General features: G+C 35.9%; 3 protein-coding genes and 1 pseudogene across 3 annotated transcripts; 1 reads left to right on the forward strand and 3 right to left on the reverse strand.

Annotated features, from left to right (window-relative positions):
- Positions 1-4,731: 4,731 nt before the first annotated feature.
- On the reverse strand, positions 4,732-7,913 carry LOC148916397 (uncharacterized). The gene is made up of 7 exons (XM_089055123.1): positions 7,746-7,913; positions 7,396-7,672; positions 6,115-6,621; positions 5,658-5,982; positions 5,255-5,566; positions 5,056-5,143; positions 4,732-4,848 (listed from the first exon to the last, which is right to left on the reverse strand). Exons 1-7 carry the CDS (start codon positions 7,911-7,913, stop codon positions 4,732-4,734), a joined length of 1,794 nt encoding a protein of 597 aa, XP_088911249.1.
- Positions 7,914-21,536: 13,623 nt separating this feature from the next.
- Positions 21,537-33,314, reverse strand: LOC103335973 (uncharacterized; annotated as a pseudogene).
- A 7,348-nt stretch (positions 33,315-40,662) lies between these two features.
- FKBP12 (FK506-binding protein 12) lies at positions 40,663-42,433 on the forward strand. Its single transcript, XM_008238990.2, has 5 exons — positions 40,663-40,874; positions 41,069-41,102; positions 41,226-41,287; positions 41,404-41,456; positions 42,125-42,433. The coding sequence occupies exons 1-5, from the start codon at positions 40,787-40,789 to the stop codon at positions 42,224-42,226; spliced, it is 339 nt and encodes a 112-aa protein (XP_008237212.1). The 5' UTR covers positions 40,663-40,786; the 3' UTR covers positions 42,227-42,433.
- Positions 42,434-43,513: 1,080 nt separating this feature from the next.
- Positions 43,514-44,701, reverse strand: LOC103335958 (mitochondrial uncoupling protein 4). The gene has a single exon (XM_008238991.3). The coding sequence runs from the start codon at positions 44,573-44,575 to the stop codon at positions 43,604-43,606; it is 972 nt and encodes a 323-aa protein (XP_008237213.2). The 5' UTR covers positions 44,576-44,701; the 3' UTR covers positions 43,514-43,603.
- Between the last annotated feature and the right edge of the window lie 6,690 nt (positions 44,702-51,391).

The raw sequence follows: 51,391 nt of genomic DNA on the forward strand, positions 1-51,391 counted from the left end.
TTACATTTGAAGCCTTTTCTGCTTGAAATTGTTCTTTGAAATTTTTGTGGTTCTGTAGGTGGAGGTTAGTGTGTGTTGTTAGTTTTGAAAAGTAGATGAAGCTTGGTAGTGGTTATGGAGTTTCGGTTTGCAGAGACGGTTTGATGAAGATGCGTTGATGAAGACAGGTTAATGAAGAGACGGTTTGTAGAGAAGACACGTTAATAAAGCTATGGTTTTCGAGATATTTTGTTTGTAATGAAATGTTTGGGCTTTTTTATAAAATTAGGTTGGGCTTGTTTTGGGTGCTTTTTGAGCTTTTTGTGTTGGGCTTGATCAATGGCAGTCACATAATTTATAGGAACTTCAACACCAATTTCTTATGTAGTAAATGAATTTTGGGTGTGTTTCTAAAGTAATTTCTATGTGGGCATTACAGAACAGCCCAAATCTCGAGGACAAAGAAGAAGAAAACGAAGCCATTTCAGAGAGGTTCTTGAAGCTGCTACTCCTCCTTGCAAAACACATAGGCCTTGAAAAAAAATGGGTGCTGGCTCCCTGAAAACCCAGCTTCCATGTCCACCAATGACACTAACCCATCAACTTCCTCGATGAAACCTTCTTGCACTGCTTGAGATTGAGTCCATGTCTAAAGCTTTGATCTTTTTTGTGTTTTGTGTAAGACTAAGAAGACCCAATTGTAATTTGTGCTTGTTTGACCCAACCGCCTCACTACCATCAACACAATCTACAACCCAAACCCCCGATAGCCAAGCCACACCCAAACCTCAAAACTCCTAAAAACCCAAATCTATGTCCTATTACCAAACAAAAACAAAGAATCCATGACTGAATCTTCCAATTGCAACAAACGTCAGCAAAGCCAAAACAACCCCACCAGCAAGCAATGCCACTCGACTAAAACAAAACCACCCAAAATCACAAACTGAAATCAATAAACAAAAAGTCCAAAAATCAAGTTTTAATATATAATTCTTTCCAAGGAAAGCCAACTGGTTTCTCTCATTTTTAGCTGATGTTGTGTTTGTGGCTTTCAATTCTATCATTGATTGCTTCCCAAGCCGTAAGACCAAATGCGTGGTTTGTTGCAATCCGGTGAGAAGAAGATCTCATCCTTCTCCTCCATCGCCTCTCGGGCAACCAGTATATATATATATATATATATATGCCTCATCATCATCATGAAATAGAAGGAGAGGGTGAGAAAGAACAGAGTAAAAGATGACAACGGGGAAGGGGGAGGGATGGTTACAGGTTATTTGTTTTTTTTTAATTTAATTTTTAATCTTATTAAGTTTCTTTTTGAATATATTGTACTTAAATTTTATATTGAAGTTACTTCATATTAAATATTTCTTAAATAATGAAACTGACAGAATTGAAACATTGGACTTGATTTGTTAACAGTTGCAAGTACACTGACCAAATCGAGAAAATTGAAATCACGGTGATCAAATTTGATTTTGAGCCAAACCCCAGTGACCAAAAATGTAACTAACCCCTTTTTATATATACTATCATTTTTTTCCTTAATCATGCGTTAGAATTGATATATGGCACCACTCCTAGAGCTATCAAAAGAAAAGTAGTGATTGATATGTTGGTCATATTTCATGAGGTTGAAAAGTCTACTCTTTCCAAAGAAGTTCTTGAAGGAAACATATAGCATCTCATGACTTGAAGGAAACATATAGCATTTCATGTCCCTTGGAAATGAATTTAGTCAAAACATATAACACACAAACATTCATAATGGCGGATTGATTATGCTATCCTAGTTGAGCTAAGCCTTTTTCATTTTATCCTAAATATCTTATAATCTAGTATAACATCCCACATTTATCAACAGAGAGGGGGTGATGTGCTTTATATATACATATCCACCTTTATCTAGCACAAGGCCTTTTGGGAGCTCACTGGCTTTGGAGTCATGGGAACTCCAAAGTTAAGCGAGTTTGGGCTAGAGTAATCCTAAGATGGGTGACCCATTAGGAAGTTGATCGTGAGTTCTCAGAAATAAAACCGTGAGGGCGAAGATGGGGCCTAAAGCGAACAATATCGTGCTACGGTGGAGCTGATCTCGGGATGTGGGCCTCTTGGGAGCTCGCTAGCTTCAAAGTCATGGGAACTCCGAAGTTAAGCTAGTTTGGGCTAAAGCAATCCCATGATGGGTGACCCACTAGTAAGTTGCTCGTGAGTTCCCATAAACAAAACCTTGAGGGCAGAGAGGGGGGCCTAAAGTGGACAATATCATGCTACAACAGAGCCAATCTCGGGATGTGACATCTAGTCTCTTTGTGCACAAAATAGAAAAAAGAGAAATGATCCTTGAAGACTATTTCTTGGAGAAGCCAAGAATGAGCACCTTTGTGAAAATGCCTTCTTTTCTTCCTCTTTTTACAAGCTCCTCAACCTAAGACTCCAAGAGTGAAGTCGTCTACCTCACCACACCAAAATAAACTAGACATGAAGAGAAATCAACCTAGAAGACTTAGATGCTAGACTTCCTCTAGGTTGGACCCATTTTTGGCTAAGAAATATGAGAGGAGGGATGTCTCTCATGCACATCAAGAACTCCAAGTCGAAATGCCAAAAATCATAACAAGGTTAGTAAAGTTTGGCTTTTATAGGAAAAGCATACAAAATGAGAGAAAGAGATTCTCTCCCCAAAAATTCAACCAAAATGGGAAGTGGGCTCATTTTGGGTCTTGTGGATTTATGTTGTCATACAACACTTATCTATAGGCCCAATTGGCTTTTGGGTATTTTGTCATTCTTCTTTTAAATCATATTTAAAAGCCCAACCCAATTATTCATATCAAAGTTAATTTCATAATCAACTTTTAATTATGAATTATAATTTAACTTTTAAATCACTATTATGGTCTTACTAATTTGACTTGGTTCATTGCTCCAGTCAAACATGTTGACTTTAACTTGACCGTTGACTTTGCCTTTGATTTTCGGCCTTTGACTTTTGACTCCTAATTTCTTTTTGCTTCATTTGTACCTCTAATATCATTTCTCAGTGTGTGATCCGTAGGTTCCTTTTAGCAAAGTAGTGGGTAGGCTCAACTTCTCTAAGTTAACTTGTGAATTAAGTATCACTATTTAATTCTTCCTATTGGTGAAGGTCAAATATGTTTGAACCTTTTAGGACTTCCACAAATCATGGTTGACGCCTAGCTGCATGTCATGGTTATTCGAGCTAAATAAGGTGTAGGAAAAAACCTATTCAAATTGGAATGACTGCACAATTGAATCTTTCTCTCACATTACTAGATAATGGAATCTAATGTTGAATATCCTAACGTGAATTATTCTTTTATATGATTATCCTGGTAAGATTTAAAAATTTATTTTTTCAAATCTTATCCCCAACTTTGTGCACAGATTTGATCAATCATATCCTTGAAGTATTCTCTCTCTTTACTAAGAGTAGAGATTCCTTGTTGTACATTCATGTCTCCATAACTTTATTGAGATCCCTGATAAATATCTTTAGGTCATATCTTCATCAACACAACTGTATAGTGCCCTCAAATACTAAGGCCATCCCCAATGAGGGCTCTATTTGGGGCTCAACCACCATAAGGCTCCTATAAATAGAAATTCTCCTTAAAAAAGCATACCCAATGGTGCAAATTCAAAGCTCTAAAACTTGAAGCCCAACCGAAGCACTAGCTAAATCTATATGCTTGGTTGAAGCCTTTGAAACTCAGTGGCTCCCACAAGGAGAAAAGCTGCAGCAGACATATTTTGTCTCTCACTTGCCTTGCAACTGTGGAAAGCCATACTTCTTTTTTTTTTCTTCTGTCAACAGCATGCACTACAAAAAAGACCGACCAATATTTTCCGAGGGCCCCAAAATTCCCTCGGTAATAGTGTTTTTTCCGACCAAAAAATGTTGTCCTTTGAAAATATGTCACGAACCTGAAATTTATTTCTGACAAAGGAAATACCCTCGGAAAAAGTCTCGATTGTCGTCAGAAATGTAATTTATTTGGTGGGAAAACTTGGCGCCAACTTTATTAACGACCAAAAGTATGTTTGACGGAAATAGGATGATTATTTCTGAGGGCTTTCTCATTTCGTCGGAACTAATTGACTATTTCCGAGGGGCTTCTTATTCCATCGGAATTGCTTGAATATTTCCGAGGGGTTCACCTTTCATTTGAATTGTTTAACTATTTTCGAGGAGAAATATGTCATCTAGGAAAGACGTTTGAATGTCAATTTCCCATTAGAATATGTAAAAAAAAAATTGATAGATAATAACCAATCACACTCCAAAATAAATAACTAAAAATAGCCAATGTAAAAAAAAAAATAGATGATTACAAAAAAATAGAGTCACAATTACATGAGAACTCATCCCATAGTTGTTATTTGAATCACATCCCTTCTTCAATCAATTTCATTGTGTTCAACATCATTTTGGATGGCATGCATGCTTTGACTTTGAGTATGCTTCTTGGTATGGCTCAATCTCATCATTAAGAATCTCATAAGCATTTCTTGGATTTGTTTCTATTACAAAACTCCAAATTTTATTTTTAACCCCTTTCACATAAAAAACTTGGGTTGCTTGGCTTGCTAGTATGAATGGCTCTTGAGTATTTAGCTTGCGTGTTGTATTAACAGTGATTATTCCATAACGATATATCTTGTAACCTGTTCCTTTTCGTGTTGTGTCATACCAATCACAATTGAAAATACAACTCTATTTCCTTATGTGTAACGGAGCTCAACAATATCTACTAAGGTTCCATACCAAGGCACATTGTCAATCTGATTCTCCCCCTTAACCATAACTCCACTATTTTGTGTTTTTTTATTCTCATCACGCTGCAATGTATGAAATCTAAAACCACTAATATAATAACTAGGATAATAAGTTACTCGCATTTCAGGACCTCAAGCCAAAGAAAGCATTTGCTTACTAACTTTACCATCGTAGTATAGTTCTATGACCAGCATAGAAAGGAAAAAAAAATATTTTTAAATAAACATCTATGACAGTCAATAATTTTTCCGATACATTATTATCCATACCCTTTTAGAAATCCAGTTTGAAAATTGAAGCCTATGTGACTCCTTCACATTATCAACACTAGACTGGATTAGAATGTTTTTATGTTCTCTGCATACATAACAAATGATTATATTCAAATTAATACAGTGACATGTTAGATCTAAATAAATAGTAACATATTAAATACACAAAGAATTTATAGTGTTAAAGAATTCTTACTGGACAAATGGCAAAGCTTCCTCACAATTTTGCAGGACATAATGAGTGGTAGCCTTATGAAGTTCAATGCTCATCTTTCTAAGTACACCTTTCCCAAAAGCTCGACCAGGTGTTGAGAAAATAGATAACGGAGATATATCATATGACGGTTGACCTCCATTGTCGTTTCTATCTCTTTTTTTAAATTTAGTTTCAACTCGATGCAAATAGGGAGAGCAAAATATTAAACACTCAGCTCCCAAGACACCTTTGGCAATAGACCCTTCTGGATAAGCCTTATTACGAACATAAGTCTTTAGTTTATGCAAATACCTAATTGCGTCATAAATACTGAAATTAGATAATCATACATCAGTAGTTAAACAAATCGTGAATAAAATTAATATTGAAGCATTGAGATTACCTTTCCACAGGATACATCCACCTAAATTGTACTGGACCGGCCACCTTCGCCTCCCATGCCAAGTGGCAAGTTAGGTGAATCATGATGTCAAAAAAGGTAGGAGGGAATATTTTTTCCAACTTGCGTAGAGTTGTGACAATTTGATTGTCAAGAAGATTCAAGTCATCTTCTCTTAAAACTTTAGCACACAATTCCTTGAAAAAGTATGATAATTCAATTAAAGGCTCATTTACATCTTTGGGCGATAAATCTCGCGCCACAAACGGAAGTAATCTCTCTAAGAACACTTGACAATCATGAGTTTTCATACCAGAAATATTACGTTCTGAAGTATTCACACATCGAGATAAATTTCCAGAGTACCCATCTGGAACTTTCAACTCCATTAACTATTGACATAAAGCTTTGTTATCATCATTTGACAATGTATAATCGCCTGGGATAAAATAGAGCTTACCATTATCTCCTTCTTCTGGATGATACCTCTGTCTTATACCCATTTCTTGAAGATCAAGACAAGCATTTAAAGAATCTTTTGTTTTACCATCAATGCTCATCATTATGCCAATCACATTCTCAAATTCATTTTTCTCAATGTGCTTGACATCTAAATTGTGACGCACCAAAAGTATTTTCCAGTAAGGCAATTGGAAAAATATGGATTGTTTTTTCCAATTATGATCTTTTCCAAACCCAAGTATTGTATGCTTTTTCCCATCCTTGCCATGTGTTATTTCTCTTAATTCACTAAGTTCATTTATCACATCATCATCAAATAGTCTCTTAGGTGCATGTCTTCTTTCCCTTGTATTATCAAATTGGCTTCGTTGATTATGCCATACGTGGTCAGACGGTAAAAATCTTCTATAACCCAAATAACATGTTTTAGACCCATGAGCTAACCGACGATACGAAGTGTTAGATGCACAATATGGGCATACCAATTTGTCAAACGTACTCCAACCTGAATATATGCATATGCTAGATAATCATTGATAGTCCAAACATCTGAAAATTCTGTTTTGCATATATATCATACATTTCAACACCAATTTCCCACAATGTTCGCAATTCATTTGTCAATGGCCTCATGTATACATCGATGTCATGGCATGGACCATTGGGCCCAGGAATAAGTAAAGTCATGAAAACATAAGGCACCTTCATGCACATCCACGGAGGAAGATTATATGGGTATATGAGAACCGGCCAAATACTATAGTGCAAATTCATGTTCCCAAAATGGTTAAATCCATTTGTTACCAAACCAAGTCTTACATTTCAAGGTTCCATACCAAATGACTTATGAATTTGATTAAATGATTTCCAAGCCTCAGAATCTGTCAGATGCCTCAACACTCCATCTTTTACATGATCCTTAAAATGCCACCTCATATCTACAGCTGTCTTGGATGACATGAATAATCTTTGAAGTCTTGGTATGAGTAGAAAATATATAAGCATCTTCCATGGAACCCTTTTACCTTTCTTTTTGCTACCCATTCCTTGTCTCTTCCATCTCAAAAGCTTACATGTAGGACACTGCGTTGCATTTGCATGCTCCTTATAATAAATGATGCAATCATTATTGCATGCATATTTTTTATCGAATTATTGCATGCATCTATTTTATCATAATGAAGACCTAAATTTGAAATAATTTTCTTTGCACTATTGGTGGTTGTAGGTAACTTCTCACAAAAAGGAAATGCATTTTTCAACAATGTTAGCAACATACCAAATGCTTTATTGCTCATAGTACCGATATTCTTGATATGCATCAGGTTCACAACAAAAGACAAATTAGAATACGACTCACAGCCAGTGTACAATGGTTGTTCTGCCTCTTCCAACAATTTGTAAAACTTGTGCGCATCTTCGTTTGGATCTTGTGGACAACCTTCTTCTATTAAACCATGCATATCATCTTCTTGCTCCATACTGGCCACATCATGTCCATCATTGTCACTATCACTTTCATCACTTTCATCACTATCCTCATCCTCATCCTCACCCTCACCGTGCAAATACCATGTAGTATAAGTTAGTTTAATTCCGTTTTAAAGAAAATGCTTGTGTACCTCATACCTCATACCTCGGATGTCTATATCTAGTACTGCATTTAGAGCAAGGACAAAAGATCTTCGAATCATTCGGCTTAACATGGTTGTATGCATAATTGAGAAAATTTTCAACTCCTGCAAAATAATCTTCTGACGACCTTCCAGATTGCATCCAAGATTTATCAACAGGCATTTCTCTGCATAAATAAGTTCCAATTAATATTAATAGAACAAATGACCAAAAATTCAGATATTAAAACTATATCAAAGACATCAAAATCAAACCCACATTTATTATTGTATGACTATACTAAGGAGCTAGCATGTAAAAAAGCACAGAGGCATGTAATTCTGTAAAATCACGAAGTAGCCGAACATATGCAGGCACCAGGTCAGACCTAAAGTATGGCAACATCACAACAATCATCAATTAAAACTCAAGTCACAAATTCACAAACTATCACTAAGATATTGGCTCACATCAAAATTATGAATTCTTTTTAGAAGGGGGGGTTGTTGGTAAAAACTTGATTAGAAAATCTCGTAGTCATTGGATTTTGCTAAGGAAACTAAAAATTTTGTAGCCAGTAGATTCAGTTATAAATTACAATACCCAACTAATACAACATTCAAAATAAGAGCCAAGCCACACACAAAAAATGATTACCTTAGCTTCTGGACCAACAACTTCACACAACTCATATAATTGATTTGCAACCATATAATGAATGCGACAAGACTTATCCTGGTCAAAAGAACCAAGTTTACACGTATATTGGCAAGAGCACATTAACAAACAATAAGGGCGCTGGCTATACTCTGGAATACCATACAAAAATATGATATACCTGTGAAAAATTAACAATGACAGGAAGAATATGGGTCACACAATCTTGATATGAAATAACCGAATAGAATCATGATCTGGCCCAACCCTCTACTACCAATAACCGAACAGAATCCTGATTTGAAAACAAAAGTGATTGGAGACAAATTCATATGCAACACCAACGCTAAATTTTGGTCAAAAACTTGTAAAGCACTCAAATTCATTAGATTTATACTTCATATATAATAAACCAAAGCAAACAAATGCACACACCTTGGAAGATACTGGACAAATGCTTTTTTATATTAGGAAAGTAGATTGAATTCAAACTTTTACACACACTTGGAAGATCAAAGACTAAGCCACGAAACCATCGAAGACTTCAAATGCAAAATGGTCATAGTTCGTATAGTTTCTAAAGCCTCTGTAACTACATTGAACTACAGCTTTGGCCCTTGGGATTGTAGGAAATATTGTGGAGAGGGTTTCAGCGTGTGAAGTTATGGAGGTCTTCTTATCTTTTACTCTTTTTGCTGCTGTTGTAGGTTGAATATCAATGTAAACTGTTAGGGTAAGCTAAAACTAATATTGGTAAGTTTTGGGCATGTTTCCTCCGCCCCACTCTTTTTTTGGGATGACTAAGCGGCCAAAAATCCAAGAAAAAGCTAACATCCAAATTTGTACGCTATAAATAGAATTTTGTATTCTGCTTTTTTATTGGTTAAAGAACTTTTGATTCTCAAAATTTTAATTTTAATTTATTTATTCTCCATCATTTAAAATAAGAATTTTTCTGTATACCCCCAAATAAAAAGTCAAAATTTTTCTTAATTGTTCATTCAAAGTGGGGCCAACAACTTTTCTCTATTTATCTTACTTCCAACGAGCGGGAGCAATTTTTTTTGTATCATTGCAAATCTTCTTTTATTATTTCATATAATACTACTTCATGCTGTCAATTTCATGGATGAAATGTTTCATCTACAGACTTTTAACATAACTCATTTTTGAAAATTATTGTCCCACAAATCCCAGCACGAGCAGGAAACAATCTAAACAGATGGACCACACATTTTAGTTGTGGGTTATAATTATCGTGTATTTGTCAAGGGGGTAAATGATTTATGCCCGCACAAATCCAATTGGCCTATTGACTCATGAATTTGGATTCAATTGGCCTAATTTGAATTTGGATAGTAAACAAATTGGATTGGATTACATTGGCCTAAAATGCAATACCATATCGAATTTGGATTCGAATTATCATATTTAACATGTCAATAGTTTTTTTAGTTTTTCAAATACTCTTGATCACATGTTCTTCTTATTGATAAAAATATCAAATTATCAAATAACATAAAAAAGTTTGATTTCCCTCATCATTATATTGAAAGAATTAAGTGAAATTACTAATGTAAACGAATTTGGATTGTATTCGAATTTTCAAATTAAACTCTTTCGTACTATAAGACCATCAATTATAGCTTGATCATTTTGTTTTATAATTGAATATATGTTTCTTCTAACAATAACCAAAAAGATTTTAATTGTAATTTCAATTGTTGTAAGTTCATCTTTCAAATCTTGTTGGACGTCTAGGAGCAATTCTTAGTGAAGATAAGAATTGCATAATATTGCGATCTATGAAATGTAAAACTTATCCAACTCCATTGACCTTTCCTGTTAATCATTCTTTCTTTGGTTGATTGGTTCTCAATAACATAGCGAGAAATCTTAAATTCCAAAGGATATTGATATTATATATATATATATATAGATAACATATTATATTCCTTTGTGGCTTAAGCTTGACTACAGCCCTTTGTAACAGATTATATATATATAGATATTATATATATAGATAACATATCGACAAATCTCCATTGACTGCTGCATATATATATAAGAAACAAATTTGTTTGGAAAAAAAAGCCAAAAAAAAGCCCTTTGTTTTATTTTCTTAAATTAATTAATTAATTTAACCACAATATATTAAACACATCAACAATTAAACTCCCACTTGCCCAAAAAAAATTGGGGGAAAGCCCAAATTAATTATTTGTTTTGCCGCTCAAGCCTCTTTTTTAATTTAGGTTTTTTGCTAACCCTGACCACTCAATTAAACAAATTAGTTTTTAACAGCAGCCAGAAAAGAGAAAAAATCCTCCATAAGTCTTCTCTGCAGCAATATCAAAGAAGCCATACAGGTAACCTACTACAAAGAAGCCAATAGCCTACTTTAGATTGTTTGTATACATTGGATTATGCCAGCGATATTAACATGACCAAAGAAGCCACATAGCTGCTGCCATATTCATTCCCTTCTTCTCAATTTTTTAGTTAAACTGTCAATGTCTAGGCATGTATTGCTATAGATATACAAATATTGGAATGCATTATTGTGATAAGGGAATCAATACCCATGCTAATACCCATGTATTGTTATAGATACGGAAAACGTCAAGATGTCTGTGTTTGAGCTTTGAGGGTTTGATTGGTTTTATGGCTACTGTTTCATGCATAGGTAGCTGCAGCAGAGTGCAAGTGTTTTTTGTTTGGCAACTTTTAATTTGTTTCTGCAAGTGTTTGTGTGTATGGATTTGTTTGTTTTGGTTTGGAGGGTTATATATAAACAAATTTATCGTTAAACTCGAAATAAGGTCGTATTCGTCATCATCATTATGTCTCAAATGTTGTAGATATAAAGAAGTGCTACATGCCTAATAATACAAATCAGCATATATACACACACGCACCTTTTCTTTATCAAATGACATGGGTTCTTTTGATTTATGTTTGTTTTTAATTATGACAAATCAAACATGCCATGACATGGGTTCTTTATGTTTGATTTATGTTTCTTTATCAAAGTACTATTATTTATGTTTGTTTTTAATTATGACATGGGTTCTTTTGTGATTATAAATGGTAGCCATGGCATAAAAGAAAAAGAGAAATAATAGAGCATCACATGAGCGCAAAATGCAAGAGACAAATCAAACATGTATGAGTTATTTGCATGTTATTATCGATTAAATTCTTGTTTCTATTATTTTTTTTAGTTGTATTTCTATTATATGAGTTTTAAAATTTTCAATTATGTTTTGTGTTTGTGTTTCTCTTACAAATGATAGCCGTGGCAAGAAAGGGAAAGAGTCAAGATAGAGCATCAGGCACTGCACATCCTCAGTCATCTAAACTCTCCTTAGATCGCCATATTTCCAATGAGTCATCACATGATAACGAAATGCAAGAAACATGTATGATTTATTTTGAATTTTCTTTGTATATATGTATTTTAATTATATGATTAATTCTCAATTAATTTCCAATTTTTTGGTCTATTATAAATTGTAGCCATGGCAAGAAAGAGAAAGAATCAGAATAGAGCATATGACATTACACATCCTCAGTCATCTAGACCTTCCTTAGAGCAACATGATGACCTCATTGAGCCATCACATGATAATGAAATGGAAGACATGCTTCTTGAAACTAAGCCATCAAATGGAGAAGGTAAATTTTTATACATATATATATATATATATGAGGTTTAAAATATACAAACACACATCTTTAAAGGATGCTCCCCTAGAAAAAGCCACTACTTTTCCTAAAAATTTAATTAAGTGAAAAGCATAGTTAAGACCGATTATATAAATAAATAAATAACGAACAAAGATTTTCTGAAAATTTTGCTTAGGGGATATCTGATCTATGTCATTTACTTACCTTCAAATGGCTGCCACAAATTCTTGTCTTGTCATGTCATCTCCTCCAGCTCATTCTCATACTTACTGATCTGCAATAGGCATGACACTTGAAAAGCCATACATTATATATATTAACATTGTACTTGCTTATTCTTTTCTTTATTATATTCTCGTCACATTTTTCATTGATTTCCTCATTGATTTGCACTGAAAAATTGGTTGTAGTAGAAGTTCCCCAGTACTTCAAATATTTGTATTTTTTTTTTATTAGGTTCAACTGTTGGAATAAATAAAAAGGTAGAGGGAAGGCTAAGGGTAAAGATGGAAACGGCACTCCAATTGTAATACGTAGAGGAATGTAATGTATAAGGCCTTCAAAGTTAGCCATTTCTTGTGTAGATTCATTTTTATTTATTTATTTGAATTCGGTTTAAATTTTCAGGATTATAACCACTGGAGCTGTGCGAACTATAGGAGTGTTTTTTTATCAGGCTATCGATGGAGCATGACCAACATTTAGAACATTTCCATAAACTCAAATGGATTTACTGTATAATCGCTTTAACGTAACAGGATATACACACACATGCTCAGAAGAAGAGATGAGGGAGGCATTCGAACAACATATTAAATTGCGATATTCCGATTAGATGGCCGCATTGGGAAATAGCATTTTTAAGAAATACAAGACTATTGGTGATAGATACACTCTTTGCGCATTAGGGATATCTCAAGATGTTTGATCTAAACTGGTTGATCATTGATTGCAGCCTACGTGGTAGGTAAAAACTCAATTTAAAATAATATTGTTATGACTGGCTAGTGTATCCTTTGGCTTATTTATAGATGCCTTATATTGGTTCACTAAGTTGATATTAGGTTATGATTTACTTTTTTCATGCAGGATAAAAGTAAAAGAAACAAGTTTAATAGGGCGAAATCCACAATTGTGCATACCACAGGTTCTATTCCAATGGAAAAGTACAGAAAAGATGACGTAAAAATATCCATTTGGTTGTTGCTTTTTGTTGACTGTTCCTTTTATGGTTATTTCCAAATTTGTTCATAACAAACTTCATTATTTAAATCTTAATAGCTAGATCGAATTGGAATTGAACCGAGTCCAATTGATTGTTTCAAAAAGTTCCATGTAAGTAAGCCTAAGAATAGAGGAGAAGAAAGTTGGCCAAGTGAAAAGGCTAAAGAACTTTTTGTACGTTGCCCCTACTTTGTTTCTCTTTAAAAAAAAAATTTTGTTTATTCACATGACTTTTTTTTTATCCATGTTTATATTTCTACTATTTCATTGAAGGAAAAAATGGAGAATAAAAAGGTTGCTGCAACGGAAGACAAGATTGAAGTAGACGATTGGGATATATACAAGGAGGTTATTGGTAGGCCAAGTAACAGTCGTATCCTTGGCTTAGGTGGTGGCTATAGTACAAAAGATGTGTATCCCTCAGATGACCAAGGTTGTAATAAACGTATATGCTTAGAATGTGAAGAAGAGCATGAGAAATTAAATAAGGAAGTGAAGGACTTGAAAAGTGTGTTGTATGAATTGAAAGATCTAGTTCAAAGTATGAGGGAAAACAACTCAAATACTTATGCACGCTCAAGACAATCTGCTTCAATGGTGAACTCTTTTCTTCTCATTTCAATTTTTTGCTCACTGTTAAATATTGTATTTGTTATTTTTATTCTTAAATGATTTATGTCTTATTAATTATTATCTTTTATTCTACAGGACAATGTAGAAAGTTGTTTAGATGCTCACCTCGAAGACGAGTAGTACAACACCAATTGTATTTTGCTACAATATGTATTTTGAATTTCAAGGTTTTGATATATTTGCGGATTGCTTATATGTTTTAAGGATGATGGGTCATTTTAAAAATCCATTTCCGATAGAAATTTATGCAATAGCTACGAAGACAAGGCGTCGAAAATACATTATTTTCGACGAATGGTTGAAAATGAAGTATTTGTTGATGAGTTTCCCTCGTTAGTGGAGGAGAGAAAAAGAAGGAAATAAATATTAAAATAGAATGAAAGAAAGGACGGGAAATTTTGAAGAAAATGAATGGAAGAGAAAATGAGAAGAATTCTCTTTCATGCACGACAACCAATTAGTTAGGAACGTTTGCCTATAAAAGCAATTGCATTCTTTCAGTTAAATGCATCCTTTACAAAAACCAAAACATAGAGAGTTTTGAGAGATAAGAAAACCTCACTTGTGTGAGAGAGAAAATCCTCTTGAGAGAAAAACCAAGAGAGAGTTTAGCCACCGGTGTTTGGTGAGATTATTATTATTATTATTGTATTCCCATTATTTTTCTTAGTGGAAGATGGAGTGTTATTTTTGCTCATTTTATTTACACAATGCTGAGAGAAGTCAGATCCTGGGGTGCCATATTTATTTATTGGCTCTTTGATTTTTTGTCATCTTTTCCAACAAGTGGTATCAGAGCTTTGGCTCAAAAATTATATTCTTCCGTAATTTAAGATGGAGGAGTCATCGTCATCATCATTAGCAACAATGTTAAAATTGACTGCATCCAATTACTCCATTTGGAAGCCAAGAATAGAGGACATCCTTTACTGCAAGGATTTGTATGAGCCCCTTCAATTCCTGGGACAAAAACCATAAGGGAAGTTAGACAATGCATGGAGCATTTTGAATAGAAAAGCTGTCGGACAAATCCGACAATGGGTGGATCAAAGTGTGTTCCACCATGTGGCACAAGAGACAGATGCATACAAATTATGGACAAAATTGTCGTCCATGTATGAGCGGAAGACCATTCAAAATAAAGCATCGGTTATCCGACGGTTGGTAAACCTTAAGTACAGAGATGGTCGAAGTGTCACCGAGCATCTCAATGACTTCCAAGGTTTGATCAACTTGTTGACGAATATGAAGATGGTGCTTGATGATGAGTTACAAGCATTAGTGTTACTCAGCTCTTTGCCTGATAGCTGGGATACACTAGTAGTATCCTTAAGCAATTCAGCTATCAAGGTGTTCTTACATTGGACATAGTTAAAGATAGCATGTTCAATGAAGAAGCAAGGAGGAAAGAACAAGGTGTTGTAGTCGAGTCAGAAGCCCTCGTCTCAGAGTATCGTGGAAGAACTAACAATAGAAAATTCCACAGGCGAGACAAGTCAAAGGGCAGGTCAAGAGATGGCTCGAAAGGAAGGTCCAAGACAATAAATGACCTAGAATGTTACCATTGTGGCGGGATATGCCATATGAAGAGAGAGTGCATGTTGTTTAAACGAGAGCAAGATAGAGGTAACGAAAAGAGTGATGCCAGGCACACGACCGAAACTACCTCTGGTGAAAATGAGGTAATTATACTATGTGGTGATGGTTTCGTTAATTTTTCCTCTCAAGATACATGCTGGATAGTGGATTCTGGTGTATCATTTCATGTCACCTCACGGAGGGACTTCTTTACATCTTACACCAATGGAGATTTTGGTAATGTGAGGATGGGAAATGACAAATTGTCCAAGATCGTGGGAAGATGAGATATTTCCCTTGAAACCAACACAAGTTGTCACTTGGTCCTCAAGGATGTGAGACATGTTCCAGACATGCGTCTCAATCTAATCTCCACTGGATTACTTGACGATGAAGGATACACCAATGTTTTTGCTAAAGGAAAATGGAAACGCAACAAGAACTCTCTTGTCCTAGCATGAGGGAAGAAGGAGAACACCCTATACATGACACATGCAAAAGTCAGTAATGGTTACATAAATGCTCTCGTAAAAGACTCAATTGAGCTAAGGCATAAACTGCTCGATCACATGAGCAAGAAAGGCCTGCAAATTCTAGCCAAAAGAGAGGCACTGACTGGGATGAAGAAGGGCATGCCTCTAAAATCATGCATCCATTGCTTGGCTGGAAAACAGCATAGAGCTTCATTTCAACATGGTCATGCACAAAGAAAACCCAATGTATTGGATATTGTGTACTCTGATGTTTATGGTCCTATGACCACTAATACTCTTGGTGGTGCAAGATATTTTGTTACCTTCATTGACGATCATTCCAAGAAGGTATGGGCTTACGCACTTAGAACAAAATATCAAGTGTATGAAGTTTTCAAGCAATTTCATGCTAGCGTTGAACGAGAGACTGGTAGAAGCTTGAAATGTATTAGCAACGATAACGAAGGAGAATATATGGGGCGCGTTTAGAAACTATCAGATGTAATGGAATCAGCATGAACGATTTGTTCAAGACTCTCAAAGATAATGGCATAGCTAAGAGAATGAACAGAACAATTGTTGAAAGAATAAGAACAATGTTATCTCATGCCAAGCTGCCCAAAAGCTTTTGGGGTGAAGCCCTGATGACTGCGGTTGATCTAATCAACCTTCTCTTCAAAGCACCTTTGCATGGTGATGTCCCGAACAAGTTCTGGACTGAAAAAGACATTTCCTACAATCATCTGAAAGTTTTTGGTTGTAGAGCTTTTGTTCATATTCCTAAAGACGAAAGATCCAAGCTCGACGCGAAGTCAAAAGAATGTATCTTCGTGGGATATGGGAATGAAGAATTCGATTACAGGTTATGGGATCCTGTAGCTAGAAAGATTATTAAAAGTAGAGATTTTGTCTTCTTTGAAGATCAGAACATTGAAGACATTTGAAGAGGTGATAAACCTGATAATCCTAGAGAATATCCAGCTAACTTAGATCCAGTTCCTTCTCCATTGGAGCACAATGATGAATGAGATGAATCTAATGATACTGATGATCCAACTAGTGATCCTATTATAAATGAACTAGTTGATGATGACATGAGTGATGGTTATACAACTGATGGTATAATAGATGATGCAGCAGATGAGGGGCTAAAAGCACAAGTCCATGAAGAGCCAGCGGCTGAATTCCAACCAAGAAGATCAACCAGGGTACGAAGAACTTGAGTAGGTATTCTCCAAATGATTACGTTCTCCTAACAGACAGGGGAGAACCAGAATGTTATGAAGAAGCATTAACTCATGATCAACAAGATGAGTGGTTGAAAGCCATGCATGAAGAGATGTAATCTCTGCATGAGAACCACACATATGATCTGGTGAACTTACCAAAAGGTAGAAGAGCACTCAAGAACAAATGGGTATACCAACGAAAGATGGAAGAAAACAACTCTAAGCCCAGATTTAAGGCAAGGCTAGTTGTGAAAGGTTTCAGTCAGAAGAAAGGAATTGACTTTGAAGAGATTTTCTCACCCATAGTGAAGATGTCATCCATACATGTTGTACTCGGTTTGGCTGCAAACCTAAATCTTGAGATCAAACAGCTAGATGTGAAGACAGCTTTTCTTCACGGAGATCTTGAAGAAGAAATCTACATGCAGCAGCCAGAAGGTTTCAAAGTCAAAGGAAAAGAAGATTTGGTATGTCGGCTGAAGAAGAGCTTATACGGACTTAAGCAAGCACCTCGACAATGGTACAAGAAGTTTGATTCCTTCATGATTGAACACAGATATCGGATGACTACTTCAGACCATTGTGTATTTGTGAAAAGATTTGATGATGGTGAATTCATCATACTTCTTCTCTATGTCGATGACATGTTGATCGTAGGACAAAACAATGACAAGATTAGCAAGCTGAAGAAAGAGTTGAGCAAGTCTTTTGCTATGAAAGACTTAGGACCCGCAAAACGAATCCTCGGTATGAGTATATCCCGTGATAGAAAAAATCGGAAGTTGAAGTTATCACAAGAAAGTTATATCGAGAAGGTACTGAAGCGGTTTAACATGGATAAAGCAAAACCAACTTCTACTCCATTTCCTAGTCACTTCAAGCTTAGTTCAAAGCAAAGTCCTACATGTGAGAAAGAAAAGAAAACATGGCTATGGTGCCATATTCCTTAGCTGTTGATAGTCTGATGTATGTAATGATTTGCACGAGGCCATACATAACACACGCAATCGGTGCCAGAAGCATATTCCTGTTAAACTAGGTAGAGAGCATTGAATGCTGTGAAGTGGATTCTCAGATATCTCAGGGAAACCTCTAAAATGAGTTTATGCTTGGAGGTGGAAAACCTCGAATTGATTGGCTACACAGATGCATACATGGCAGAGATCTTGATTCCAAAAAAATCTACTTCAGGATACCTAATTACATTTTCAGGGGGAGCAGTTTTATGGCAATCAAAGTTACAGAAATGTGTTGCTCTATCAACTACAGAGGCAGAGTTTATTGCAGCTGCTGAAGCGTGCAACGAAATGCTATGGATGAAGCGATTCCTACAAGAATTAGGGCAAGAGCAGCATAAAATACATTTTGCATTGTGATAGTCAGAGCGCGATTCACTTGAGCAAGAATCCGAGTTTTCACTCGAGGTCGAAGCACATTGATGTGCGATATCACTAGATACGTGATGTGTTGGAGTCTAAGCAATTACAGCTTGAGAAAATTCATACTGATGACAATAATTCAGATATGATGACCAAGTCCTTACCTAAGGACAAGTATGAATTTTGCAGAGGAGCAGCTGGATCATTGGAGCCCTCCACCTAAGTCGGGAGGGGGAGATTGATAGGTTTCCCTCGTTAGTGGAGGAGAGAAAAATAAGGAAATAAATATTAAAATAAAATGAAAGAAAGGACGGGAAATTTTGAAGAAAATGAATGGAAGAGAAAATGAGAAGAATTCTCTTTCATGCACGATCACCAATTAGTTAGGAACGTTTGCCTATAAAAGCAATTGCGTTCTTTCAGTTAAATACATCCGTTTCAAAAACCAAAACATAGAGAGTTTTGATAGATAAGAAAACCTTACTTGTGTGAGAGAGAAAATCCTCTTGAGAGAAAAACCAAGAGAGAGTTTAGCCACCGGTGTTTGGTGAGATTATTATTATTATTGTATTCCCATTATTTTTCTTAGTGGAAGATAGAGTGTTATTTTTGCCCATTTTATTTCTACAAGGCTGGGAGAAGTCAGATCCTGGAAGTGCCATATTTATTTAATGGCTCTGTGATTTTTTGTCATTTTTCCCAACATTTGTAGCCAGCCTTTTAGCTATGACTTCTGACGGACTTTTGCCATCGAAAAAGGGTATTTTTGACGGAAAAGGCTTCTTGCAATGAAAAAATGCCCTCGCAAAAGGGCTTCTGTTTTGTAGTGATGTTTGCCACCATGTTGATCCACTTTTTCAAAAGTTATGGAACCAATGGCTATAAACAGCTATAAACGGCTACAAGTGAGACCAACGGCTATAAATGGCTATATATATATATATTAAATAGATTTACAAATCAATTCTTCCTATAAATATCCACCATATCTCTCATAATTTTTACACATCACAACATCTTTATCACTCTTGATTAATTTGTCAAATTTTTTCACTCACTAAATTATTTAATTTTTTGTTAATCTCTTTTCCACCAATGGCCGAAGGTTAGAAGCAAAAAGGTGCAAATTACTCCATCGATGAAGATGTTGCTCTATGCCGAGCTTAGATAATCATTAGTGAAGATCCAATTATTGGGAATTATCAATCAAATGGAACGATGTATAATTGGATAAGAGATCAATTCATACAATTTCATCCCGATGCCCAAGAAGTTAGGTCATCAAAGAGCTTGAAATCGCGTAGGATGAACATCTCCCAATTGTGCAACAAATTCTCCTAGTGTCTTACTCAAGTGGCAATGTTAAACAAGAGTGGCCAAAATGAAATGGACAATGTGAGTTTTATAATTTATTAATTTATTTTGCCAACTTAATATTTTGTCAACTATTTTAAATTCTTGCATATAATATGTGTAGATTATTGATGCAAAACAACTATTTTTCGAGAGGATCAAGAAAGCATGCCTCCTTGACCACTATTGGAATGTTATCCAACATGCTCATAAATGGCAACTCTTTAAAGGGTTTCAATCCTCCCCTTTTGTGAAAGCGTCTCCAATGAGTGAATCCATTTATGTAGATGATAATTCACCTTTTGAATCCATTCCAGAAACTCAAGTTCTTCCACAAACCTCAAACTCATGGTGAAAGCCTATGGGACACAAAAAAGCTAAGGAGCTAAAAGAAAGGTTGTTGTGGAAGAGTCATCTCAAGATAATAAAGAGCTCAAAGAGATTATGAGGTCTTACAAAGATTATATGATTGACAACAAAGAGTTAACGGTTATGTTTCAGGAAACCTTCCATAATCCAAACTTCGGTGAGAAGGCGATGGGTCCAACAAAAACAAGCCGATATTATCGTAAAGAGTTCTTCCCATTCACTAAACTTTGAGGATGAAGTCTATCGTCCCCAACCCCCAGAAAATGATGATTTCTAGAATAGTTTAGTAATTTGTTTTATTTAAAGAATGTTGTAATTTGTTTTATTTAAATTTCGTTGTACTTTGTTTTATTATTTTAAAAATGTTCTAGTTTGTTTAACTTAGTGAAATGATTGAATTCAAGGACACTGCAGTTTAGTTATTAATTCTAAACACACAACTCTAAATTGCAAGGACATTGCAATTTAGTTATTGAATTCTAAGCACACAACACTAAATTTTAAAAGACAACAATTAAAGTTATGTTCCATATTGCTCACACAATTGTTGAATGATATCATATCGGAGGTTATAGTGGGCAATTTGATCATTTATCATGCTTCGATTAATAGATTCTATTTGTATATTGTGTGAACCACATGCACGTGGCACCAGAGCCTCTTCCACATGATATGGTGTGTCCTCAGCAGTAGTTATGTCGTCTTGGTCACCCTCGTCTTCAATAATCATATTATGAAGAATTATGCCTTCAATACCTCCCAAATGTCATCTCGGTGCCATTGGTGGGCAGGCCTCACGACAACTGCAAAACGAGCTTGAAGAATTTCAAAAGATCTCTCCACATCCTTATAATAGGCCTCTTGTATCTTAGAGAATAATTGATGTCGTCGTCCTTGAGGATCCGAAAATGAATGGAGAATTGTGTTCCACTTTGGATACATTCCGTCTGCAACATAGTACCCTTGGTTGTATTATTTCTCATTTAGATAATATCGAACCCGCAAAGCACGTCCTTGAATGACGTCATCAAAAGGGTGACTTGTATAGTATGTTGAGGTCACTAAATACTCCCGGCATTCTGAAGTTGGCGTGCCAGATCCATGTGTCGTAAGAAGCAACCACGTCATGGATTATGGTTGGACGACCATGGTGGCCCGTGTATGCCCTATGGTGTGACATTGGGCAGTTTTCCCACTTCCAATGCATGCAGTCAAGGCTTCCTAAAATGCCAGGACTGCGTTCCTCAGCTTTTTGGAGCATTTTTGTAGGTCCGCCCTCATTGGTTTACAAAATCTCTTACAAGCTTCAAATGATGTGGTCTCTGTTATCTTCAAGTAATCATCATTGAGGTCAGCTGATGTACCATTTGCAAGCATACGCAAGGTGGCTCTCATCTTCACTTGAGGTGAGAAACCAAGCTTTCTAGTGGCATCAGGTTTTTGTTTGAAGTGATCGTCAGAAGGGACAATTTGTTCCATTATTCGATTAAACAACTCACGCCTCATGCGAAACCTATTACGAAAATCTGACGGGAGATACAATGGATAGTTAGAGAAGTAATTTTGAAGAAGGTTTTCATAGGCACTTACTCGATCTCTTGGTATAGTACATCGTCATGACGATGTACCTGTTGTGAATTTTAGACAACCTGAAAAATGGAGATTATAAGGATTAGTCTAAACACAAATTATACTCGTAAGTGCACAAGGTCAATTGTAATATAGTATGGCAAATACAAGGTCATTCCCACGAGGATTGAGTTCAACTACCAATTAGTCTAACCTAATTTACTTCACAAAATAATTTAACTACTCTAATTATATAAACAAGGAATTAAACATGTAGCATACTCACGTAAACACGAAAGGGGTTTTTGGAAGAATGATTTAATTAACAACGAAATTAAAAGACAAAACAAGTAGGAGGTCACGAAACACAAGATGAGAAATTCAAATTGATAAAAGCACTAGGACAATGAATTCACCACTAGTAATCCGATCTAGCCTCTTATTCACCTACCTATTTACTAACCATTTGATGTCACCGCTTAGCTTTCCTTTTTCATGAATTACCTATGGTATTTAGGCTAACTCGTATATTTTTACATGCAATTTGCCTATGGTATTTAGGTCAAATATCAACACATAGAAACTCATTAAGATCAATGAAAACCTTGAATAAGCATGTAAACCCTAGGAGTATGGTATTTACCCTAGACGAATTACAAATCCTAATCACAAGAAGCAAGCCTCAAATTAAGTATGGTATTTACTCTAATTTGCATCCGATTAACTCAATTAAAAGTCTAGATGGTGATCAAGCATCAAGATAATCAACCAAGTTATTAAGCACAGTGATTAAGAATCCAACATCAAACGGCAATCAATAGATAGATAAAATAAGAAAACTAGATTATCATACTAAGGCTACATCATGCCTTAGCAAAAGAAAATTAGTTACACATAATCATAGAATTCGACATAAGTAAAAACATAAGGAAGAAACAATCAAACTTAGCCAATAGCGGTACTCTTCCAGTGTCTCCAATTTCTCCTAGTCTTTTCATGTCCCCTAGGGAGTTGTTTCTCATCCTTAAATAAAACACCCCACGTCTATTCTTACCATAGCTAGGCTTTTACAGCAGCCTAAGAATAAAGGAAAAACTACTTAAAATATAAATCCAAAATGGGTAAGTAATTGATTCCTCTTCCTACTTGGACTAGGATAACACATCAGCTACTTTGCACGCACGTTTGGGGTTGTTTCTTCTCCAAGAAAATTCGGAAAAAATATGTAAATTGTAGGTTTTTGTCTTATCTTTCCAGCCATATATCACACGTCTTGAGGTAAAATCAGGAAAGTCTTCAAATAGTCATCCTTCCACAGCAGCATAGTTTTAACGGAATTGCACCTTATGCTGACATAACTTCAAATACTGCTCTCATTGGCTGCTCCGAAAATTCTAGAAAAATTCCACAATAATCTTCTAGGTCTTAGCTTTCATCTCCAATTGGTCTCGTACTAAAACTCCACCAAAAAGTTGTATTTCCATTGAAAACAAATTACTTGCTCATTTACAACAGTTTTCCATGCATCATGAGGGTGACGAGCCCCAAGAGGATCCATGACATACACATTATCTTTGTCCTCATCAATTATTGTTAGGATCCAATGTCCCTTAATGTTAATTCAAAACATATTTGTAATACTCAAACATTCCTTGTTATAAAAATAAAAAATAAAAAAACCACTTTACTTACCCAGGATTATATGGAATCAAAAAGATGATGTCAATGCTCGTTTGTTTCAAACATTTCGTAATGTATTCCGACCTCAAATTCTCATCTCTTGGATCATGTGTGGTACGTGCTGGGTCCATAAATCCAATCACTTGATCCCTTTGTTAACTTTTTACGAAGCGAAACAAATAGCTGCCAACCATTTTCCATAGTTACTAACTAAATGAGACACAAGATTAATAGCCAATATGAGAAACATAAAATTATAAAACATCAAGTTACTATTACCTAATATAAGCAATTATTATAGCTTGTCCTATTTCTCTCATTTTAGTGAACGCTATACCTTGTTCTTGAAAGATGTATACAATCTTTTTCACACCAAATATGTCCCCATCAATATTTGTGGAGATAGTCTGACCTTTGGACATCACTTGATGTGCGTATGCATTGACAAAACATCATTACTCCCATATATGGTTAAAGTTCCTTCTTCTTTCTCCTTCATCAAGTTATCCTGAAACCATTATCAACAAAAAAAGGCGATCACAATCAATATCATAGACATGTTTCTGTAATTTTTATTGTTAACAAAAGAGACCATAAATTAACCAATTAATTAGTACTTACAATCTTTTCAGCTATTAAAGCTACATCCTTATCAACTATCTTCCCATTTTTATCTTTACGTGCATACTTCCATAAAAGAGCTCTGTCAATTTCCTCACCCTTCTCCACTACATTCTTCTCATACTATTTAAGATTGATCAAATTTAGCATAGGGCAATATGCAAATAAGAGTCCAAAAAACAGTTTCTTCTTTTACACTTACCAAGTCTTCGGCCACTTCAAGATACCCTTTACGGCCTGTTTTGTGATGATATTTACATTTACTCTGCCTTTCCTTTTGGGCTTCATGGATTTCCTACATTATAAGTATAAGACCAGAAGTTTATACTCCATATTTATCCAAAAAAAATCATTATTTTAAATGAAAAACAGCAAGTTTGTATGTCAACATACCTGCCATTCAGTACTTAATCTTGAGGTTACAAAAGTTTGCCAATCCGATAACTCAATGAAGTCATACATGTCAGGAGGCTACTCCAATGCTTGTTGGTCATTTCTATATGGTAGTATGTGGTACCTCGTTAAGTTAGACTTGAACTGCCTCCACATGTTACAAGCTAATTGCAATATCCCCGTTTTGCTTTCGGGTGGCAATTCAAATACTGCCTGCATAAAATAAATAAAGATGTTCAGTTTAGGCAAATTACAATAGAAAACTAAAAAAAACATCTATAAAAGCATCAAACTAAACGAGTGCCACATAATTTTCAATATGTAAAAGCATTAGTACAAGCTATTTCAATCTATTGCATGCCAGAAACCTATAAGATAGCTTATAAATACACATAAATTAATTAGTATTACCGTCATTTCTGTCCACACTTTCTCTTTCAACTAGTCATCCACATCACTCCAAGCATTTATGGTAATGGGGATAAAGGTTCGAGCTATTACACCTGTGTATGAAGCCAATTGTTTACCCGCCTGATCATTTGCTTCTCCTTTGGAGTTAAACAGAACTTTTATCATTTTCCCTTTACGTTTCTTTATTTGAATTTGATTCATTTCTGTTGGACCACGCTTCCTTTTACCTTCACTATTTGATGTACTAGTTGTTTGTGATGTACTCCCTTCATTTGATTCAGCCATATCTACATAAAAGAAGAACATTAGAATATGCATATAACAAAATAAATTGACAATACACACAAAAAATAATACACATAATATAGTTAATGAAAATTCTCACATAAAAAACCAATATCTATGCTTGTTTTTTTCTATTAGTGACCCATATCCCCTCGCAATCTGTTCGCATATACTTCGCCTCACCCTCACCAATATCATATTTAAATTCTTCTACTGCTGGCAATCCATTAGTAGATGATTGGTGCTCAAGTACGGCATCCTCTAAATCATCACCATGAACAAAAACTCAATTCGGCATTGGAAGTACAATTGACCAACCATCAGTTTCAGGGTCATCAACGTAAAATACTTGCCTCACTTGAGTGGCCATGACAAATTAATCCTTTCGATAACCTCTCCGACAAAGGTTCACCATAGTCAACCCACTATGCTCGGCATATTTGACACCTTTCTCATTCTCTACCCATGCACACTTAAATAAAGGAACTTGAAACTGATTATAATTAAGCTCCCATATCTCTTCGATAACCCCATAGAATATCATGTTTAAAACAACTGGATTTTTATCCTTTGCACTTGAAACTTGCATAGTACTTGCCACTAAGCAAACCTACTATTTTGGACAGCACGTTCATTGTCATGTGCCTTAGTGTGGTAACGGTACCCATCTATGGTCATGAGCTAGCCACTTAACAATATTTGTCACTCCATTCAAATTCATAGTTAACTGACCACCAACTTGAAATTATCAGAGATAATTAAAATCTATTTGAGGTACCAATCCCTCGTCACTTTAGTAAAATGAACACTACTAACCCGGTTATGAAATCAGTTAATAAACCTTCGGTTGTGCATATCTTGTATCCATTTTTCGTCTTTTGCTTTCCTTGGATTACTCTCCTTCAAATGGTCTTTATGTTCACTGTAAAAATTACAGTGCACATAGAAGCATCTAATGTTAAAGTTGGACTTATCCATAAAATAAACCAAAGAAAACAGAATAATTGGATTAGGATAACTTACTTAATGTAAGGATCAACTTCAGCTGTATTATCCAAGACAGTTCGATATGCTTGGTCCAATTTTTCACGGGGCACAAATTCTATAGATGAACATGACAAAGATGTACTAGTATTTGCTAAATGCAAGCGTTATGTAGGAACCCCAATTGCACTTAAATCAGCCATGAACTCTGAGCAAAACTCCATAGATTCTTCCACAAGAATGCGTTCAATGATACAACCTTCTGGATACATACGACTGTGTACATAACCCTTTAATACCTTCATGTACCTTTCAAAAGGGTACATCCATCTACAAAAAAACTAGTCCACACAAATGAACCTCTCTAATAAGATGCACCGTTAGATGGACCATAACATCAAAGAACGATGGAAGAAAGAATTGTTCTGGCAAACACAATGTAGCCACAAGGTCTGATTGTATCTTATCAGGCTTAGGTACATCCACCACTTTCTTACATAAATCATTGAAGAAGAAGCAAAACCTCATTATTGCATATCTAACATGCTTGGGCAGCACATCACGTATTACAACCGGTAGCAATTGTTGCATCAATACGTGGCAGTCATGTGACTTAAGACCAACTAGTTTCAACTTTTTCATGCATACAAGGTTTCTTATGTTCGAAGAGTAACCTTCAAGCACTTTTACACTCATCAATGCCTTGCACATATATATTTTCTCCTTTTTATTCAATGTACACATTGCTGGAGGCAAAAAAGTTATCTTCTCGCCAATTTGTGGTGCCAAACTAGTTCTTACCCCCAATTTAACGAGATCTTTACGAGCTGCCACCCTATCTTTTGTTTTCCTGAGAATGTTCAACAATGTACCGAAAATACTCTCGCATACATTTTTCTCGATGTGCATAACTAAAGATGAAGATGGTATCTCATAACTAAAGTTGGTTGGTTATTAGTTTAGTCTGTTATAAGTTTGTTACTCATGTAATTAGTTTGTTTTCTGTGGTTGGTTTAGAATAGCTAAATGTAAATAGTCAAAAGGCTATATATATGTACTTGTATTAATTCTTTTATTGATTTAATGAGACGTAACAGATCTCTTAATTCTTGAGAAACCTTTCTCTTTTTTCTCTTCTTCTCTCTCTCTCTCTTTTACAAGACCACATACTTTCTACATGGTATCATTCGCCGTTTGCCTCACGGCCAATTCAATCCATTCTTCCGCTTCGTTTCTCTGATTCTTGCTGTTCTTCTCCCGCAATTATCGCTTCGCTTGCCATGGCGTCTCCGCAGATTCTGCATCTCCGAACTTTCCCCAAATTCTTCGACAAACCCTAACTTGTCCAATTCGTATGCTTCTCTCACGATTCAGAATATTGGAAGCATGGTGCCGATTAAGCTCAAGCGATCTAACTATCTTCCATGGCGTGCTCTGTTTGCCCCAATTCTCAGGCGCTACAAACTTTTTGGCATTGTTGAAGGTACTGGGCCATGTCCACCGCCTTTCCTTCCAGATCGATCGGTTAATCCAGCCTTTGAGCTTTGGTATGAAAAGGATCAGAATCTGTTGATTTGGTTAAATTCTACACTCTCAGAAGATGTTATTCCTTTCATTGTTGGTGTCTCTTCTGCTCGAGATCTTTGGATCAAGCTTGAACAACGTTTTGGTGGTGTCTCTGATGCTCACATCCATCAACTCCGGTCTCAACTCCAAGCGATTCAAAAAGGTGCTCAATCTATGGCAGATTATCTTCAACACCTCAAAGAAAATTCTGATTCTCTCTCTGCTGCTGGTACGCCTATTTCTGATCGAGATCTTATTGCGGCTACTCTTGCTGGATTACCTGATGAATTTGAATCATTTATTGATTCTGTAATGTTGCGCCTTTCTTCCACGTCTCTGGATGAGTTACATGGCCTTCTTCTCACCAAGGAGCTTTCAATGTCTCGTCGCAAGAAGCTCTCTTCTTCCTCCACCGAGTCCTTTCAGCGTTCTCGCTCAGTCTCAACCGCCTCTTCTTCCAACTCCACCGCCTCAAGCATATGTTGTACAATCTCAACAATCCTTTGGTTTCCCTTCTCATCGTGGAAGAAACACCTATCGAGGTAATCACTATCATAATCCTGGCCGGTACAATAACAATCATGGACACAGAGGCACTTATAGGGGTCCATCTTCCAATCGTGGTCATCCACAAGGTGTTCGTCACTCTTCCTTTAGCAGTAATCGTGTTCCTTGTCAAATTTGTGGCTCTACTAGTCATGAAGCTATTGATTGCTATGATCGCATGAATCCTGACTTCTCTGGGAAGATTCCTCCTGCAAAACTTGCAGCCATGTGTGCACACTATACCTCCAAACCTTCTCCATCTTGGCTACTGGATTCTGGCACCACAACTCACATCACTAATGATATTGCCAACATCTCTTCACCAACACCGTATACTGGCGAGGACAAAGTTTATGTCGGTGATGGTAATGGTCTCTCTATACATCACATTGGCTCTTCTTCTTTGCATTCTTCTCATGCTAAATTTCATTTGAGTAATGTGCTCCATGTTCCTCAAATGAAACACAACTTGTTATCTGCTTCCCAATTTCTCAAAGATAACTATTGTGCTTTAACACTTGACTCTGATGGATCTGTTGTAAAGGATAGTGCTACGGGGAGGACGCTTTTGCAAGGTCCCGTTAAAGATGGCTTTTACCCTCTGCTAGACTGTTCCTCTACTGCTCCATCTTCTAGATCCTCTTATGCTTTGTCAGTGCTCAGGGTTCAGTCAAACTTTGGCACAGTCGGCTGGGACACCCTTCTTCATCTATCTTTCGCAAAATAATATCTAGTACTAAGCTTGCTATTAAGGGTACATCATCTGTTGACTTCTTTTGCTCCAAGTGTGCTATTGCTAAGAATCACAAACTCCCATTTAGTTCATCCACTACATCTACCTCTCAGTCTCTTGAGCTATTACATTGTGATCTGTGGGGACCAGCTTCTATCACTTCAGGAAGTGGTTTTCGATATTATTTTCTCATTGTCGATGACTTTAGCAAGTACAGTTGGTGTTTTCCTTTAAAGACTAAATCAGAGGTGTATTCTACTTTTGTAATCTTCAAAGCCTATGTTAAGAATATTGTTGGTAATAAAATCAAGATACTTCGTTCAGATTCTGGGGGTGAATTTACCAGTTTACAGTTTAAAGTTTTTCTACATACTCATGGTATTGTCCAACAACTCAGTTGTCCACACACACCAGAACAAAATGGTTGTGTGGAGAGGAAACATCGGCATCTTGTTGAGACAGCTTGGACCTTATTAGTTGAATCCAGTGTTCCTCATTCTTATTGGGTTGAAGATTTTACCATTGCCATTTATCTTATAAATAGGTTGCCTATCTCAAGAAATACTAAATCATCATGGGAGTTGGTCTTTCGCAAGTCTCCAGACTATTCGTAGAAAGTCTGTGGTCTTGTAAAAGAGAGAGAGAGAAGAAGAGAAAAGAGAGAAAGGTTTCTCAAGAATTAAGAGATCTGTTACGTCTCATTAAATCAATAAAAGAATTAATACAATTACATATATATAGCCTTTTGACTATTTACATTTAGCTATTCTAAACCAACCACAGAAAACAAACTAATTACATGAGTAACAAACTTATAACAGACTAAACTAATAACCAACCAACTTTAGTTATGAGATATCATCTTCATCTTTACACCCCCTCAAGCCAAACTTGGAAGAATCAAGGATTCTAAGCGAAAGCTTGACTGCAGAAACTGGAATCTGTTTTTAGACAAGGCTTTGGTATGGATATCTGCAATTTGAGACTGACTGCACACATACAATGTAGTTGGCTGCAAGTGGGTCTTTCGAATTAAAAAGAATCCTGATGGCTCCATTGAGAGATATAAAGCAAGGCTCGTTGCTAAGGGATTTCACCAAAAGGAAGGTCTTGACTATACAGAAACCTTTAGTCCAGTTGCAAAGTCGGTTACTATCAGACTCTTGTTATCTTTTGCTGTCCAATTTAATTGGTTTCTTAATCAACTGGACATAAGCAATGCTTTTCTGCATGGTGACTTAAACGAGGATGTATTCATGGTTCAACCTCCTGGTTTTCAGGATCCCAGCAGGCCTACTCATGTGTGCAAGCTCAGAAAATCTCTCTACGGCCTTAAACAAGCTCCTAGAGCTTGGTTTGACAAATTATTTCAAGCTCTTCTATCTCTGGGATTTAGTCAATCATCCTCTGATGCTTCTTTATTTGTTCTTCATGCTCCAACTCTGGTTATAGTTCTTGTCTATGTTGATGATATTCTGGTAAGTGGTCCTGATGCTACCATTTGCAATCAGTTCATAGCCGTTGAGCACTTTATTTCCTGTCAAAGATCTAGGTCCCTTGCATTACTTTCTGGGTCTAGAAGTTCATCGAACCACAGATACTCTGATTCTTCACCAAAACAAGTATCCGCTTGATCTGCACAAATCAAATATGACTGTGCAAAATCTGTTGCACTCCACTTAGCTCTACCAAGCTAGATCACAAAGGGGGAATTACTTGCTAATCCTATCAATACAGTATCCCTTGCTCGGTGCTCTTCAATACTTAACTTGACAAGACTGACATTTTTTGCAAAGAATCAAATCACAATTTATGCATACACCTCACTGTTATTCACATGCAAGCAGCCAAACGTATATTGCGCTTTTCTCAAAGGGACTATTACTCATGGTCTCTTGTTTAGGAAAAGCTCACTGCATCTATCAGCCTACTCTAATGCCGACAATGGTTGTTCTTATGACCAAGATCCACCGTGGTTCATGTGTTTTTCTAGGTACCAACTTAGTTAGCTGGAGTGCCAAGAAACAATCAACCGTAGCCCGATCCTCTACTGAAGCTGAGTACAGGTCCTTAGCTCACACTGCTGCAGAGGTTACTTGGATTTGCAAGGTGCTCAAAGACTTTGGTTTTCCTATTTCTCACAAACCTACTCTCTGGTGTGATAATATCTCTGCTATATCTCTTGCCTCTAATCCTGTATTTCATGCTTATACTAAGCATGTCGAGATTGATTATCATTATATTTGTGAGTTAGTGCTTGCACATCTGGTTGATGTTAAATATGTGTGCAGTCAGTCTCAAATTGCAGATATCCATACCCCTTGTCTAAAAACAGATTCCAGTTTCTGTAGTCCAAGCTTTCACTTAGAATCCTTGATTCTTCCAAGTTTGGCTTGAGGGGGTGTAAAGATGAAGATGATATCTCATAACTAAAGTTGGTTGGTTATTAGTTTAGTCTGTTATAAGTTTGTTACTCATGTAATTAGTTTGTTTTCTGTGGTTGGTTTAGAATAGCTAAATGTAAATAGTCAAAAGGCTATATATATGTAATTGTATTAATTCTTTTATTGATTTAATGAGACGTAACAGATCTCTTAATTCTTGAGAAACCTTTCTCTCTTTTCTCTTCTTCTTTCTCTCTCTCTTTTACAAGACCACAGACTTTCTACAATAACATTGAGGCAATGTCGAACATACAGCGATTTCCAATAAGGAAGGTCAAAGAAAATTGATCTCTTCTTATAACACTTAGTACAACCATCATCTTTCCGCTTCCCAATTCCATTCCCCCACTCATAGTTTATGGCCTCAACTTCTTTCCATACTTGTTCCCCGGTTAAAGGTTTTGGTGCCGAGTCAAGTTCTTCCTTACCATTAAAATCTTCACTTAATTTTCTATAAGGATCTTCGGTGTCCGGTGAATGCTATTTTATTTCCATGTTCCAACCTTTCCACATATGTCTTCTCACCACAAATTGAACATGCATAATATCCTTTCGTAGTGAATCCGGACAGATTACCATAAGCTAGAAAATCATTGATTGTCCACAAAAGTACAACTCTTAAGGTGAAGGACTGTTGTCGGAAAACATCATAAACTCCCTCCACTCCATCCCACAATGTTCTTAAATCCTCAACCAATGGTTCCAAGTACACATCTATATAATTGCCAGGTTGTTTTGGGCCAGAAATCAATAACGTTAAAATCATAAACTTCCTCTTCATGCACAGCTCCGGAGGAAGGTTATATGTGACCAAAATTACTGGCCAACAACTTTATCTACTACTAAGAGAACTGTGTGGGTTTATCACATCCGATGAAAGGGCTAACCTAAGGTTTCTAGGCTCACTTGCAAAATTTGGCCACATATGATCAACCATCTTCCACAATGGTGCAATCGACCATCTTTTATTCGACTTTCATCATGTCAAGTTAAACTTTTAGAAGTTTCAAATGACTTAAACATTCTTTTGAACCTTGGGATAGGAGGAAAATACCATAAAACCTTCGTTGGGACCCCTTTCTTCTTTGTCACCTTCCATCGTGAGAGGCCACATTTAGGGCAGGTTGTCAAATCATGATACTTATTCCTATATAAAATGCAATCATTGTAGCATGCATGTATCTTCTCATACTTCAATCCTAAGGCATTCAATATCTTCTTTGCCTCATACATACATAAGGGTAGCTCTTGACCAATTGGAAGCAAATCTCCAACTTCAATAAGCATATCAGAGAAACAATTGTCGGTCATACCATGCCTTGCTTTAAGATTGTACAACTTAACCAATCCCGACAACTTGGTGTGCTTATGACACCTAGGATAAAGAGGTTTTTCTGATACTTCCACAAACTTTCTAAATTCGTCCGGGTTTTCCGTAAAGTGTTCATGTGCACCTTCACACATATCAATTGTCTCATCCACTACGTCACGTTCAAGATATGGTTCTTGATTTACACTTTCACTTCCATTTGATTCAATAGGTTGCCTATGCCATATCCAATCCTTATAGGTTTGGTCAACCCCATTGAAATACAAATGCTCCCTTATTACTCTAGTAGTAAACTTTCTTGTATTCCCACATATCTAGCATGGACAATGAATGCGCCTATGATCAATAGCATTCGCTAATGCTATCCTTAGAAATTCTTCAACCCCATCTTCATACTCTTTGCTTCTTCTATCTTCATGCATCCAAGATTTATCCATATCCCTTTAACCAGTCCATTTCATAAACACAAAAAATATTATAAACAACTTGAGTTCACATTTCAAATAATTAGAAATTGAGGTGTTCTTAAGGTGGCATCATTAAAACTTTGCCTTAAGAAATCCCCACGGAAAAAAAAAAAAGAACCACACAACTCAATCAACTAACAATGCTTTACTCGTTTGCCCTATCTGCTATTTTGTGGCCTTAGTTTGATCGTTTATCATCAATTTAATTAAAGGACCAAGTAATGGGTTTGCTTAAATAATTAAAAGAAATAGACATGGCAATTAAAAGAAATAGTAATGGGCAGCCTAACAAACTTTCAAGGGTCTCTTGGAATGTTAGTTTGAGAGTAAAAGAAGCAAAGCAAGGCAGAGTCAACTTGGACTAGAAAACTGTACAATATTATTTACAAAGTAAACACAGAAATTGAAACTTAGTAAAAATAAAAAGCTAATCAAATAATAGAAGTTATAGCCACTTTCAGGTGTATTAAACATGTAAGGAATGTTTAAAAACCCACCTTAACTCTGCAACCTCCAACAAACTACCCAAACTGATAAATGTTCTATCTTAGATAAAAGAACAATTCAAAACCGAAACTGACAAATTATACTTAGAAAATAGCAAAACCACTTGTCAAACTAATTACATAACAAACTAAACACATGGACTCTGAAACTGATGGTGGTAATTTGTGATGTCAATTAAGTTCCCATTGCATAGTCAATGAGCTTTGCAGTGATTCACCTGTCTTTCTCATATGAGAGTTGCAGGAATTTTGTTTGATGAATTGCATAAATGGTCAATACCAAGCCAAGCTCTACGTATTTTACTAACTTGACGAATGTGAAAAAAACCCAATTATGTTTATAGCTTAGACTGAAAACAAACACCTATCAAAAACTTAAATTCTCAAAACTCAATTCTACATGAAAATACAAAAGCCACGAAATCAAATTATCAAATAAACCAAGCCACCGAATCAAATTAAACCATCAAGCAGGTTCCAAGATAATCAATCACAAATTTAGCAACATAACACAACAAAAAGCTATAAAAAATATTAAAAAAATTGATCTGGTGCTGATTACTAAAATTTGAAGATTTTCCTAGTATTGAGAGAAAGAATGTTTAACCTTAAATTTTAGTTGTGAAGAGAGAAGAAAAGCTTACCAGAAGATGAGGTGTGGGGTGTGGTCAAAACCCTAACTTTTGGGGGAAAGGGAAATGTGCTTCAAACTGATAGATGAAATCACACAATTGTCAACTTAAACTTCTGTCTAAGTGTCTGGGCTTGAGAAATTGTGTGAGCTAGCTTGAGAATCGTCGAATGGAAGAATGATTCTCACTGTGAATCGTAATGGTTGAGCATCTGAGAGTTTTAGCAAGAATGGGGCAGTGATGGAGGAGAGAGAAGAAAGAGAGAGTTTCAGAGGGACTAAAGGAGAGTTTTGTTCAGGAGATGAATTTTTAGGGTACAGTTTCAGAGTGATTGAAAAAATTGAGAGGGAGTTAGAAGAATTGGGGCTAGAGTTTGGGAGGGAGCTGAAGTTTCAGAGAGAGTTTGCGAGGGAGAGTAAAAATTTTCGGTTAGGGCGTTGACTCAGACTTTAGGCATCAAAGGTATATTACCAAAAAATGACCGTCTTAAAATAAAATAAAAACTAATCACTTTAGGCATCTATATTTATGTAGATGATGCCAAAGGGGAATAAAGGCATCGTCATAAATAAACAAAAATGTGTGCTGATGTCTTTATACCTGTTTAGTATCGTTATTTATGAAATTGATGTCTAATTTACTAATAGCATCAATTTCCCTCTTTACCAATGCCTATCTAGTGTTGCTGTAAGTGAAATTTGACATAGTGAGAGATGCAGAAGCAAGCTACAAAGGTTCAAGCCAACTGTCCTAAGTGTTCCATGGTGCTCTCAACAGAAGAAGCAATCATAATCTCATTTGTAGAAGAGTAGAGGACCTCATATTTATCATTTTTTTAGAGCGATAACTGCAAACTTATCTCAAGGACCCTTACAAATTAAAAAATATTTCAATGATGTACTTTGTAGATGGGACAAGTCCTTATTTTGGGGAAAAACCTCGATGATGGCAAGTCATTCATAGTGTGATACCTTTGTGTGGAGGAAGAGATGAGTGGAGATGCTAAGAAAGAAAGGGTGTGGGCTGAGGTTGAGTAGGAAAATCAATTTTGTGGTTGGGATAGGAGGTGGGGTGGTTGCAGATTGGACAAAGAATGATGCTTGTTACTAGAATTGCTTTAGTGTGAAGGTCGTGGTGATGTCTGTTGGGTTTTCACCGAATGAGGAGGAGAGGAATGGGTGATTTCTAGTAGGAATCATGTGATTGACGAACTTTTTAATTATTTATTTTAAACAATAAAGAATTCCAAAACAATTTTTTTTTCCATTGTTTGTTTGTTGCTTTAAACCATTATTTAAAAAATTTGCGCATATGACACTTACATGTCATATATTTTAACAAAATTATGGGTCTCACTAATGCCAAGTTTGCGTTTTAATGGATTTTTTTTTTTTTTTAAAGAACTTAACCACAAGGTGTAAGGTGAGACACAAAACATCTGTCAAGGGTGCAAGGTGGGTTACTTTGAATTTCATTTAGGCCTGAGCATGGTACAATACGATATGGTATGGACTACTTCTTCATACTGGTATCGGAAATTACAACCAGTATTGACAAGACCTGACCCAAATTCCACTTTGGAATCTGAGCCGAACCCTATGCGTGTCCGACACCTGGCAGGTGCAGCGCATGCACAAGGTTCGGCTCAGATACCAAAGTGGAATTTAGGTTGGGTCCTATCAATATGGTATCATAGCCACTCTACCATGTGATCCGAGTGTGCCGATAAGGACGTCATGCGCCTAAGGAGGGTGGATTGTAACATCCCACATTGACCAACGGAGAGGGGGTGATGCGCCTTATATGTACATGCACACCTCCATCTAGAACAAGGGCATTTGGGAGCTCACTGGCTTCAAAGTCATAGGAACTCCGAAGTTAAGCGAGTTGGGGCAAGAGCAATCCCAAGATGGGTGACCCATTGGAAAGTTGCTCGTAAATTCCCAGTAACAAAACCGTGATGGCAGATAGGGAAGCCCAAAACGGATAATATCGTGTTCCGGCAAAGCCGATCCCGGGATGTGACAAGTATGATATGGTAGGGGATTGGCATTTGTAGAAGTTGATATCGAACTATACTGGAGCCAATTTGTTTCGATATGAAATGGTACCATTTCGGTACCAAATGACAAAACAGAAACATAATCTAGCAATTAAACAAATTCAGCAAATTCATCAAATACCTACTTGTATTTATCAATTCAGATCAACATAACTTATGTAATTATGATAATAGATTTTATGAAATTCATGAAATGAAGTTATAAACATAAACTTATGCAATTCAATGCTTTATGGCTTATAAACCCAAATGGTTAAAATTATGCAATTCAATGCTTTATGGCTTACAAAGTTACAAACACACATAAATTTTGATATAACAGACAAAGTTACAAAAACATATAAATTTGCAGACCAAGGTTACAAACACACATAAATTTGCAGCACAAGGTTTCAATTCAAATAGCCCCATCATTTGCATATTCTACAAATTACAAAAACAACTTTTAGAATTCAATGCAAACTAATACAAATTACAAACAGTATTTAAAATAATTTCTCTGATTCAATGGTTTCATAACTTTCAAATTCTTCAATCAAATGTGTATCTTCCAAGCTTGAAATTTCATCCCCTCTCAACCAATTTTGCATGCAAATCAAAGCTTCCACTGATCTAGGAGTTAATGAACTCTCAAATAAATCTATGACTCTACCACCAGTGCTAAAACAACTTTCATATGTCACTGTGGAAGTTTGAATTGAAAGGACATCTTTTGGCAATTGCTGCTAAGACAGGATATTTGGGCCCACTGAGTTTCTACCACATCAATATGTGAAAATATATATATTTGGAAACTAAAGCCAAAGGATCTGCCAAGTAAGAATCAACTTCATGTGACACTATAGCCTCATCACTCTCTTCGACCTCCCTAATCCAATCATCCAAAAAAATCATCACTAGCAACACTTTCTTCAACCATATTATTACTACCACTTGCAGATCCTACATTTTCAGCAGTAGAATTCTATCTCATGTGAATGTCACTATCTACCTTTGCTACATACTCATCATAAAGGTCATTAACACTCCTTTCACTTCTCTTGTCTTCATTTGCACATCATCCTCATCAAATTTTTACTTTTTAAAGAGATGGTGATATCCCTCAACTTGAACCTTGGATCCAAAACAAGTGCAATCAACACCAACATGTTCAAATTCTGATATTTGACAAAATATTTATTTTATTTTGTTCTCATAGCTCCAGCCATGTCATTCAACACTTTCTCTGCATCTGAACTAGTCGCAATTTCAGATGTCACAAACAACTTGTTAATCTCCTTTTCCATAGCTCTAACTGCGTGAAATATTTTATGAACTGTGGAGTGCAAAGATGCACTCACCTTTAAGGTCATCTCATAAAACACCTTTAAAAACCTCACAAACACTGCTACATTGTCCCAATCAACATCAGGTGGTGGTCCAACTAAAGACTGCCTACTATTAGTCTGAACTACATCATCCTCATCAACTACCTCATTTGGTTCTTTGAAATAAGCCATGTTGTTCAAATCCTCTGCCATTCTAGTAAAAGCCTTCTTAAACTTCAAGGCTACATCCAACATCATGTATTTTGAATTCCATCTTGTGGGGACATCCATGCATACAAGGCCTTTGCATATCAGTTTCTCCTTCTCAACAAAGGTTTTAAAATAATCCAATCTATATGGAGATGACCTAACATACCTCACAGCATTCCTAATTGCGAAAACAGATTTTTACAGCTTCCTTAACCCACTAAACATAATTAAATTAGTGATGTGAGCACAACATCTCACGTATAAGTACTTCCTACCCAAAACAGCTTGTGAATTATTCCATTTATTCATCTTATATCTAACCCAATCAATTTCCACTTTATTTGTAGAGGCATTGTCCGCAGTGATGGTTAAAACCTTCTTTATACCCCCACTGTAACAAACAACTCTCAATGAGGTCTCCTATGGTGTTGCCTTGGTGATTAGGAATAACACAAAAGTTTAAAACCCTTTTGTGCATCTTCCAATCACAGTCTATAAAGTGAGTAGTGAGCAGTTAGCACCATGTAATTGATGTTTTGGACGCTAGTCCAAGTGTCAATCGTGAGGTTGATCCTATGTGCACTCAAATCCTTCTTCAGCTGTTCCTTTTGTGCATCATACATTTTAAAAAACTGCCTCACTATTTTTCTCCTACTATGCACTTCAAATATTGAGCAAGCAACATTACAAAACCTCCTAAAACCTTTCTTTTCTACAAAAGAAAATAGCATCTCATCAATGACAGTCATTTCTTTCACATGCATCCATAATATCACTCTACACCCCCTGGCAACCATTTTGTTACCCTAACCCTTATCACCAACAATGATCTTTTGTGTTTTATCTTGGTTAGGTGGGTAGTATTTGCAGTATTTTCTAATGTGGCTTATCATTCATAAGTCCCATTTTTCCTACTTTCACATGCATTATCTCCTAGACCAAGTTTAGATTTAGTACAATATTGCATTTAGCTCTTTTATTCACAACTTCTACATCTACCATCTTCCGTGTGGCCTCATCCTTTCTTTTGACAGTTTTCTTATGATCATAGGGTCTAAAATGATCCTAAAACCAACTTCTCTTATTACCTCTAGCTTTGATATCTAAGTTCAATTCACTAACCATTTCTGTATCTGCACTCTTAACAGCTTGGGCTTGCACTGGCTCTGGCACAAGAGCTTTAGAAGGTTGGCCTTCCAGCTGCATAGTGTGTGGCATTTATGGTAGTGTTGGTGATGTTGCTGTTGAAGAAGAAACAAGCCCATTGTGCTCCTGATGCCACTGTTTACTTGATCGAGGCTGCATGACAGTAAACCCCAACAAATTAATAAAATTCAGAACAAACAATTCAAACAGAGAGAGAGATCCTAAACAAACAATCCAAATTTAGACAACAAACATATTAACCCTAAACAAATTAACAAAAATCAGAACAAGAACGACTTATCATTTGAGGCTTTGTCGATTTGGGGCTGATTTAGATTCTAGACAAAAAGAGAAATCGAAAGATCGAGAGAGTGAGACAGAGATTGAGAAAGTGAGACAAAGAGAGATCGAGAGAGTGAGATAGAGAGAGATCGAGAGAGTGAGACAGAGATCAGGAGAGTGAGACCGAGAAAGATCGAGAGATATCATCGAGAGATCGAGATGAGAAGAGTTTGGCTTGGAGAGAGCTTGAATGATCGAGTGAGATCGAGAGATAGAGAGAGAGCTAGGCATCAAGATTCTTCGAATGGGCTGAGAGATCAAGAGTGAACGAAGTATAAAAATTAGTCTATGTTACTGTACGGTCCGGGATTAAACGGTATCAAATATCCAATGCCACTTTTGTGCCATACATAGTTGACACGATTCCGTATCATACCGGATGCAACCTAAAACCAAATGAAATGGGATAAAACCGGTATGATACAATTTGGTATGTGTACGATATAGGTACTTTGGCTTCAGATGTCGAGCCCTAATTTCATTAAGCAATATGAAACTTGATCATAGCTTTAAGAAGCACTGAAGCAATTAAGCCTAAGACAAATAGCACAAAACAAAACAAAATTTTCATTACCCAATAAAAAAAATACAAATTTATAAATAAACTCAATCTTAGACATGTATTTATAAAAAAACCCAAGCACTATTTAAACATAGAATCACACCCAAAATCAACCCCAAAGTCAACTTTTTGGGTGTGTTTATAAATGAATTTTGAGTGTGTGTAATAATGGGTTTTGGGTGTGTTTATATGTTTAAATAGTGCTTTGGTTTTTTTATAATTTCAACCCTCATTTTGGGTGTTTTAGTGGAACTCCCTAAAAAAAATTGAAGATAGAGCTAGCAAAGTTAAAGGTTTAAGTAGAGTGATAATTTTAAAAATGAAAAGTGAAATGTTCTATCACTCCAAAATAGTGGTCATACAATGCCATTTTTTACTTGAATTTTCTTAAGGAAATAGTGCATAATGAATTTTTCCTAGTGCCAATAATGAAAAAGAATCGGTCAACTATTTGGAGTTCTACCAAATACATGATCATATGGCCCACTAAAATAGTTCACAGGCCCAGTGGGCTTTCAAACGACAAAACTGCTAAAAAGATCTTAAGATTTGTTTTGGTCGAGACGAAAAAGATCTTAGATTGATTTCTCTATTTTGATCACTGCTTCGATTGATTCGACAACCAAAACCCTAAGCAAAGACAGCAAACAACAGCAGGAGCACCGAGAAAAGAAGATGGGAGTGGAAAGGGAAGTCGTGAGTGCTGGAACCGGTCCAAAACCGACCGTCGGTCAGCAGGTCACCGTTCATTGCACTGGTTACGGTTAGCTCTTCATTCTATTTCTGTTTAAAATCTGCCTTTTTCTTAGCCACATATCGAGCTATGAAATATAAAAACAAAATTTTACTTTATTTATTTATTTATTTTCATTGCTTGAACTTTGAATGTTTTTTCAACCCAATATAATTATTGTAGTTGAATTTCATTTATATGGTCTGATTGTGTCCTTAACCCAGGAAAAAATGGTGATCTGAGTCAGAAGTTTTGGAGGTGAGCATTTTTTTTTTAATGTTTTTCATGGGTCTTTTCAGGCTTATATATATATATATATATATATATATATATAATTATGTAAATTTGATATGTAATTTTTTCTTTCTTTGATCTTTTTAGTACGAAGGACCCTGGGCAGAAGCCTTTCAGCTTCCAAATTGGGAAGGGTGCTGTTATAAAAGGTAACTATAGGTTTTTTCCTTATATATGTGATTGGGCGTGTGTGTGTGTTTGTTCGCTCCAAGTTTTCTCTTTGTGATATATACTTTTGACTTGTTTTGTTGGAACCCATTTGTAGGATGGGATGAAGGTGTGCTCCAAATGCAAGTGGGAGAAGTTGCTCGTCTACGGGTAATGTTCATCTTCTGTGCTCGGAAGATTTATGCTCTATGATTTAACAAATAGTTTTGGTGTACTCTGAAGCTTATTATAAAATTTTCATGGTGCAATTAGAAGGCCATTAGGAGGCCGTTTGAACATGATCCTAATGACTCATTTTTGGAAAACTTTAAGTATCTCATTTGTATTTGTTTGTCATTGTGAAATTGATCTCTTTGCATTTTTTAGCAATAAACTCCCATATATAGGTCATGTTTTCATGAATCCTCACACATTTTTTCACTCCTCTAAGAGTACTGTATTGTTTTCTATAGAAACAGAGTTAATTTACCTCTTTTCTTCTTTATGGGACAACATGTTTTGCCCCATCCTGAAATTTACCAACAACTTCTAGGCTTGGTTCTCATGGTGTTATTTGCAACCTTGCAAAATGTTTGATATTTCTTTGACTGATGCCCAAATTCTGAATTCCTCTTCAAACTGAATGGTCCCAGACTCCAGTGTCTTAAATCTATTATTTCGACTAGCAATCTGCCGTTTCTAAAATAGTGATTTAAGATGTAAGAAGCTAGGAATGTCTCATGTTCTTATTTTCATTTGGTGTGTATTTTGAAAGTCTGGAACTGGAATGCACTTTATCTCACATTAACATCTCATATTCCTTCTTGATGAATTTGCAGTGCTCTCCAGATTATGCTTATGGTGCTAGCGGATTTGGTGCATGGGGGATACAACCTAATTCGGCTTTGGTTTTTGAGATTGAAGTCCTAAGTGCGGAGTAAGCATTTGGGCAGGGAGTTGGACCCTCTGCAAATCTATATGGTTATCCTCATTAACTTGCTTTTCCATGGGCATATATTAGTATTATGACACTATTTTTCGAAATCTTGGTGTGTAATCTTTTGTGACCTTTTTCATTGTTTTTTTTAAAACAAAACTTGGTTTGGTGGATATATCCACAGGGTTATCCTAGAAATAATTTCTTGTGACCTTTCGTATTTGACAGGTTTTAAGGATTGGTTCTGATGCAATGTTACCAAACATTAGGAAGAGAAATACCACTAAACCAGAAGTCACTTGGTTCTTGGCCTTAGCCCTATTTATTTAGGAACGGGGTGGTATTAATTAAGCCCTAGATGTGCTATTTAGCTTGTTTTTTTATGTCTAAAACCTAAAAAACCTCTTGTGTAATTATGCGATCTTAATTAAATAGGAAACACTGGAAATAAAATAGGAATGAGGCAACGTGGCTTTATGGCTTTGTCTGATTTCTCTGTGTCATCTAATGAAATGATTACCTATTTTGTATGGAGTTATCTATTTTAGGTGAAACGGGCCGAAATCCAACAATAAAAATAACTAGACAGAAAACCAGTTTGGTCTAGCCAAACTAATAGCATCAGCAACTAGAACATCAGAGATAGAACGATGTTCATAGGATCTCATGTTGGCCAGACCATCTTTTGTTAATTTTGCTTACGATAAACATGCTTGAACAAATCCGAGGCTCCTAAAGCTTCATTTTGTAGCAATTCACTAGTTTTGAAAAGAGGATGAGTAAAATCATTAATCTCGTCAAGAACCTTCTTTCTCATACTGAGGGTGAAGGGTTTACTTGTGTTCTTACTTGGTGTAATGGGCATTGGCGGATCTAGGAATTTTCCTTCCCGGGGCAAGAATGTGTAGAGTTTTACCTCGGATGCAGGGGATAATGGAGCCTACAGACAACCTGTAAAGTCTGGCCTAATGCAAATCGAGTCTCATCCATTCCCTTGCCTTCTTTGAGACATTTTATCAAACATCTTGCAGGCTTTGCCCCCAGGCTCCAAGAAAACAACAAAGCAGCTGGGCAATTTAATGGGTGTGTCTCATATTGAGCTGCACTCATCCCTCAATGGATCTGCAAACGTAATGGGATTGGTCATTGTATTGCCCGGTTTGATATTTCGATTGATGATTCGTTTAATTGGGTGGTTAATCCTCTTGATTTTATTTAAAATGGTTTAGGGGGGGACTCGATTAGGATCTTGAGTGCATGAATAAATTTTATTAATCACTTAAAATATAAGTCCTTGCAATACTTCTTTTATCAATAAAATATGATTTTCTCGTAAAAAAATAATGAATGAATATTAATTACAAAAAGGAAAAATCAAAAATCAAAAATCTTTGAGGAGCTCCCGGACCTTCTCCAAGGTAACGAACAAGACGACAGTAAAAGGTCCTTGCCTTGAGATGGTAGGAATAAAGCCCTTATACAAAGCCATGGGACCCTCAGCCCTCACTGTCTTCATCGCACAATCCAACGCACCCGAGTACGGTGCCGTAGCCCCGGCCTCCACCTTCATATTCATCACCCTCGTCTTGATCACGTCGATCGGGTTCGACGCCACGGCGGCCACGAACCCGGCCCCGAAGCTCGCCACCACGTGGGTCCCAATCCCGTCGTTCATGATGCCCTTCTCCAATATCACCTCCTTCATCTGATCGTAAGAGGCCAGCTGTGATGCCGTCACGATCATGGCGCGGTTCACCGTAAGAGAGGAGCCGCGCCACAGGCTAGTGATCCCCTCGTGTTTCGACATTTCCCGAATTGCGTCGATCACGCTCTTGTAGTTGCGGCGCTGGTGGATCGGGAGGCGCCCGTCAGCCTGCATGCGGACCATTGCCACGTCAGCGGGGTTGCCGACGGCGGCGCCAACGCCTCCAGCCACCAGTCCAGCGGCTAACTTGCGCGGGAGCGGGAGGTTTCCGGATTCAGGGTCGGCCCATTTCCGCTTGAGGATGTCGTAGAGGCCCATGCGGGTGGTGGAGTAGAGGGTTTGGCGGAGGATGGTGGCGGAGACCCCCGAGAACAGCGCTGCAATGCCTTCGGTCTGCGCAATGCGGAGTCCAAGGGAGACAGGCCCCACTCGGGGTGGTTGGGGCTCGGGTGCACAGAATGTAGACGGCATGGAGGTGGTGGCGGAGGTGAAGGCGAGGGCCGGGCGGAAAGCGGGCTGCATTGCAGGGTTGGGGAGGTGGGATTCGCCTTGAAGTTGGATGCGGACTTTGATGAGGTCAAGTGGGTGCGTGGAAGCTCCGGCTATGATGGAAGCTATGCCACCTTCAACGAAGCCTTTTACGCCCATTTTGCGATTATAATGAATTACACTTAGAAAAATGAAGATGAAATGAAACAAGAGTTCTCAATTTCCAACTTCAGGAGAGAGAGAGATTGTGTTGTTGGGTTGCAGTGTGTTTTGAGAAAGTTGAAGAGGAGAAGCGTGGATTTATAGGTATGGATGGAGGTATTAATTGCAAAGCGTGTGCTTGCGCGGGTTCTATTAACTGTGTGAGGATGTTGTGGTTTGACCTGAGAGTGAGAGGGTGAGACTAGATCTTTCTTCTTTCTTGGCGTGCTGTGCTGCGCTTTTGACTTGGAGAGGCTCACGTTAGTAAAAAATTGAGTTTTGTTTAGTGTGTTTGGGAGTCATACACGTGTCAGTTGCCACTCGTAGACCTATAATTTGATAGGTTTTTTAGGTTTTAGACATAAAAAAATTTTCACTTTTGGAAAAAGCCAAAGCTTTTTCAAAAAGACAAAAAAACCACTCAACTTTCAAATCAAAGACATGCAAATGTATTGGATTCCTTAGGAAATCTAAAAATAAATAAGGGCATTTTTGTCCATTTTTGCTTCTTTTAAAATTTTTCTCTCTCCTTTTGCTTTTTCCAAAATGTCCCTAATTTGATTCATTCTGGGACTTACAGTTTTAATATAGACTAGGGACGATATTATTTGTTTTACTTGAGAGCTTTAATATAGGAGCGTGTGAGTTAATTGATTTTTTTTTTTTTTTTTTTAAGACAACATTCTTGAATTTCAATTTGTTATAGACAAAATTACAAATTTTTTTATCAACAAATTAATTTTATTAGGTAACATTTTTTTAATTTTTATAAAAACACAAATAATGAAAATAAAAGTAATGGACAAAGAATAATAAAATTTGGATTTTGAGCATTTTTTCTTCAACTCAAAACTTCAAATTTCCAATTGTAAAGGACAAGAATCTCAGTTGAGTTTTTTTCTAAATCAAATAAAAAAGAAAAATAAGTTAACAAAGATGTCTCTTACAAAAATCCTATTATACATCTATTTATAAAAAAGAATGACATAAAGAAAAGACCTTCAAATTGCTAAAGCTTCTGATGTGTGTTGCTATCACTACCAAGTCTTTTTTATTTGGGAGTTTCACTAAAACACGCAAAATGGGAGCTGAAATTATAAAAAAACCCAACACCCAAAATACTTTATAAACACACCCAAAACCCATCATTACACACACTCAAAATCCATTTATAAATGCACCCAAAAAATATATAATTATTGATTTTGGAGTTGATTTTGGGTGTGTTTCTATGTTTAAATAGTGTTTGGGTTTTTTTATAAATACATGTCTAGGATTGAGTTTATTTATAAATTTGTATTTGTATTTTTGGCTAAGATAAAAACGTTTGTTTGGTTTTTTTTTTTTTTTTTTTTTTGTGACTAAGAACTCTTTGTTTTCATATGTTTAGTTTTATTAATTTTTGTTTTTTTTGAAATATTATATTATATAATTTATATTTAGTTAGTTCCTAGAGAATCTCAAAGAGGTTTGTGCTACCATGATTAATTATTACAGCTACTACCTTCTAGGGCATTGACGGTTTGGGGTTTTTTTTTTGGTTAATGTAAATATATAGGCTAAAAACCATATTTTTGTGCCCCCCACAGTTTGGGCTCTGGGCTGTGGCCCTGGTCGTGCTGGGTCAAAGCCGACTCTGCATAAATTACAAGATATAATGAGTAGCTTCACTACTAATAACATCAAGTTTTTTGTTATAAAACCCAAAATCTAACTAGGCTTTGTAGGTGAAGTTACCGATAAGATCGGTATTGCTAGTAATGAGTGGCCTCTTGTCTCTTTAAAATTTAACATTTTAAAATATGAAAAATCATTAATTTATTATATTATCCTTATGTAATGAATATTTCATTTGTTAATATTTTATAAACTAAGGATATTTTGTTGTATTTTGAATATTTCACCATTCATTTCATCTGCATATACATACAAAGAGCTTCCGTTGAAGGATTCCTCAAATAAGCTTATTTGAGGGACACTTTTGTAGAGTTCACTTCGCATTGTATTTCACTAATCCAAACCTCCTATTTTGTAGATATTCATTCAAAGATCATCTCTACAAAAAACCACTTGAATCCAATATCATTTGACCATTCAATTAAATTATTGAAATTTAAGTACTTTCTGAAAATATCATGTTCATTGATTTTGTTGGTCTCAATTAGGCACCTTAATGATTTTCAATTTGTCTGATTTTTTGCAAAGATGATCTATAAATGAAGACTTGAAACATAAACATTTGGTTCGTTGAAAAATTCAAAGGATAGAAGTGAAAAAATGTTAAATAAGAATTTTTTATTTTTTATTTTTACAAAGGTTGACAAAGCCTCTTCTCTTAAATTATGCAATTTATTAGTAATTTGTAAGGGATGGACCAGTTCACACTTTCAAGTGACCTTTGACTTGTGTGGCTTCTTGCTTGCTTTCTTTTTCTTGCCTCTTCGCGAGTCTTACACGCTCACCAAAGTCCAACGTGTTTTTCAACTCATTCTATTTAACGAACATGTTTTGCTGCCTACAATAATTGATTCCGACTTCTAGCATTGTTTTCACTTCGAGGGAGGAAGAAGTCACTCTTCTTTCTCTCCTTTTCTCTTCTCTTTACCCTAATTTCATAGACAAAAGATTTTCTTTACTTGTCTTCGTTTTGTTATGATTTTCATCCACTCATCACAAGCGGTTGCGTCTTGACATCGGATCTTCAGTACCATCCTTTTTGCAGTTTCTTTATGTTTATAATAAGCCATAAAAACTCTTTGGGTTTTCTGTGTAATTTTCACCTCTTCTATTGTGAGATCCATCTCTCTTTTGTGAGAGACTAATTTGTATTGTTATGCTTGGATTTTTCAAGCTTGATCTTTATTTGATTGTTCTGAGTTTGCAATCTTAGTTGGGAGGTCTATGCCAAAGTTTCTTCGATCATGCGTGATCGTTAGTAAAGGTGCACTGGATTGTCTTAATTTTGATGTTAGACAACTCCGTTATTGTAATGGCCCTTTGTGGCTAGTAGCTTTTTTGGTTGAATTATAAATGCAATCCCAAAATTTATATATATATATATATATAATAAAAAAATGATTCCAACAACTTCATAACATTACTAACTAGAAATGGAAATTGAAAGGAATAAAAATAGTCGCAAGGAGAACATTAAAAGTTATATCAAGGCACCAACGAGGTCTTGTTCAGTGAAAAAATGGTCTTGACTTTCAAATCAGTGGTCTCAAGTTCGAATCCTTCATGACACCTTAGTTGTGTGTGTGGGAAACCCTCTTCCTCCTTGTAGTTTAGACTACTGCTTGTATTAAAAAAAAATTATATGAAGGCTACATAACTAAACATAAAATCAGAATCTCACTCTTGATTTGTTAGGAGCGATATTTTTTTTATAGGTAACTTGGGAATACCAAAAATAACATCCTTTTATACTGAAAAAGTAGTCATCCTTTTATACCAAACTCAATATTTTTGGTAATACCAACAATAGCCTTACGCATAAGAAGAAAAAAGAACTTATCAATATCTAAAGGGAACTATTATTATCATGCAATCCTCACAGTACAGTTTGCTGCTTATGTTTTTATACGGGAAAAAATGTCGGATGACTTTTTTGGAGTTCAAATAACATCTCCTCATTGTAATGAATTTCTTTACAATGTACTGTTCCCATCGATTCTAGGGTTCATTACTAAGCTGGGCTTGGTGGGCCTGACCTTAAAAGGTCGGTTCATTGATTTTGGAGATCCTTGAAAGAAATAAAAATGTCTAAGCCCTAAAAACCCAACCCAAGACTATGGCCTACTCACATACATTTATTGCATGAAATATGATTCATATTGCTCCTGAAATATTCAACATAACTCTTTAAAAAGAGATGTATTCTAACTCAACTTATGGTTAATTCAATTGGGACACAATTCTTTTTAGTTAGCCTTGTAGTTTTGAGACTACTCAAATTCCTTAAGATTAATTGGTACTAATCTATTAGTCTATATGTTTTACACCTACTTAGTGGTGGTTTGCTCATCCCTCATCTTTTAGTTTTTTAGATGAATTTTTAGAAATGACAAAGATTAAATGATAAAATATAAACGGTTCTGATCGTTGAATTGAACTATGACAACCCTTGAGAAAGTGTGTGCTTACGGTTCTTTGATCTAAGTCCAAAATCTCTAGCCGTCAATGGATTTAGTCCACACGTTTTTTGCTGTAGATTTGGGTCCATTGACTTTTATTAATTTTTCCTTGTGTCAATTTTACTCTTTGAGGTAAAAGAAAAGAACATTAATTGAAAATCCAAATTAATGTATTGATTCTTTCCTTTTAAATGGATTTCATATTTTAAATTTTGAATCCTTCTATTGCCGCCATGACACATTTGTACCAACAACAAAAAAAAACGTTTTGTCAAGTAAAATACTTTAACAATTAACTATTGCAATATTTACCAAATATATAGATAAAATACAATTTAAGTCATGAAAGTAATGACCCACATATTTTATCTTACAATGAAAATTAAGTCCCATAGGGGAGCACCAACATAAAACTGTACCTATCCATAAGGTTGATTTGTGAGATTTCAAGCATAAAAACAAATAAAAAAAGTTCATATAAAACAATGAAAGTAGGAGTATTATTGATGATGTCTTCCCAACAAATATTTACCTGATTACTAGGTAAATATGAGATAATATACCTAATTATTAGGTAAATATAAGATAATGTACCTAATTACTAGGCACATATAAGATAATATACCTAAATATTAGGTAAATATAAGATGATGTACCTCATTACTAGGTAAATATAAGATAATATACCTAATTATTAGATGAATATAAGATAATGTACCTACTTACTAGGTAAATATAAGATAATATACCTAAATACTAGGTAAATAAAGACAGATCACAAACAACCAACATATATGGAATTGTAGGATCTAGTGTAAGCCTTTTCAGACATCCCACTCAACTCAACCTTATCTCTTTTTGCCTATCGAATAGAAGCCCCTACCTATAAGCCATTCAACCCAAAAGAATTACAACCTCAAAGACCCAATATGAATTTGAAAAGCAAGAAAGAAACTATGCAAAAAGAATTTTTTCCTTTTCGTTCACCTTATTGCAGCGATTTGTAAGCAAATCACAGCTTTGCATACCTCACTCACCTTGTAAATTATAAGCAACCTGATAAATACCCAGTTAGAAAATCAATCAAACAAGAATTTTGGTTTCGAATGAAACTCACGATGCCAATTATAGAAGAGTCATAGGGTATGTGATAGCTAACTTCTTGGAGAAGTTGGAGGGCTTAATGGGAAAATAATTTGTCTCCACTGACTTGTTGGTGAAACTTGCAAAGATTGTAGCTGAAAGAGAGTCCGGATTGGTTTAGGGTAGACAATATCATAAAAATTAATTTCTTACCTTATTCAATTTTTAAGGGCATGATGGGAATAACAAAGTAATTTTAAAATGAAAAAAATAATATGTAAATATCAAAAAATCAAAAAAGGAATATAATCATACGTGACATAAAAGTCAAAGGACTTGTATCAACAACAACTATGAGGATGACATCCAAATTCTGTTTTCGATTTTGGATTTATATCGAATTTTTTTTTATGAAAGATAAGTCATTCTTAAACTCTCGGTATAATATATACTATGTTTTGGTTTTAAGGATTTGCACTCATAGAACTTGTGGAAATGCCTTTTAATGATGACTGAGACATTTTTCTTTCTTGAAGTTATGCTAATTTTTCCATCCACAAAGAAAGCATCGTTAGACCAAAGAAGGGGAGGGGCCATTTCCAGCCCATTACAAATGCATGGACCGTATGTATTAACCATTTTGGTCCTCGAGAGAGAACATGCTTTGCAAAGTATATATACACGCATGCTTGGCCGGCTGAGCATCCGATTCCATCATTATTGAAGCAAAACTACCTAGCCTCCATAAGAAGTCCAAATGATCATGTACTACGAATATCTTTGGAACTTTTTTTAAGGTTTTTTTTTTTTTTTTTTTTTGGACATATGAAAAAGGTTTCATTTTCAGTTTCGCACAGGTCGGTCTTATTTAGATTATCTAAAAAATTAAAATCAGCATTAAGAGAGGGAAGATTCAAATATAGAATCTTGGATACAAGGAAAACTGTTTTTAACTAATTAAGCTACAAACCTCTTATATCTACATTCTACCTTAATCACATCGCTAAATACAAAATTATGATTGTTGGAAGCATAACCCTAAGATAGTGGCACCTTGTGGAAAGGCGGGAATTATAAGCATCATGACAACCATGATACTCATTGATTTCTCTTTTATTTTTTTGGTCCACATGAAATTCTATAGAAAGACCAAAAATTAAAGGAAACAAACAAAGGACTAAACGAAATTCACCCGAATCAGATACAAAAATGGAACCAAAGAGAGGCGAAGGTGGAAGATTCAGCGAGCCAGACAATCAAACCTACTCATTGATTTCCTTTGATGTGGTTATCTTTTCCACTTTTATTATTATTATTATTATTATTATTATTATTATTATTATATACTTTCATCCTTAATTTTATTTTTAAAAAATAAAAAATATATATATCTTAATAATTACCATATGGTCTCGCCCGTCGGTTCTTTCGAGTGTCTTCACGAAACCATGTTCTTGTGGGGGCGGTGGTGGCGATGAACTTGGCGGTGGCGGCGACAATGATCAGGGCGACGGCTGATGTTTTATAACCTTTTTTTGGTAGGAATTTTGTTCTG

The sequence above is a fragment of the Prunus mume genome, linkage group LG6 (genome assembly GCF_029339155.1).
Source record: "Prunus mume cultivar Tortuosa linkage group LG6, ASM2933915v1, whole genome shotgun sequence".
NCBI classification, from domain to species: domain Eukaryota; kingdom Viridiplantae; phylum Streptophyta; class Magnoliopsida; order Rosales; family Rosaceae; genus Prunus; species Prunus mume.

Excerpts from the sequence above, each read along its gene's own strand:
- LOC148916397 (XM_089055123.1), bottom strand. The coding sequence starts at position 7,913 with ATGCCTGTTGATAAATCTTGGATGCAATCTGGAAGGTCGTCAGAAGAT. Across the intron at positions 6,622-7,395 it reads TATGAGCAATAAAGCATTTG|GTTGGAGTACGTTTGACAAA; the intron begins GTATGTTGCTAA and ends GCATATATTCAG. Across the intron at positions 5,144-5,254 it reads GAAGCTTTGCCATTTGTCCA|AGAACATAAAAACATTCTAA; the intron begins GTAAGAATTCTT and ends TTATGTATGCAG.
- FKBP12 (XM_008238990.2), top strand. The coding sequence starts at position 40,787 with ATGGGAGTGGAAAGGGAAGTCGTGAGTGCTGGAACCGGTCCAAAACCG. Across the intron at positions 41,103-41,225 it reads CTGAGTCAGAAGTTTTGGAG|TACGAAGGACCCTGGGCAGA; the intron begins GTGAGCATTTTT and ends TGATCTTTTTAG. Across the intron at positions 41,457-42,124 it reads GAGAAGTTGCTCGTCTACGG|TGCTCTCCAGATTATGCTTA; the intron begins GTAATGTTCATC and ends ATGAATTTGCAG.
- LOC103335958 (XM_008238991.3), bottom strand. The coding sequence starts at position 44,575 with ATGGGCGTAAAAGGCTTCGTTGAAGGTGGCATAGCTTCCATCATAGCC.